General features: G+C 46.4%; 3 protein-coding genes and 2 long non-coding RNA genes across 8 annotated transcripts in view; 3 read left to right on the top strand and 2 right to left on the bottom strand.

Moving 5' to 3' along the window:
• The window catches only part of TRAPPC3 (trafficking protein particle complex subunit 3), a 9,966-nt gene extending 7,528 nt beyond the window's left edge, over positions 1 to 2,438 (top strand). For both annotated transcript variants that reach the window (XM_051987684.1, XM_051987685.1), the window contains exons 4-5: positions 202 to 384; positions 2,105 to 2,438. In XM_051987684.1, the coding sequence (XP_051843644.1) occupies positions 202 to 384; positions 2,105 to 2,224 (303 nt within the window). In that variant the 3' untranslated portion in view covers positions 2,225 to 2,438. The remainder of the gene's footprint in view (positions 1 to 201; positions 385 to 2,104) is intronic.
• A 15,457-nt stretch (positions 2,439 to 17,895) lies between these two features.
• LOC127558138 (uncharacterized) lies at positions 17,896 to 21,345 on the top strand. Its single transcript, XR_007952720.1, has 2 exons — positions 17,896 to 18,048; positions 20,508 to 21,345. It is a non-coding gene; the product is annotated as an uncharacterized LOC127558138 (long non-coding RNA).
• Positions 21,346 to 26,504: 5,159 nt separating this feature from the next.
• COL8A2 (collagen type VIII alpha 2 chain) lies at positions 26,505 to 60,996 on the top strand. Its single transcript, XM_051987683.1, has 4 exons — positions 26,505 to 27,160; positions 41,260 to 41,306; positions 55,229 to 55,473; positions 56,560 to 60,996. The coding sequence occupies exons 3-4, from the start codon at positions 55,293 to 55,295 to the stop codon at positions 58,482 to 58,484; spliced, it is 2,106 nt and encodes a 701-aa protein (XP_051843643.1). The 5' UTR covers positions 26,505 to 27,160; positions 41,260 to 41,306; positions 55,229 to 55,292; the 3' UTR covers positions 58,485 to 60,996.
• Positions 48,024 to 53,525, bottom strand: LOC127555415 (uncharacterized). The gene is made up of 3 exons (XR_007952210.1): positions 53,433 to 53,525; positions 52,067 to 52,303; positions 48,024 to 48,773 (listed from the first exon to the last, which is right to left on the bottom strand). It is a non-coding gene; the product is annotated as an uncharacterized LOC127555415 (long non-coding RNA).
• Positions 60,997 to 62,650: 1,654 nt separating the features above from the next.
• Positions 62,651 to 68,817, bottom strand: ADPRS (ADP-ribosylserine hydrolase). 3 transcript variants are annotated; one of them, XM_051987679.1, is made up of 6 exons: positions 66,974 to 67,361; positions 65,248 to 65,374; positions 64,818 to 65,025; positions 64,485 to 64,669; positions 63,918 to 64,018; positions 62,651 to 63,395 (listed from the first exon to the last, which is right to left on the bottom strand). In XM_051987679.1, exons 1-6 carry the CDS (start codon positions 67,344 to 67,346, stop codon positions 63,103 to 63,105), a joined length of 1,287 nt encoding a protein of 428 aa, XP_051843639.1. In that variant the 5' UTR covers positions 67,347 to 67,361; the 3' UTR covers positions 62,651 to 63,102. The 3 variants fall into 3 exon arrangements, with proteins under 3 accessions (XP_051843639.1, XP_051843640.1, XP_051843642.1); XM_051987680.1 differs by having other exon boundaries at positions 65,248 to 65,344; XM_051987682.1 differs by lacking the exon at positions 62,651 to 63,395 and having other exon boundaries at positions 63,929 to 64,068; positions 66,974 to 68,817.
• Positions 68,818 to 70,060: the final 1,243 nt, after the last annotated feature.

Below are 70,060 nucleotides of genomic sequence, written 5' to 3'. Positions count from 1 at the left end.
AGAGGCTATAGCCTTGAATGGGCAGAAATATTTTTCCATTAATTATTTCTGGAGGGTGAATCCTCAGCCCAAAGCTTCATTCCCCTGCCTCTTATTCCCCTACATTGCCAGTGTAATTACCTTAGCTAGAAAGGAAGGAAGAGAAAGGAGGATCATTCACTGTTCCATCTTTACCCCTGCTACTCTATATACCTTTAATAGGTAGCATTTAAAATGTACCTGGGCATCACCCCGAGCATCACCAACTGGAGCCCTGCTGGTGACGAATTCTCCCTGATCTTGGAAAACAATCCTCTGGTCGATTTCGTGGAGCTTCCTGATAACCACTCATCCCTCATTTATTCCAATCTCCTATGTGGGGTGTTGAGGGGAGCTCTGGAAATGGTGAGTGCAACTTTTTCCTTCTGGAAAAGGGGCTTTAGTAGAGAGGCTGCTGACCTGCCCAGGATTTTTCTGCTTTAATATCGGGCCTCCTTCCTTGACTGCATTTGAGGTCAGAAAGCTTCCTCCAAGCCTTGCCCCAGGGTACTAGTTAGCACTGATTGATTTGATGTCTCCTTATGAATATGAGGGGACAGATACCCTTTCTTTTCTGGGGGACAGTTTATGGTCTCTTTGTTTATGGAGAGAAATTAAGAAGGAAGGGAATAAGCATTTATGTAGGGTGTACTCTGTGCTTTTTACAAATAGTATTCTATTTCATCCTCACAACAAGCTTTCAATGTAGGTTTCATTACTATCCCACTTTATAGTGAAGAGAACTGAGACAGGTAAAGTGACTTGCCCAGGATTACATAGTAAGTGACTGAGGCTGGAGTTGAACACAAGCCTTACTGACTCGAGTCCTAGTTCTCTATTCTCTGCATCACCAACTGCCTTTGACAAGCTGTGAAAGGCTGTGTTCAGGTTCCAGTCTGATGCAAGTCACCATCTAGAGCTGTTAGTGGTGATTTTTCATTGAGGCCATTACATCTAAAGATCATCATCACTGACATGGCATAAATGGAGACATTTTCTAAAGAGTTACAAAGAATGCCACATAGACATACTTTTGGAGGGAGCCTGGGAACAGTCTTGAATCTTTACAGGAGTGAGAAGATAGAAGATATCAGGGTTAGTCTGTGAAAAAGGCCCTGGCTTCCTAGTAGATCGGAGGTCAAAGATTAGAAACAGACAGTTTTCAAAAGCAGAATTAGAGACCATCACCAACTGTATAAGTCACTTATAATCAGAAATAAAAATTAAAGCAGTTCTGAAGTTTCATCTTGTACTTATCAAATTGGCAAAGAAGTCATAAGATGGAAATAGTCAGTGTTGGTGTCACCCCAAGTAGTTAGACACACTGATTGGTAGATTAATGGAATTACAAATTGGTCACAATATTCCAGAAGCAATTAGGAATCATGCAAGCAAAATCATCCCCCTCGTCCCTTTGACCCTGAGATCCCCACTAATGAACATGAGCTGTAAGATCAAGAAAGTCAGGTAGGGCCCAGAGAAACCACAGTTTTGGTTGCAGATAACTGTGAACAAGGTGAGTACCCATGAATTGGAAAATGACGGAGCAAATTCTAGTATATGAATGTAGTGGAATATTATTGCACCATAAATTAGGATTAATAAGTGTTCTGAGAAACCTGGGAAGACTTGTATGGACTGATGCAAAGGGCACTGAGCAGAAATGAAAAAAAACAATGATGAAATAATTGTGAGAAAGGATTTCAATGAAGTGAGAAAGCTCTATGTCTGTAATTGTAAGTTTTCATCTCTGTGCCCTAAAAATCCACCTCTTCTTGTTAAGAGAGGTAAAGGGGCTATTGAGGCTGTGATTTCTTGGGTGGTTGGGGTAGTTGCAATAGCTGAGTGATTTTTTTTTTTTTATTACAAGGGGAAACTCTCTGGGAGGGGTAGGAGTGAAGAGGGTGTATATCCAGAATTTGCTGATTTAAAAAAAAGAAATACCAAGAAAATTTAGCATTTTCAAAGTGCTCTCATTATGACTACAGCTTTTGATAAGTTGAGGTGGACAGTCAGGCCTTCACTCTGTGAAGCTGTAAGCAGACAGCCAGCTCTACCCACATCCCCATTTTTCCTCTCTGCACAGGTCCAGATGGCAGTGGACGTGAAGTTTGTTCAGGACACACTGAAAGGAGACGGGGTAACAGAAATCAGGATGCGATTCATCAAGCGAATTGAGGATAATCTCCCTGCAGGAGAAGAGTAATCATTCCAGGGGCAGTGGAGCTGACCAGCTGGGGCACCTGCTAAATCTCAACCCTCCCAGGGTTGTAAAATCAAAGTGCCCCCACCTTAGAGAACTCAGTGACTCTTTAAGATGTTATATATTCTTCTAATCTTGTTTCCATTTTCCATGCTAATAAAAAACAGACTTGTGTGATATATTCCATTTATCTCACAAGTGTGTGCTACTGATCTCACTCTGCACAGTGGGTGCTTGTCTCATACTCCAGAGAGAAAGCCCTACTCTTTCCTCTTTCCCAACTGATAGAACGGAAACTTCTACACTTCTTGGATTAGAAGGAGCCCGCGTTAGCGCTATATTCCTGATTGAATTTTCCAAAGCAAAACCTTCTGTGACCCTATTGAGAGAAAAGCCTGGTGCATCTGTCCATTCCTATAACGTCTGTGCCCTCATGGGAGTCATCGGCAAGCTGGGTGGGCGGGCACCTGGAAGGGGAGGAGGCTCTCAATTCTTGGTGACGCTCAATATTGCGGGCCAGGAAAGACAGAGCCAGCAGTGCAGGAAGCAGTGACTTCTGGGAACACACCCAGGTATTTGTCTTCTGTTCCGCTCGGCTGTTTGCGGGCAGTATATATATGTATGTACTTATACACACTCTTCAAAAAAGACATTCCTAAGTGAAATCCCAGACACATCCATTTCCTAATGCTTTCTGCTCAGCTCCACCCACTTGGCCCGTGTATTCTGTTGCAGGGGTGAAGGGGCCTGTTTGACATACTTAGCAGGCAAGATCCAGTATTGCTCTTCAGAGCCTGACCTTGCCTTTGGTGCTCTAATAAGAGCTTTCAAAAGAACAGAGAGTTCTGGAACACTGGCAGCCCACCATGGAATCATCAGTAATGTATGTGCCTGTCCTGAGAGCACCCTTGGGGGTTTTGAACCCTAAATCCTTGGGGTATTGAAGTAATAATTCTTATCTCTATAGCACTTTGGGACTCACAAAGTGCTTTCCACCACAATCCTGTAGCATAGATTTTGCACGTATCTTTTATCCATGTTGTATTGATGAGGAAATGGGTTCAGAGAAGAAATTACTTTCCCAAGAACAAAGGATTAGTAATAGCTGTTCAAATTCTAGTCTCAACTCCAAATCCAGCTTTCCTAGATGCTGATAGGAGAGCCACTGAAAATAGTAAAGTTGAGATGCTATTTTCACTCACTTCTGGGAATGGTTAGCCACAAGACTGAGAAGCCCTGGGAGACTGCTGTTGCTGAATTTGGGGGGAAGTTAATGTTGCTTGTCTCTTCTGGGACCTTACAAAACACCGAGTCAGTTCTGTGGGAAAAGATGGGGGCAGAAATGTGTAAACTATCCACTGTTTGTCAGTTGTGGTGGCAATAAAAGCTTGTGATATGAAGCCTAGGGCCCTGAATTAAAATTCAATCCTACATTTGGGGTTAGAGGCAAATGGGATCCAACTTCTCTTGAAGGCTCATCTCTTCTGACTCAAAGGCAGCAGAACTGCAATATTGCTTCAGCTAAGAAGAATCCCATTGTCCTGCTTGTCTACCCCTGGAAAAGAGAAGTAGGCTGGATGCAGTAGCTAGCAGAAGTGGCCTGGATTGGACTGGGATGGGCAGAGGAACCTGGCTCAGCTTTCTCACACTGTAGCTGCTGTTAGCTACTCCCCTGGAACCCTTGAGATCCTCCTGGAATGGGAGATGAACAGGGTGACCATCCCTCCCAGAGGCTTCTCTTTTCGTGAAGTCAGGAGCTCTGGCTTCCTGTGCCACAGCAGAGCAGCAGCAGGTTTGTACCCACTTGTGCTGAATATTTCCAAATATTCTGGGTTTTGTCACTCTACAGTGTTATGTTCAGGGAAAGGAGAATTGGTCCACCTGTGTGCTCAATGCAGGAGGGCCTCTAGGGCCTCTGAAAGCCAGACATCTCAAAGTAACAAAGGTGTTGGACTTCTTGTTTGTATAATCTTCATACAGTTTTCTTCAAAGACATGGAAATGGACATTGACTGAGAACAGACTTTTGAAGACCTCTCCCATTTACATAGCAGAAATCTGAATCTCCTTTTAGTCTCAAAGGCTAGAGACCCACAACTGCAGCCAAAAATCAGTTCTTGAAGGATCCCCCAGACAGCTGATTTAGGGTTTGGGGATTGGGGAGTAGGACAGGAAAGGGGTGAGATGATTTAGGAATCATAGAGACATTGGACTTGGGATCTGGAAAGAACTTGAGAGATGAACTTCATTTCACAGATGAGGAAACTGAGACCAGGGAGGAAAGGAATTGACCCATGGTCCCACAGGTCTGACAGATCTGGATTTTGAATTGAGGCCCTCTGATTCCAAGTTTTGTGGTTTCTGGAAGTAAGCCTTGGGAGACATCAGCCCTGCCCTACCCCCTCCCCCTATATACACATAACAGGGACCTCTCCCTTCTGCTCCCCCAACACCACCCACTTTCCAAGTGGGCTGTTTATACAATGTCAAATCTTGGGATATTTCCTTTCCCCCTCAGCCAGGCAGCTTTATGGCTCATGGAGCCATGGAAACAAAGCTCCATTTATAAGGTTCCCCCCAATCACTGGTAATCAGGCCTTCTGCACCTAGGACTAGCATCCCCTAACCAATCCACTCACAGGCAAAGAGTAAAAACCCATGGAAGTTGGCTTCCTGGCGCCCCCAGAGCAATATAGGCAGGGGCCGCAGCAGGGGCCCCTGTATGGGGAGTGGAAGGGAAATGGATCAGCCTCCCCAGGGCCCCTGTTTTATAGCCTCTAACCCCCTCCCCACATGGCACAGGGCTTCAGAATTCTGCCAACATGTTCTGCCACAGCTGGGGCCCTGATTGGGGTTGGGGCAGTTTCTTTACTCTTTAGAAATGTTTTCTACTCTTCCAACACTTCCCCACTAATTTCTTTGGGACCTGACCTAATTTCCCTTGGATCATTTATGGGCAGTATGTCCCAGGGGATAGAGAGCTGTTCCCAGAGTCAGGTAGATGCACGTTCATGCCCCACTTTGAAACACGCTGGCAGAATGACCTCTGGGTCCTTGGTCTGTCTGAACCTCCAAGGACTCCAGGACATGACTCCTAGTTCTAGACAGAGGGAAGTATCTCACACCAATAAATTGTTTCTCCCCATCCTCCAAATAGAGGCTGGCTGGTAGCATTCCTCAAAGGGGTCCTGAGGGGCCAGGGAGCCTGTGGGATGCCAGAACTGCTGGTCGCTTGATTCGGGATGGGAGGAGATAGAAGAGCAGTCAGCTGACCATCTCCCCTTCTCAGCCCCGCCTGGCTAGCCTCCTACAGCCTTCATCTACCGGGTATCCTAGATCACGGGCTGCCACCGAGGGACTGGGAGCAGGGCGTGCTACTAGCCAGAATCCCTGCATACTTGGCTGCTCTGGCCTGGGCTTAGTAATGAGGAGGGTGAGAAAAATGTACCAGGCCAGGCCAAGTCGGGCCCAGGCGAGGGCTGACACCCTCCTTGGTTTGGCTGGAGCTAAGCTGGGAGCTCTGGGCAGCCCAGGAGCAGAGTCCTGGTGCCTTAGGTCTCCTGAAGGAGGGGGACAAACACAGTCCCGGTCTTGGAAGGAGCCAGGGGAGCTGGCCTTGAAATTCTACTTTATTTACTGGCTTGTGACCCTGGGCAGTCCCTTAACCAAGCTGGGTCCGCGAGTTTCCTTATCTGTAAAAAACAAATATTGGACTCGAGGATCTCTAAAGTCCCAATCACTCTAAACTTATGGTTCACCCCCACACACACACATGCGAGGGAGAGCTTCTGATGTCATGGTTGCCCCCAGCCTAGGGGCCCTCACCTGCTTGAAGGCTCCCCAGATGTTAGCAGACTGGAGAGCCAGCCGAGAGCCACATCCCCACAGGCTGTGCTCTCTGCCTTGCACAGGGACAATGGGATCTGGGAGCCCAGGGAGCAGCAAGGTCCAGGAGGGTCAACAGCCTTCTCACACATCGGGAGAGATGGCTAATCAGAAGCTGTCGAAGAGGGGTCCCTTCTGTGGTTCATGGTCATGGCCGTGCTCTCTGGTCCCTTCCGGCGTGAGGGTCTGGGGTTCCTGGGACCCTGCCGTGGTTATCCTTTCACCTGCCCGAGGGGGCTTCAGGAGACCCTTGGACTTTGACCCTGAGATTTCCTAACACAGGTCAGTGAGTTTCAGGGAGGATGAAAAACCAGAGGTGTAAAACAGTGAGAAATCAAAGGTAACCCCAATTATTGGCAGCACCAGGTTCAGAAAGCTGAGGGAAGTAGTAGAACAAAAAGACACGAGAATTTGGAATCAAGAAAATCTGAATCCAAATCCTGTCCCAGATACTTAATAACTTTGTGACCCTGGACAAGGCATTTAATGTCCATGTGCCTCAGTTTCCTCATCTGTAAAATGGGGATAATAATAGTACCTGCCTCACAAGGCTGTTGTGAGAATCAAACAGTTGATCAATGTAAAGTGCATTGCAAAACTAAAAACGTGATATAAATCCCAGCTATTATGATCATGATGACTATTATTACTGTCAGAACTTCCCAACAGCCTTTCCCAGGGCTATATGAGAACAAGCGGGACCCCCTTTGGCCAGAGCAAGGACTGCTATGGTTTCCAGAGGGGGTTGGCTATGAATGTCATAGAGCTCTTGGGGGGAGGTTGGGGGAAGAGACTTGGAGCTGGAGAGGCAGCAGGTTTTAGTGAAAAGATGCTGAACGGGGCAGGAGTGGGGCGTGGGGGGGAGGGCAGTCCCCACCCCTGCTACCTACTAGCTGTGTGATCTCAGGTCCCCATTTCTTTTTCTGTAAGATCTTGCTCTACTCCAGGTGATCCCGAGGCCTGCCTACCCCTAGCTACGCTGCTCTCTGACCTGTACCTGGGTCCCCCTCTTCCTTCTGGCACCCAGGTCTGGGACTTCCCCCTCCCATCCTCAGCAATGAGCAAGCTGCAGAGCTGGGGTCAAAGCCCTGAGTCCAGCCACCCTTTCTCCGCCTTCCCCCTTACCACCATCACCCCCCTTCCAGCCCCAGCAGAAATTGCATTAAGCAAAATTAAAATTGTCTTCTAACAAGTAGCTCATTGTAGACAGGGGGGGAGTGGTTGTGGTGGTTGTGGGGCAGAAGGAGGGGGAGGAGGCCTGGCCCAGAGAAAAAGTCCTCCCCAGCCTCCTAAACATTCCCATGTGCTGTTTATAGGAAACAAATGGGGCAGGCAGGCCCAGGGCCTGCTCAGCTCAGTCCAGCCCAGCTCAGCTTAGCTCTAGGCAGGCGGGGGGCAGCCAAGCAGGCAGCGGGCGGCCACTGGCAGGAAAGTACGGATGGAAGGGTTTCCAATGCTTGAGGTTATTGGCTACCCTGGGCTTTGATGTTCCGCCAGTCCGGACCCCAGGCCGGGACGCATACCATGGAGGCGGCTGCCCAGGAGGGGAGAGGCAGCTTGTGGGGAAAAGCTGCAGTTGCATTCCGAGAGGGCAATTTAACCTGGCAGGAGGAGAGAGGAAACTTTCGTGGCTTGGGCTCGGGGCTCAGCTCTGGGGGGGATTGCGGTATGATAGGGGGGAGTGGGCTGGGGCCAGCTCAGCCAGAGCAGAAGATGAGGAGGCCTTGGGACCAGAGGACAGGAGGATGCTGGGAGGGGAGACCAAGAGGGGGAGCAGGCCATGGGGTGGACAGAGCTGGAGGTACAAACATGGGCAGGCAGCTCTCTGCTGCTCCAGCTCCTCCTCCAGCCTGCCTGCCCCAGCCCTGGTGGAAGGCACTCTTTACCTTCCCTTACTTAACTGCTCGGTTTCCTCCCTCCTTTATCTCGGGGAAATGAACCTTCTTTGTCTGGCTCTAGGTTCTTCATGAAGCCAGCCTCCTCCAGGAAGCCTGCTCTGATAATACCCAATGCAGTTGACAAGGCCCCTTTCTCCAGCTTACACGGCCCAATTCACTTCTCAGGAGGAAAATTGCCTCATTCTCTCAGCAGGTTCTGCCCCTTCCATTCTCTAACCCCCAACAGAAATGGTCCATCCCTCCTCAGAAGGACCTCACCGAGAAGAGTCCCTTAGATATCACCTTATTCCACTGGCTGAGGAAGCTAAAATCCAGAGAAGTTTGGTAAATGGACATATTGGGAGAGGGATCAGTGAGCAGAAAGGGGCCATGGAGTCAACATCCAGGCCCACTGGTCTTCCCAATGGGCCTCCCAGTTGGGCTTCCCCACCCTGATTAGCTTTAAGGCTGAGGAGAGTAAGACATTGTAGTCCCTACCTCAATGGAGATGTTAAAAGGAAGCAGTGGGCAGCCGGGATGGAGAAATAACGCAGGAGAGAAATGGGCAAAGAGGCAAAGATGAAGTAATGAGGATGGGGACAAGGAGACAGAAAAGATGGAGGTACAAGGAAGGTTTTAAAATTGTTTTCAAATTCTATTTAACAGAATCTGTATATACAAAATAATACAGAAATAAAAAGAAAACAGAAACTATGGTGGATTGAGGAAAACTGGACTGGGTGTGGACAGATCGAATAACATTTTGAGGTTATAATCAAAGGGGGTCCTCATTGTGAGATAGCTCCCCCCATTTGAATGTCCTAGAAAGAGAGCCTGGAAAGGGTTCCATAGAAAAAGACACACCACCTGTTAGACCTTTTCAGAAGTCCCTAGAAGAGAATGAACTAAAAAGATCCTTAGAAGAACCCTTGAGGAGGATGCCCACAGAAATGCCCTACACAGAGATCCCCATGCTGAGATTCCATTGAAAGACACCTTCAAATTAGCTCATCCCAACATCTAGGCTCACAAGAGCCAGGCCACCCTCCATGAGATGATTTCATTTTCTCCTTTCTCTCTTCCTCCCCTTTGGAGCTGCCCCCAGATTGGCCTGGCTTGCCCTGGCCTAGCCTAGGAGTCTCCCATCTTCCAGCCGAGCCCCACTCTCACCCCTCCATCTGGGTCTCTGGGTGGTCTGGACACATGTGTTCGAGTTTAAATGGTGATTGAAGCAAAATTGTTTTTTAAAAAAAATCAGAAATATTTAGGGCAACCTTGATTCTTGTCGCATAACTGGCATTTTTGAGGATGGGGCCATAAATCGAGGGGTGGTTTGGGTAGAATAGGGCATAAAAGAAAGACAGAGAGGAGAGGTTTTCGGGTCCAGGAACAGGATCACCTTGTAACTCAAGACTTCTGAGGAACACTGGAGATGAGGGTGATTCCCCCTTTGTAGCAACCCCTTCCTCCCCTCTCTGAGCACCTGCTGGGTCACTGCTTCCCTCCCACAGAAAACTAGGAGTTGAAAGTAAATACCAGGAAGAACTTACCAGGAATCACAGAAGCTCAGGGAATATTCTTCCCCAGAGAACCACAAGATATTGGGGCAGCTAGGGGCACAGCGGATAGAGTACCAGCCCTAAAGTCAGGAGGACCCGAGTTCAGAGCTGGTCTCAGACACTTAGCACTTCCTAGCTGTGAGATCCTGGGCAAGTCACTTAACTCCAATTGCCTCAGAGTTAAAAAAAAAAAAAAAAAAAGAATCACAAGATATCAGGGCTAGAAAGAACCTTAGAGATCATCTGGTAGTAAGATAGATAAATTGAAGCTGGAGAGGTCAAGGTCACACAGGTAGGTGGATGACCTAGAAATTGAACCCAGACCTTCTAATTCTTATATTATGGAGTTTTCTACGATACTACACTAGAAATGGAGACACCGATGTGCTGTGTCATGAGGCTGCGGGATGGTCAAGATGACGTCAAGTTTCCAATTTCTTTGGAGGGTTCCAAACTCAATTCAAAATCACATGGACCTTTCCTGCCTCTGTGCCATCCTCCTACGGTGGCTTGGTCCTTTTATCCAGTGAGACGCAACTGGGGTTCCAGGGACTGGGAAGGAGGAGGGGGGACAGGATGTCTCCCAAGGGCCTTTCCCACCCGAGCCACAGCTCAAGCTTTATTTGCACACCCTTGTCACACATCTGTGCAAATTCCCCTACTCTATGTCACTGTGCCCCCCACTTCACGAGATAGTGGGAGCGGGACCGGGCCGGCAGAGTGAGACGGGAGCACTCCCAATTCTTCCTGGGACCCATTTGCTGATGGAAGACTTTTAGCTTGTTTGTGGGCAGTGCGGAAGCCAGAAAAGGGAAGTCGTGGAGATAAGAAGTGGGGACATCACTGAGGGTGAGTTCCAATCTCTGTGGAGATTTAGATAGACAGAGATAACAGAGACAGACAAAGGCTGAGAAAAATACAGAGGCGAGGAGCTTGGGAATTCCATGACAGCAGGGGCTAAGGAGAAACTTCACACGACTATGGCCTTTAAAGATGGAAGGGACCGTAAGAGAGTTCAGTTTCCTTCATAACTCTTCTCTCCCTTCCTTCTTCTTCCTCATCGGCCTGTCCCCCCAAGCACAGGGAGTCACATGTGAGAGCTCCTCAATAAAGGGGCTTGGAACAGAGACAGAGGCTCACAGGGGAGAGGGAGAGACAAGGAGAGAGACAAATGGATTGAGACAGAAGGAGAGACTGACAAACAGAGCTAGGGACAAGAGACACAGGCAGAGACAAAGACAGAGGGAAGGAGAAATGAAGGCAGGAGAAGAGATAGAAGGAAGTAGAGCTTGAGATGGAGAGAGGGAGAGGAAGATTGGAGTAGAAACAAGGCAGAGAGAGAAAAGATAGAGAGACCATGCAGGGACAGGCAGAGAGACAGAGGCAGAGACAGAGATAGAGAGACCACGGAGGGACAGAGAGACAGAGGCAGAGACAGAGATAGAGAGACCATGGAGGGACAGAGAGACAGAGGCAGAGACAGAGAAGAGATAGAGAGACCACGGAGGGACAGGCAGAGAGACAGAGGCAGAGACAGAGATAGAGAGACCATAGAGGGACAGAGAGACAGAGGCAGAGACAGAGAAGAGATAGAGAGACCATGCGGGGACAGAGAGACAGAGGCAGAGACAGAGAAGAGATAGACAGACCACGGAGGGACAGGCAGAGAGACAGAGGCAGAGACAGAGATAGAGAGACCATGGAGGGACAGAGAGACAGAGGCAGAGACAGAGATAGAGAGACCATGGAGGGACAGAGAGACAGAGGCAGAGACAGAGATAGAGAGACCATGGAGGGACAGAGAGACAGAGGCAGAGACAGAGATAGAGAGACCATGGAGGGACAGAGAGATAGAGGCAGAGACAGAGAAGAGATAGAGAGACCATGCGGGGACAGAGAGACAGAGGCAGAGACAGAGAAGAGATAGAGAGACCACGGAGGGACAGGCAGAGAGACAGAGGCAGAGACAGAGATAGAGAGACCACGGAGGACAGGCAGAGAGACAGAGGCAGAGACAGAGAAGAGATAGACAGACCACGGAGGGACAGGCAGAGAGACAGAGGCAGAGACAGAGAAGAGATAGACAGACCACGGAGGGACAGGCAGAGAGACAGAGGCAGAGACAGAGATAGAGAGACCATGGAGGGACAGAGAGACAGAGGCAGAGACAGAGATAGAGAGACCATGGAGGGACAGAGAGACAGAGGCAGAGACAGAGAAGAGATAGACCACGGAGGGACAGGCAGAGAGACAGAGGCAGAGACAGAGAAGAGATAGAGAGACCACGGAAGGACAGGCAGAGAGACAGAGGCAGAGACAGAGAAGAGATAGACAGACCACGGAGGGACAGGCAGAGAGACAGAGGCAGAGACAGAGATAGAGAGACCACGGAGGGACAGGCAGAGAGACAGAGGCAGAGACAGAGAAGAGATAGACAGACCACGGAGGGACAGGCAGAGAGACAGAGGCAGAGACAGAGAAGAGATAGACAGACCACGGAGGGACAGGCAGAGAGACAGAGGCAGAGACAGAGAAGAGATAGACAGACCACGGAGACAGGCAGAGAGACAGAGGCAGAGACAGAGAAGAGATAGACAGACCACGGAGGGACAGGCAGAGAGACAGAGGCAGAGACAGAGATAGAGAGACCACGGAGGGACAGGCAGAGAGACAGAGGCAGAGACAGAGAAGAGATAGACAGACCACGGAGGGACAGGCAGAGAGACAGAGGCAGAGACAGAGAAGAGATAGACAGACCACGGAGGGACAGGCAGAGAGACAGAGGCAGAGACAGAGAAGAGATAGAGAGACCATGCGGGGACAGGCAGAGAGACAGAGGCAGAGACAGAGAAGAGATAGACAGACCACGGAGGGACAGGCAGAGAGACAGAGGCAGAGACAGAGATAGAGAGACCATGGAGGGACAGAGAGACAGAGGCAGAGACAGAGATAGAGAGACCATGGAGGGACAGAGAGACAGAGGCAGAGACAGAGAAGAGATAGACAGACCACGGAGGACAGGCAGAGAGACAGAGGCAGAGACAGAGATAGAGAGACCATGGAGGGACAGAGAGACAGAGGCAGAGACAGAGATAGAGAGACCATGGAGGGACAGAGAGACAGAGGCAGAGACAGAGATAGAGAGACCATGGAGGGACAGAGAGATAGAGGCAGAGACAGAGAAGAGATAGAGAGACCATGGAGGGACAGAGAGACAGAGGCAGAGACAGAGAAGAGATAGAGAGACCACGGAGGGACAGGCAGAGAGACAGAGGCAGAGACAGAGATAGAGAGACCACGGAGGGACAGGCAGAGAGACAGAGGCAGAGACAGAGAAGAGATAGACAGACCACGGAGGGACAGGCAGAGAGACAGAGGCAGAGACAGAGAAGAGATAGACAGACCACGGAGGGACAGGCAGAGAGACAGAGGCAGAGACAGAGATAGAGAGACCATGGAGGGACAGAGAGACAGAGGCAGAGACAGAGATAGAGAGACCATGGAGGGACAGAGAGACAGAGGCAGAGACAGAGAAGAGATAGACCACGGAGGGACAGGCAGAGAGACAGAGGCAGAGACAGAGAAGAGATAGAGAGACCACGAGGGACAGGCAGAGAGACAGAGGCAGAGACAGAGAAGAGATAGACAGACCACGGAGGGACAGGCAGAGAGACAGAGGCAGAGACAGAGATAGAGAGACCACGGAGGGACAGGCAGAGAGACAGAGGCAGAGACAGAGAAGAGATAGACAGACCACGGAGGGACAGGCAGAGAGACAGAGGCAGAGACAGAGAAGAGATAGACAGACCACGGAGGGACAGGCAGAGAGACAGAGGCAGAGACAGAGAAGAGACAGACCACGGAGGGACAGGCAGAGAGACAGAGGCAGAGACAGAGAAGAGATAGACAGACCACGGAGGGACAGGCAGAGAGACAGAGGCAGAGACAGAGATAGAGAGACCACGGAGGGACAGGCAGAGAGACAGAGGCAGAGACAGAGAAGAGATAGACAGACCACGGAGGGACAGGCAGAGAGACAGAGGCAGAGACAGAGAAGAGATAGACAGACCACGAGGGACAGGCAGAGAGACAGAGGCAGAGACAGAGAAGAGATAGAGAGACCATGCGGGGACAGGCAGAGAGACAGAGGCAGAGACAGAGAAGAGATAGACAGACCACGGAGGGACAGGCAGAGAGACAGAGGCAGAGACAGAGATAGAGAGACCATGGAGGGACAGAGAGACAGAGGCAGAGACAGAGATAGAGAGACCATGGAGGGACAGAGAGACAGAGGCAGAGACAGAGAAGAGATAGACAGACCACGGAGACAGGCAGAGAGACAGAGGCAGAGACAGAGAAGAGATAGACAGACCACGGAGGGACAGGCAGAGAGACAGAGGCAGAGACAGAGAAGAGATAGAGAGACCACGGAGGGACAGGCAGAGAGACAGAGGCAGAGACAGAGACGAGATAGACAGACCACGGAGGGACAGGCAGAGAGACAGAGGCAGAGACAGAGATAGAGAGACCATGGAGGGACAGAGAGACAGAGGCAGAGACAGAGATAGAGAGACCATGGAGGGACAGAGAGACAGAGGCAGAGACAGAGAAGAGATAGACCACGGAGGGACAGGCAGAGAGACAGAGGCAGAGACAGAGAAGAGATAGAGAGACCACGGAGGGACAGGCAGAGAGACAGAGGCAGAGACAGAGAAGAGATAGAGAGACCACGGAGGGAAAGGCAGAGAGACAGAGGCAGAGACAAGAGATAGAGAGACCACGGAGGGACAGGCAGAGAGACAGAGGCAGAGACAGAGAAGAGATAGACAGACCACGGAGGGACAGGCAGAGAGACAGAGGCAGAGACAGAGATAGAGAGACCACGGAGGGACAGGCAGAGAGACAGAGGGAGACAGATAAGAGATAGAGAGATCACATAGGGACAGGCAGAGAGACAGAGGCAGAGACAGACAAGAGATAGAGAGAACACATAGGGACAGTCAGAGAGACAGACAAGAGGACAAAGAGCTCAAGTTGGAAGGTCGTCTAAGCCCAGGGTTTTCCCAGGGCTGGTCAGGAAGAGTTAAGATCTGGCATTTTTATGGCTCCTTGTGATTCCATAGACCAGCAGTGGTTTCAGTGATCCCCAGTCCAAGCAAGACCCCATTTCCTGCCCTAACCCCAGTAGGGTTTACTGAGTAAACAGCTGAGGAGCTGGAAATGCCCATTCTGGCTCCTGGGTCACAGTGTTCAGCAGCCGTCCCCAATGCCCGGTCAGCATGGCTGTGGGCCGGGGCACAAGCCCCTGCTTTGGTGCCCAGAAGGGCTTTGAGGCACACACACCCTTCAAGGGCCGGGAGCTCCGGGCATCTTACCAAAGTAAGCTCAGTAAGTGGAGGAACCCTCTTGTACAACCTCTGGGAGAGGGAGTGGAGGGGCACCTACATCCTAGTCTTTACAGCAAACAGGACATAGGGCCTAATGTCTGGAAGGATTAGTCCCCAAGGGCATCTTCTACACGGACCTCCGGGGGAAGTCCTCTGTCCACTCTCTCCCTGCCAGCCCCCGTAGCGGACGTTTAGGGGGCTGGGAGTATGAACTGACAAAGGAGTGCAGGCCCCTCTGTGGTAGGTCCCTAGATTGAAGGGGACTGGGGCTGGGTAGGGGCCAGGCTGCCAGGAATGTGGGGCCTAAATGGGAACATCAATACCCACATTGTTACCACCTCCACCCCCACTGCTGCCCTCCAGGATTTCCCATTTCACATTCCTGGCATGGGGCCCCCTAGCAAGAAGCTTACCCTGGTTCTGGGGGGGTTACCCCCAAGCTTGAGGGTCCAAACAAACCGAGGGATGGGAGTGGAGATTCCCTCTCACTCATTCTGGGCTACCTTCCTCAAGGCTAGCCAGACAGACCTCTAGGATTTCAATGCTCTCCCAGTCCAAGACAAGACAAGCCATAGACAAGAAGGGAATACTGAAAGAAGTGAGGTTTGTGCCAGGGACTAAGCACAATCAAACTAATACAATTCTCAATTAAAGATGCACTCCTGACCATTCTGTTCCTGGATTCTTACAACCATAATTAATTTCTAATGATTTACCTCAGTTTCTCCTTTTGCTTTTGAAGTTCCTAACATCTTTTTGTTTATTTTTGTTCTTTTTTTTTTTGAAGTCCCTATCTTAGTTCTTATTATATGTGACAAGTAACAGTTTGGTATAGAAATGAGAGGGCTGGTTTTATAGTCAGGAATTAAGTAAACAAGCAACACAAATTTATTAGGCATCTTCTATGTGCTAAAGACACATAGACCAAAAAAAAAAAAATCTCCCTAAACTAGTCCTGCTTGCAAAGAGCTCACATACTGTGGAGGAAGATATTTCAAAATTAAGTATATATAGAATAAATATACACAGTATAAATGTAGGGGTCAGGAAAGTAAAACCAAGGTTCTTAACCTTGTATGGGGGGAAAACAACTTTCTTTTGACTAATCTCTGAAATTTAGCATTCTCTTCCATTATGAAACTTCAGCAGTATTAAATATGCAATATTATTTATAAAGGATTGACACCTACTAGGGACTTGATAAATACTTGTTGCTGTACCATTCTCATCACTCATATGAGGTAACTACAACTTTGTCACAAATTGAAATCACAGATATTTTCATATCACATTATAGTTGTTGCAGATATTTCTGAGATATTTCTTATAGTCATCTCTACCTTAACATTACTGTAGCAAAAACAAAAACAAATGTCTGTAGTTAATTGAATCTGCCATTAATTTTTACATGACAATTTTCCTATTTTTTGCAGGTTTAATTTCTTTTAAGTTTCATTGATTCATTTTGTTTTTTGCCTCACATAAACTCAGACTACTACCATTTCATGAGACATCTCTTGTAACAAGGTAAAACTAATAGGATGTTGGTTTTGTCTGAAAACACATTAGCCCCCTTCCACTTCTGTAAAAACAAAAACAAAAACAAAAACAAAACCCAGCAATCTGTTCTTCCCTTTGCCCATCCTCTTAAAAATATTCTTGTAATAAATATGTATAGTCAAGCAAAATAAATTCCTTCAATGTCCTTATACAATAATATTAATATCTTTGTTTGCACCCAAAATCTATCATCTCTCTGAAATGAATAATGTTTCATCATTACTCCTATGAAATTGTGGATAGTCATTGCATTGATCAGAGTTCTTACAACTTTCAAAGTTATTTGCTTTTGTGGGGTTGTTATTGTAGAAACTGTTTACTCATTTCATTCCTCATCAGTTTATAAAAGGCATCAGAATTGTTCGTTTTTATGATGTTGCTGAAATGATAATGTTTTAAAATGATGCTATTCCTGGGCTGGTTTTGCTTACTTCATTCTGCATCAGTTCATTCAAACCTTTCCATTTGTTTCTGAAGACATCTCTTCTCTCATTTTTTAATGGCACAATAGTAATTCATCATATTCATATACAACAACCTAGTCATTCCCCGCTTCAGGGGATGTCATTGATGGCTATCCCCCAAGTTTCTGAGTTCTTTGTTAGTACAACATTTCTTTGTTCATCTTTCTTTGATCTCTTTTAGATGCAGGCTTAACATTGGTATAACTGGGCACATGCCATTCACTGCCTTCTTGTATGTAATTCCAAATTGCTTTCCAGAGAAGTTACTCCCATTCACAGGTCCAACAATAATGTATCAGTGGGCTTGTTTTCTCAGTCCTTCTAAAATTTATAATTTTCCTTTTTTTTTTTTTTGGTCATCTTTGCCATTCTAATGGATATGAGGCAGAATCTCAGAAGTGATTTAATTTATATCTCTCTAATTAGCAATGATTTGGAGTATTTTTTTTTGTATGTCTAGAGTTTCCCTGGATTTCTTCTCTTGAGAACTGTCTATTCACATCCTTAGACTATTAAACAAATGAGGAATGGTTTTTATACAACAGAATTAATTCTTTCTATATCTTGGAAAGTGGATCATTTTGAGAGAAACTTGCTATATAGATAAGCCTGTATTTCAAATCATTAGTTTCCTTTAGAATCCTTTGTATTTTTATTTTATTCACTTTAACACATTATTCAGATAAGGGGGTCCACAAGCATCACCAGGCTGTCTGTCAAAGAGGTCCATAGATTAAGAACGTCTGATATAACTGGTGGTACTTATGCTGCTTTTTTGATGAAGAGATAAGGAGGAGAGAGCATTCCAGGCATGAAGGACAGCTGATGCAAAAGCTTGGAGATGGCAAAGAAAAGAAAAAAAAAAAAAAAAAAAGCCAGTTTGGCTGGACCATAGAGTGTGGGAAGGAAATAAATCATGGCTAGAAAGGTAGGGTGGGGTCAGGTTGCCTGGAGCTTTAAAAGCTAAATAAAGGAATTTCTATTCTGTTCTAGAGGGAATAGGAAGCCACAGGAATTTCTTGAATAAGAGAATGAAAATGGTCCTATCTACATGTAAGGAAAATACCAAAAATTGGTATCTGTATGGAGGCTATGGGTAAGTAGCAAAGTGATTTGAGGCAATTAAGAGGCTCCCAATTAAGAGGCTATTACAGTGCTCCAGGCAAAAGAGAATGAGGGTTTGAATTCAAGGGGTGGCTGTGTGAGTAGTGAGAAAGGGACATAATTGACAGATGTTGAGGAGGTAGGAAAGCAAGATTTGGCTGCTGATTGGCTATGAGGGTGAGGGACAGTGAGGAGTCCAGTATAATGCCTAAGTTACAAGCCTGGCAGAATAAAAGATGGTGATGTTATTTGATAGAAACAGAGAAGTTTGGTAGAGGCAGTGGTTTAGGGTGGGACGGGGCCTCAGTAACAGTTGGGGTGTGGGGACAAAGGCAGACAATTCTCTTTCTCCCAGGTGAGGGGATTTTGACTCATACCCTCCTCAGTCCCACAGCTGGAAAAACAGTTCATCCTCTCTTTTCCCAAACAATCCTCATCCCCAAGTGCCATTCCCCCAACAGACTGTCCAGTGCCAGGTCTGGCTTCCTCCAGGATCGGAGTTGTTATTTCAGTGGAATCTCCTAGCCCAGGCTCTGGCAAGTCTGGAAAGTGGAGGCAGGGTTAGCTTCTGCTAGTGGGGAGAGGGTTGGGGTGAGAAGAGAGGAAATGAGGACAGGTTACAAACCTTTGTTAGAATGCTTTGCTCCTGGAAATCTGGAGAAAAGACAAGTGGAAGAATAAGCCTTCCCCATTCCCTTCCCTCCCTGAGGTCTGGTCATCTCATTCCCATTGGATTCTCAGGTTGGCGGCCTCTCTTGCTCACTGGAGTCAGGCTAGGGGACATCTGTGTTCTGTTCTGCTCCTCCCCATTCCACATCCATTTAAGAGCCAGGAAAAAAAGGCAGTGAAGAGGGATTTTGTTTCCTAAAACTAAGAATCTAAGAGACTTGAGTATCTGGAGGAAGTAGCTAGAGTAAGATTGGGCTGGTGCTGAACAGGTAAGGTCAAGAGTGCCCGATTGAGTCCCAATTAGCCCTGACTATCTGGGAAGCCAGAGTGAAGGAAGAGTGTGCTGGAGAGCATCCCCTGTCAGAGAGAATCTGGGGTGAGGATGGGAGTGGTGAGTGCTGAGAATGAGACTTAGTTAGGGTTGACCCCCAAGGAAAGGTATGATTCCCTAACCCTGGGAATTCCAGAGTTTGCTTACTAAGCTTTTCATTGATCTATCATCCCCTTCACCGGCTCCTCATTCCTCTCAGTGAGCTCCCATCCCTTTTGTGCAGCCCTCTGAGCTCTCAACCCCTTCATCGCGTCCTTGTCCCTCTCACTGAATTCCTCATCTCTGTCACTGAGCCTACATCCCTACTCACTGGGCTACCCCATCTCTGTCATTAAGCCCTCACACCCTCACCAAATATTTATTTTCTGCATTAAGCTCCCCTCCCATCCCTGAGCCCTAGATAGAAGAAACCCAATTTAGAGACAGGGTGTGTATATGTTAAGGAGAACAAGAGAAGGAGTGAAAATGGAAGGAAAACTGATGGGGGTGGGGTAGGGGAGAAAGATGAGGAGACAGAGCCCAGATTGAAGGAAGGAGTTTAAAGGAGAAACTGTGTGTAATTTGGCCAGCAGACAGCAAAGTGGGAGGGCCAGCCAGGCTAGGGTGGAGGGAAAAGGGGAGGTGCTGACAAGGGGTGGGGGGTGTCTGGGGACCCAACTGGATTAAGGAGGCCCTAGACCAGCAGATCAAATCACACTTGCCAAGGTGGGAGGTTTGGGGGTTTTGAGCTTTGATATGTACCAATCCCACCCTAAAAAAGGAAGGACTGCTAAGCAGGACAGGAGTAGGGATGAGCTGGGATGAGGAAATGAATCAGCCCATTCTTCAGATCAGGAGATGGAGGTTTGCACTCGGTCTCTATCTTTAAACCTTTATTTGAGAACTTGTAAAGTCCAGGAGGGCTCGGCCAGACAGAAAGGGGGGTGGGACTAAGAAAACATTTCTGCTGTGGATCCTGGCCCCATGCCTGGATGAGGTCTCTGGGGGCAGATCTGCGCCCCCGCACCCCTAGTAGCTGAGCACTTCAGGAGTGGTGCCGAAGGCCTTCCCAGCACTGCCCCCTGGCCCCACCGAGCTCACAAGTGGTTTTGGCCCGGAATGAAGCCAGGGGAAGGGGGTCTGTGCTAAGAATAGGCCCCCAGTTTTTGAGCCAGCCCATCACTAAGAGATCCAAGACAGTTACTTCCCCTCCCTCCCAACTCCCCCAATCCCTTCCAGTCTTGAGCCAACTCAGCCTAGCCCGGCCAGTCCGGCTGGAGCTTCACCTTGGCTCTCAGCTTTATTGCCCATAAATAACTGGCTAGGCCTCTTCCCATCAACATTTATTAGGACCATAAACCAGGTGCTCTCCAGCCTCTGTTGGGGGCTGGGGGGTTCCCTCATTCTTCTTCTTGCTCTCGGGGCTCGCTGTCTCATTCAAGTCCAAGTTCTCTTCCTCTATCTCCAAACAGAGGCTCCCGGAGCCAGAGAGGGTGTTTACAACCCATCAAGGAATGGCACCGACTCCCTGAAGCCTTCCTGGGTTGATCCGAAGAAAACTGATCATCTCTTCTTAACTCATGCCGTCTAGATCTGGAATTCTCCTCCCCGCCCGTGCCCAGCCACTCTCTCACATCTCAGTCCTTCGCTCTCCTCACTTCGTTCTCTGTTGTCCAAATGCACCAACCCCTAAGCTCTCCAGAATGGAGTCACTCCACAGATCAATCAAGACTGGGGAACAGAAAGAGAGGTGCCACCGGAAAGCCAGAACCAGGCACTGGATTCCCAGTGCTCTTTAATAAACATCCACCGGGAAAGAGCATCTGCACCCAGACAGAGAACTGTGGGGACTGAGTGGGGATCACAACATTGTATTTTCACTTATTTTGTTGTTGTTGTTTGCCTGCATTTTGTTTTCTTTCTCATTTTTTCTCCTTTTGATCTGATTTTTCTCATGCAGTGTGATAATTGTGGAAATCTGTATTGAAGAATTGCACATGTTTAACCTATGTTGGAGTACTTGCCATCTAGGGGAGGGGTGAGGGAAAGTGAGGGGAAAAAACTTGGAACACAGGGCTTTGCAAGAATCAATGTTGAAAACTATGCATGTGTTTTGAAAATAAAAAACTTTAGGGGAAGCTAGATGGTGCAGTGGATAGATTGCTGGCCCTGACAGGAGGACCTGAGTTCAAATGTGACCTCAGACATTTAACACTTCCTGGCTAGGTGACCCTGGGCAAGTCACTTAACCCCAATTGTCTCAGCAAAATAAATAAATAAAAATAAAAAGCTTTAGAAAAATAAAATAAATGTTCACTGGATGAATGAATGAAGGGGTTCATGTTTCAGGACTGAGTGGTTTCCTGCTTCTCCCTCTTCTCTTTCCTCCTGCCTTCCCCCCCTTTTCCCTCCCCTTGGTTACTCTGCTTCCCATTCCATGACCATTCTGCTCCTCCCTACCAATACCTGGATTCACTCCTCTCCCCTTCCCTTCCTCTCCAAAGTTTCCTCAATTTCCAAAGACCCATGGGAATCCTACTTTGCCAACTCCAGCCTTCCTGGCTCTCTTGGCAACCTAAAACATCATAACTGAAAGGAAGCTTAGTGATGGCTACATCCAATCCTATCTTCTTACAAGGTGGGAGACTGAGGCTAAGAAAGGGGAAGGGGCTTGCTTTAGGTCACACAGCTCAACTCTATGATGCCTTCCTTCCCTTTCCCCAGCATCCTATCAGAAGCTTTGTTCTTCCAAACTCCAACCTTTAATTATTTTGATCAAAATCTGCCTTAACTCATTCTTGAGTTTCTGTAAAAAGCTAGAGAAAATCATGAATCTGTGCTAACTGATCAATTAGATCAACTAGAAATAGAAATCAAATAGAAACTAGAAATCTCGACTAGGTCCTCACTTCTTCTAGTCAGTCCTTTCAAACCGACCTACTTGGCCAAAATTTTCTCTCTCCTCAAAACTCCCATGGCTCTTTCTTCCTTTTACTTCTCAGTGATGAATCTTGTCTCATATTTCACAGAAAAAAATTAAGCCCCCCCCCCCGCCAAGAGTTCCCTCTCTCCCCTCCTTCTCTTATATCTTTCAAATGCCTTCCCCCACTATCTCCTAGTCCCAAGTCTGACTTGAAGAGGGGGGGCCCTTTTCCTTGTCTTACAAGACAAACCCTTTTATATGCACAAGTGACCCCATCCCAGCCCATCTCCTCCAAGAGATTGCTCTTTTGTCCACAGTCTCATTTATCTCCAAACTCTCCCTGTCTGTTAACTGGATAGCTACAGCCTACAAAAAATTCCACATCTCCTCCATCTTCAAAAACCTTCTCCTGATCAACTACCTATGATTCTCTCTCTCTCCTCCCTTTTACAGCTACACTCCTTGAGAAGATTGTCATCTACAATAGATACTTTCATTTCCTTTTCTCTCATTCTTTCCTTAATTCTCTACAATTTGACATCATTCAATCAAAATAGCTCTCTCCAAAGTTACCGATGACCTCAGAATTAACAAATCTAATGGTCTTTTCTACAGCCTCATTCTTCTTGTCCTCTCTGCAGCCTTTGACACTGTATATAAACCCCACTTTCTTAATACTCTCTTCTCTCTAGGTTTTCATGCTGATATCTCCTCAATTTTTTTTGCTGGATCTTCATCTATTTCATATCAGATATCCTGGAGGGTCCCCCTAAGGTCTATTCTGGGTATTCTTAGCTTTTTCCTCAATATTTTGCTTGATGATCTTATCAGAATTATCAATTCTCATCTCTATTGAGATTATTCTCAGATCTATTTGTCCAGGCCTAACCTCTCTCCTGACTTCCAGCCTCATATCTCCCACTGCCAAATGGACATCTTGAATTGTATTTCCTGCAGACTTTTTAAATTCAATTTATCCAAAACGGAACCCAGCTTTCTATCTTAAACCTTTCTCTCTTCAGTTTTCCCTATTACTATTGAAAGCATCACTCGACTAGTTCCTCCCCTCTCTCTATCAAGTCTTCCAAGCTTGCAGCCTAAGTGTCATCCATGACTTCTCTCACTCTTTCTTACACTCTTCCTCTCCTCCACATTTAAGCTGTTACCAAGTCTTGTTGATATAATTCTGTAATCTCTTGAATATGGCCCCTTCTCTAGTATAACATAGCCAACATCCTGGTGCAAGCTTTCATCACCTCATACTTGGACCATTGTTGTTGAGCCCATGCCCTTGATTCTTTCCTATCAGAAAACAACATCAATTATTTCTCTTCCCTCTCCAATCCCCCCTCCCCCGCTCCAAACTCCCAACAATTTCAACCTCTCTTCTTCAGCCAGTTCTTTTCCTATTGCTTTAAACATTCCCAAGTCTTCTTACTCTGAAAACAAACCAACCCCCCCCAAAAAAAAACCTTCACTAGACTTTACTATGCTCTTAAGCTATCATCTTTGATTTCTTCTTTTCCCTAGCCAAATGTCTTTTTAAAAAAGTTTTGACATTGTGTTCTTCTACCTTGTTCATCAATCTTTTGCAACCCAGATTCTGACCTCATTATTCAGCTGAATGTAGACTGTCTACAACAGCAGGCTCCTGCTTCCTTTTCTCTCACTCTTTTCTTAACTCTGCAATTTGGCTTCCAACCTTATAGTTGAGCCAAAACTGCTCTTTCCAAGGTTCCTTATGATCTCTGCTACCAAAGTAGGCATCTCAGCTTCTCTGTCACATTTGATACTGCCCTCTCTTGCTCTCTCTTCTTATCACTATTCTCTCTAGGTTAGCCTCCGGCCAATTCAACTGCTCAGTCTCCATCTCATTGTCCAAATCATGTCTTCTAACAATAAGATTTCTGACCTGGGCCCTTTTTTCTTCTTTCTTTTTCAATGTAGTATTCTCCATTTGTCATCTCTCTAGCTTCATTTCTCTAAAGTCCCAAGAGGGCAGTGGATAGGGCACTAGGTCCTGGAGTCAGGAAGATTCATCTTCCTGAGTTCAAATCTGACCTTGAACACTTATTAGTTGTGTGACCTTGAGCAAGTCACTTAACCCTACTTGCCTCCATTTCCTCATCTGTAAAGAGAGCAGGAGAAAGAAACAACAAATCATTCCAGTATCTTTTGACAAATGGAATCTTAAAGAATTGGACATGAATTAACTGAACACCCAAGTCCAAAGGGGAAAAGAAAGGAGGAAAAAGAAGAAAAAAGTAAGATCTTAGAATCATATATTTAGAGCGAGATGGCCTTAAAATCCTTCATATATTTAGAGTTAAATGGTCATCTAGTCCAACTCTGTCATTTTACAGATGAAGAAACTAAGGCACAGAGATCTTGGATCTGGGTTTCAAGATCACACAAGTAGTTATTGAAAATGGAAAAGTGAAAGAGGAAGGAGAAGTGGGAGAAAACAGTATGAGGCCAGGATGTCAGGGTCATGGGGTCCTGTGTTAGAGGTAGGGAGGAAGAACTGTAGAGCTCTTTTAAAAAGGAAACCTGGAGTGTGTGTGGTGGGGAACAAGGGAGGAGGGAGGATGACTTCCCCAAATTCTGATTTTCTGAATTCAAGTAGAGAAAAACAGAAAGAACGACATACAAGACTATCTCCTTCTATTTGACATTAACAAAGTCAGGTGTAGTGGCTGAAGGAAAGACTCTTTTTAGATACCATTTTGGCAAACTGAAGGCCCTAGGCCTCTGCTTTAGGACTGGTAGGGTCATCAGAGGCTATGTAATCCAATCCTCTAATGCAAGTTAAGTGACTTGTCCAAGGTCACACCAGATATTTGAACCCAGGTTTTTGGACACTGCAGCTAGAGCTCTTTCCCTGCACTATCTTACCTCATAACCTCTTTGATTCACTTTCCTCTCTGTAAATTGGAGATCACCATAGCACTCCCCTGAAGAGTTATAAGTATCAGGTGAACTATATGGAAAGCATAAGGTGAGCCTAAAAGCCTTTTCTAAATGTGAGCTATTGTTATATGGATGACCACAGTAGAGGCAGCTAAGTGGTACAGTGGACAGAGCACTGGCCTGAAGTTAGGAAGAAGGTTTTAGTTCAAATATGATCTTGGACACTAGCTGTATCACCCTGGGCAAGTCATTTAATACTGTCAGCCTCAGTTTCTTCAATTGTAAAGTAGGCATGATATTATCTACTTCCCAGAGTTGTTGCCAGAATCAAATAATATTTGAAAAGCTTAGCACAGTGGCTGGCACATAGTAGGTGATTGTTGTTCAGTTATTTTTCAGTCATATCTGACTCTTCTTGACCCGCTTTGGATTTTCTTGGCAAAGATACTGGACCGATTTGCCATTTCCTTTTCCAGTTCACTTGACAGATGAAAAAATTGAGGCAAATAGGATTGCTAGGGCTTACACAGCTAGTAAATGACTGTGGCCAAATTTAAACTTAGAAAGATGAGTCTTTCTGATTCCAGGTCCAAGTAGGTGCTTCATAAATATTTCAGACTTCCTCCCCTCCACAGTTTTGAAGTTGTGAATGTATCTGAGTGGATGTGAGTGGGCATCTATGAGAGTGATTGTAGTTACTGTTTGAGAGTGCCCATGTTTGACACTGCATAGTGTGTCCTATGAGTTTAAATAAGTGGATGGATGAAAGGGAAGGAAAAAGAAGCAAGCATTTATAAAGCACCTACTATGTGTCAGGCATTGTGATAAGTGATTTATAGATATAACTCATCACCTACCAAGTCTAGATACCACTTTTATAAGAAGAAAATCCAGTTCTCTGGGATCTCAGTATCTTCATTAGAGAGAGGGATCAAAGGAAATGGATTTCAGAGATTTGGTTCTTGTAACCTTTTGTGAATTCTACAAATCCTTGCACTTCAAGGATACCTAAGTATATGGAAAAATATTAAATAATCTTGGAAGTGGAAGCAGATAGTAGAGAAGAGCCCCCTAGTTAAGAGTAAGGAGGTAATGTTGAAAGATTGAATGGGGAGAGAAGGAGGGAAAAGAGCACTCAGAATGGACAGCAGAGGTTCAGCTGCTTTTAAACTCCCAATGTATCCTGCTGAACTATTTCTTGTGGCTGAGAGCTTGATCTTAGACTAGGTGAAATTGTCTTTTGGTCCTTTCAGGTAAGTCTCCGGTGATTGGTTTGAAGGGTGGGGTAGACTGAGAGCAGCCTCCTGTGGCCAAAGTGAGGCAGAAAAAATCTGGAATATCTTTTGTCTTGAAAATCCTTGACTCTTGGAGAAGAGGTTTGGGGTTTAATACTAACTGGGTTCATGAAAGTGATCCTGTCTTGAAGTGGGCTTCAAGATGAGATAAGAAAGACTGGAGCTATGTGGTCCAGGTATCTTTAGGTGACAAGGAACTTTTGGCCTCAGGCAAAGGAAGAACAGAACAATTCTTCCCTGGTGGGATCTTCCCGCTCTCCCCTCCTCCCACCTCCCCCCCACCCGAATTAACCCCAGTCCCAAGTCCTGGGCACTGAATACAAGAGATAAAGTCAATCAACGTAAAGGCTCAGTAGTCAGAGACCAGATAGACGGAACGATAGCGAGATCGACTCAGAGATCTAGAAAATTAAAAAAAAAAGTCGACAGCTGCCGCCGCAGCCCCCTCTCCTGGCCCTCACCCGAAGCTCCAGCCCCTCTTCCCCTCCCTCTCCCCATCTTGCGCTCTTGCTCCCTCCCTCCTCCTCTCCCCCTCCCTTCCTCTATCCCTCCCTCCTTCTGTCCCGTCTAGCCTTCACCTCCCGCAGCAGGAGCCGTCTGCTCCTCTCGGGCTTGGGAGCTGCCCGCACTGCCCTGCTCTGCCCGACCTTGCCCTGCCCTGCCCTGCCCTGCCCAGCTCGGCCCTGCCCTGCCCTGCCAGGCCCTGGCTCGGGTCCGCTCGGCTCCTCTTTGCTCCCCGGGACCCGTGGTGCTCGCCCGCCTGCCCGGCCTGCCCGGCTCAGTTCCCGTGGGTTCGGCTCGGCTCGGCTCTGTCGGACATTCAGTAGTCCGAGCCAGAGTCTGCCTAAGAGGCTGAGGCACAGAGATTGGAAGGGAGGGAGGCAAGGCTGCTGCGGGCCTCGGGCCGGGCTCCGCTGGGGCCCCGAGAGGCCCCATGGGAGCGTGAGGAGCCCCGGGCCCGGCCCGACGGACAAACGGACACAGAGAAACAGCCCAGGTAAGTACCCACCCGGGCTGCCCTAGGGCTGGAAGGGCGTGGCTTGGAGGGTCAGAAGGCATGGTCCAAGCCGGGCACGAGGAGGTTGCCACGCCTGACAGGGGCGCTGAGCATCTGTTCCGTTCCAACTGAGCACCAGGCAGCTCGGACGCCAGGGTCCCTGGCCCAAGGATGGATTTTCCGATGGGTCATGCACGGGTCCTTCGCTTTAGGGTCGTCCCTTTCCAAGTGAGTGCCAAGCAACCTGGATGTCTGGGTCCCTGGTCATTGCAATGAGGAGGAGGGGGAGGGAGGAGAAAGAGAGTTGGGGGGGTGGTCTTTGCTTCCGGACCACAAGTGTTTTTGCCTGAATAAGGAACCCAATCAGTATAGGCTGGGTCCGGGGAAGGTTGGGGTGGACAATGTGTAAATGTTTGGGGTGGGGAGTCGCGAGGCTCCGGAGACTCCCCACGTCATCCCGAGCGCCCCGCAGCGCTGGTCCTCCCGCCCTCCCCGCCTTCAGCACATTTTCCCGGCTGACACCGAGCCTAGCCGACGGCGCGGAGCTTCGGAGAGTGAGTGGCTGGAAACTGTTGCAAAGAGGGAGGCAAAGAGAGGGGCGCCTGGAGCGGGGCCAGAGCGTAAGGGGGAGCTAGGTCTGGGGACAGAGAGCTGGGGAACGGGGCGAGGGGCACGAGGAGTGGGGGCCAAGGAGAAGGGGATTTGGGCCTGGGGCCAAGGGCATGAGAAGCGGGGCCAGGGAAAGGGGGGATCCAGGCTTGGGGACAGAAAGACCTGTGAGGTCAGGAAATGGAGCTAGGGAAGGGCTTGCTGGGACAGGCACTGGAAGGGGTCACAAAAGGGGGATGGGGAGTGAGGAACTATGAGTAGGGAACCTGAGAGTTAGGTGTCTTAAGAATTGGGGGCCAGAAACAGGAGGTCTGGATAAGAGTTTGAGATCAGGATGCTGGATGTGTGGAGCAGAAGTAAACAGGTGAATGGGGATGCTCCCTCCCAAATATAGCCTTCATCACTTAGTGTCAAATCAGTGGTGAACATGAGAAAAGGGGCTTCGTCTTCTCCCATCCCAGCTGGAAGAGCAAGAGTAGATGTCAGGGATCAGAGGAAGGGGGTAAGCATCTGCCTCTGGGAATCACAAAGGCGACCAGGACTCTTCTGATCTGCCTGTTTCCAGAGGCCCTGAGAGTGGTAGTTTACATGAAATTACCTCAGCGTGGGACCCAGAGAATGAAGAGAACTGGTAGGGCAGCTAGGACACAGGGTACTCTCTCTTCAAACTTTTGCCCCAGGCATAGGCAGGGACATCTTCTCATTTTCTTGTATGGGTCTTAGCCTCAGTCTTTCTTGGTTGGTGCTGCTTTCCACTATTTCTCTCCCTGTTTCTTTCTATCTTGCTATTCATCTCTAGCTCTCTTCATCTGTCTCTCTGTTGTTCTGTGCCCCCCCCTTTCAGTCTGGGGCTCTCCAGCTGTTTTCCTGGTTTCAACCCACCACAGCTGGGTGACTGTGGGCTCTATGGAATGTTGGGCTGCCTCCCCTTCCTCTCCAGTCTTGGGGTGAGACCCAGGCTGAAGACAGGAGGAAGGTGGAGACTCAGAATAGACAGGATGGAAGGCCAAAAGTTCTGTGGAGCTCAAAAGCTAGGCTAGGGGACCACCTGGTTTAGCATTAGCTAGACTTGCAGGGAGCCCCAGAATCTATAGGCTTGTTTCAGGTCTGTCATGATGAATGAGTCTGGGGAGACGGGGGAAAGCGTAGATCCCTCTGAGGTCATTTTGTCCAACTCCTCGATGCCAAACTGAACTGAATCCAAACCAATCAAATATTCAGAGGAAAAAGAGGAAGGGTCTCCCAGAGATCCTGTTTCCTGTACCAGGTTGGACCATATGGAAGAGGCTGTGTGTGTGTGTGTGTGTGTGTGTGAATATGAGTGTGTAAGGAGAATTCTTTTCTCTAAATTCTTCCAGGGGGCTTGGCAAAGGGAAGGATGGGCAGGAGCTCTCAGAAAGGAGCTGGGGTCTATATCTTGAAGAAAGCAGAAACTTAACTGGGGTAACTTCAGAGAGTCTGGTATGAAGAGCAATGCTAAGGCAGGGGATTTGGTTTGGAGATGGAACCCCATAGGGAAAGAAAAACAGGCTCAAACATCCACCCAAAATCTCCCACAGACATATTGACAATGACCATCCAGGAACTCACACACACTTCTGGGTACAGCAGAGACACTCACACGTGCAGACACACACAGATCCTAACACCCAGACACACACACACACACACTGAGCTCCTCGTCTCCTATTTCAGTCCATCCACAGCAGTGAAAATGAGTGTTTCCTCTCTTTGGCCCAGAGGAGAGGGAAGGGGGAAAAAATGAAATGAATGTGTCTGTGAGGAAGGGGGAGGGGAAAGATCCCTAAATTGGTTTGTCAGCTTGAGGTCTAATTACTGCCAATCCTCCAGTCCTCCCTGCCTTCCTCCTGTCTTGGGAGCTAGATCCAGTGAGGCAAAGGCTTGAGGCCTCCTCCCAGCTTTTCTCTGGCAGTCCTTATTGACAGTCAACTCCCAAAATGAGTTCAGAGTTGCTTCTTCAGCTAGCTGGGACACATGCCCAGAGGAGAGGGTCCTAAGCCTCCCCTGAGCAAAAGTTCCATCACTCTTGGGAGATTCAATCTGCTCCCAGCTCTGATCATCAGAATGGGTTGGGAGAGAAGGGCAGGGAGGAGGGCATTGTATATAGATTATCCCTGATGTTGGAGGTCCTTTCTATGCTTCCTATGGTAGGGTTTACTGTCTTACAGATTAGGTATGTAAGGATAAGGAGTAATTCTGGAGATGAAAGAGTCAGCACAGTGATAATAAGAGATGCAAGTTTTAGGGAGCTAGCAGTAGCCATGTGCTATGTTTGTGTGAATCAAGTATGTGAGGGCAATGCAAGTGAACATGCATATTGGTTTGTTTTTGAGTGAATAGGCATGAGAGAATGTGTCTGGGTGGGTACACACATGTGTGATGGAAATTGTTCTACGTGTATGTGTGTGTATGTACACCTAATGATTCCCTGTCAGTATGAATGTGCATGTGCTCATGTGAGAGCACACTTAGGCATTTACTTTTTCTACGGGATTTACACATTTTAAAAAAGAGAAGCCCTGAATGTTTTAGCCATGTGTGAATTTCCTGGGGTTTGTCTTGATCATCAGTCCTCATGCCACATCTCACTTCTAGAAGGTCAAAGTAACCAACAGTCAGAAGAGGGATGGAGAGAAGACATGAATAAAATAAGAGAGACCAAGGGTCAAAAGGTAGAGGGAAAGAGAGAAAGAAAAACATAACTAATGTCTCAGTATAAATTGACATGAATTTTTACAAATTTTCAGTATTTGCTGGACATTGCTATAGTAAGACATTGACTTGAAAGATGACCACTATTTATATATTGACCATTGATCACCTTCTTCTTCTTCTTCTTCTTCTTCTTCTTCTTCTTCTTCTTCTTCTTCTTCTTCTTCTTCTTCTTCTTCTTCTTCTTTCACTCTTCATTTCCTTCCTCCTCCTCCTCCCCCCTTCTCTTCTCTTTCTTCTGTCTCTCAAAAAGAATAAAATAGAGAGTTAGGGATGGTATAATGGAAATAGAAGGAAAGGGAGGTAGATAGACGGGCAGAAGAGATAGAGAACTTGAACGAGGAGAAGGATTATAGAGACATAAAGAGAGAGTTTCAGGAAATGAGAATGGAACTGAGACACAGGGATACAGGAGACAGGAAGAGAGCCAGATAGAAAATGGGATCTAGGGATAGGAAGCAGAGGAATAGAACAAGAGGGATAGAGACAAAGGGAAAGATGTGGGAACTATAGTCATTTATATATAGTTAAGTACTTAACAAATACTTTTTATATCGAAGACAGAAAGAAACAGAGGGATAGAAATTCAGAGAAACTGGAAGAGACAAGAAGAGAGATAAATGGGGTCAAGGATAGAGGCTCAGATCAGAAGAAGGGATAGAGAGGCAATGGGAAAGGGGGATAGGAGACAGAGATATAGAAGGACAGAAAGAAATTGTATGTGTGTATGTGTGTGTGTGTGTGTGTGTGTGTGTGTGTGTGTGTGTGAGAGAGAGAGAGAGAGAGAGAGAGAGAGACAGAGAGAGAGACAGAGACAGAGACACACACACACACACACACACACACACATAGAGAAAAAAAGAGAGAGAGAGGGAGAAAAACAGAGAGAGAGATACATACACAGAGAGACAGACAGAGACAGAGAAAGAGAGAAAGAGAGACAGACAGACAGACAGAGACAGAGAGAGAGAAAGGGGTAGGGGTGGGGAGGGAAAGGAAGGGAGGAGAGAGAGAGTGTATGCGCCAGCCCTTTGGAATAGGTAATACTTCCTGGTTTTCTTCTGGGCTCCTCTGTCCTCAAAAGTTTGAAAATTCTCTACTACCACCCACTGTCTTCTTTACTCAGCACCCTCTAGATTTTGTCCCTTATTGGGGTAGGAGTGAGATGGGGTGGCAATGAGGGATAGTGCTTTCCCCCATAAGAACCTGGATGATGCAATAGACCATGATGGCCTATTCTTTTCTAGAGCAAAGCATCCTAATGGATGAACTGAATATAACTCCTAATGGAGTTATAAAAAGTAAAAACAAAGTCTCATATATGTCCAGTTTCTGTCTTTAAAGTGCTTATAATATAGGCAAGGGAATACAATATAGACAAAAATGACTTAATGAAAGTCAGAATCACAAAGGTTCGGAGAGCGGGAGAGGCTTGCTATAGGAATCAGAGGACTCACAAAGTGAATTATGCTGTGTCTGGAAATCGTAAGCTTCCCATTCCTAGAGCTGTTTAGGTGGAAGCTGGCAGATCCTTTCTTATGGATATTATAGATTGAATTGCATGTTGAATTGTATGGATGCTGAAGTCCCTTTCAACTCTAAAGAAGAGATAACTTCTAGCTGGGTAATCTGGGAAGGCTCTATGCAGAAGGCATGTTGTTCCATAAAAGAAGGAAATATTAGCAGGTAAATAGGACTTAGCATTTTGCAAGTTTTAGAATCTAGCATGTGCAAAAGCATCAAAAAAGTAGAACATTGGATTTGATCTGCAAACAGCTGTTACTGCAGTTTGGTCCTAGTGTAAGGTATTCAAGACCAGGCAAGAAGGGGGTATTATGAAATAAAATGCAAGAAGTAGATTGGTGCCATATTGTGAAGGGTTTTGAATGCTAGGATCATGAGTGTGTCTGTTTTATCCTGTTGACAATGGGAAGTCATTAAATGTTTCTGAGTGGGAGAATAACATATAGTAATTAGGAAGTTTACTTTGGCATCTGTGTTCACTTATTCACTCATTTATTCATTCACTGTTTAGAGAATGGATTAGAAAGGAGAGAGGCTGGAGGCAGAGAGACCAAGTAGGAGGCCATTTCATATAAGAGCCTGAACTCCTATACTGGCTTTATAAGTAGGAAGAAGGAATAGCTATGAGACACCTAGGACTATATATCTAGAACTTCTCATTTATCTGACCAGACTCCAATGTATATAATTAATAATGACGGAATCCAAAATTGGTAGAGGAATAATGTACCCTGGTTGTAATGATGTAAGAGATAATAATGTGTTCTGGTAGTAACCATGTATTATATCAGTTACCTGAGGCAGAGACTGATTTATTTCTGGGTTGATATGTATGGATTTTGATATGTATGGACTTTGATATGTATGGACTTTGTGACTCAGAGCAAGTAACTTGACCTCTTATGGCCCACTGGCAATTCTCCAGGTTGCATTGTAGATATTTTGTGGAGGGAGTTTCCTTATCAGAGTTCTTTACGAATTTGGACTCCGATTCTTTCCTTTTCTCCAAAAGATAATTTAACTCCTTCATGGAATAGAATGAAAATAGACAGCATGGTATAGTGGATGGGGGGCCAAGATTGTTAGGCAGACCTGAATTCAAATCTAGCATCTATGTGACCCTGAGAATATCATTTCACCTTTTAATAACCTTAGGCAGTTCTTGAAGACTACAAATTAGAACAGTTGTCCAACTAAATTTGTTGTGCTTTTGTTGTTCAGCCATTTTAGTCATGTTCTATTCTTTGTGGCCTTATTTGGGGTTTTCTTGGCAAAGATAATAGAGTTGTTTGACATTTCCTTCTGCGGTTCCTTTTACAGATGAGAAAACTGAGGCAAACAAGGTTTGCCTTAACAAGATTAAATGACTTACTAAGGGTCATTGGGCTAGTGTGTGTCTGAGGCTGGATTTGAACTCAGGACTTCCTGACTCCCGCCTCAGATTTTTATCCACTGACACCTAGCTGCCCAACTACATATAGTGAAGAAAATTTTCTCACAGGAAATTCCTCTATACTGATAAAATTGCATTTTGGAAGAAAAAGAGAAGTGTAGGATAATATTGTAGCCCAATAGACTGCTATTAGTATAAAAAAACAACAATGTTTCTATATAGCAACAAGGTATAGTTAGGTAATAACTATATACAATGTAATAATGTAGTCAAAGTAATTAGGTATAAAGTAACAACATGACTATATAGAATATAGATTATAAAGTATAGATAGTGACTATATAGAGTAATAATATAGAGTATACGGTAACATAGTGTAACAACTCAGTAGATACAGTAACTACCTTATTCCTGAGGGGGCTAACTGTGATTTGAGAATAGCCTAACTCTTACTTCTGTGGGGATGATAATGCAGTGATAATGGAAGGAAGGTGGGTGGTCTATGGAGTCAGGTCAGGAGCCTGAGTACTACAGGGGCATCCACAGAATATGGAAAGGTTCCAGAGAAAGCCTTGGGCACATTGGTCATCTCCTATGTAGTGAATTTGTATAGATGGTCCAAAATTCCCTAGGACCGAGGAGGATGGAATGAATTGTGTTGGACGGAGGAAGTACTCATAGCCTTGAGATAATGACTCATGGTACCCATCCCCACCTACATGTCAACTCTGTGACCCTGGACTTAATCCTTTGTGTCTTAAGTTTCCTCATCTGTAAAATGAGAGATTTCAACTCAATTAGCCACTAAGCCCTTCCAGATTTAAATGTATGATTCTATGACAGTTAAGTATCCAATTAGCATCTAGTTCTTTATTTCCAATGCCTCTTCCCTGCTTCCTTCCTTCCCACCTCTTCTCCTCTTCTCCCAAATCCTTTAAGATTATCTCATCTCTCGTTCTGCAGATGATTTTTGGGTATGCATGTATGTATGTATACACGCCTATATGTATATATTTGTGTATGTTTATGCACATGTATGTATGTGTGTGTATATATATGTGTATGAAGATATATAATATATTTTTGGGTGTTACATATATGTATCTATATGCCCTCACACACATATCATCCCCACCACCACTCCCCTGGTTTCTGATCTCAAGTCCCCAGCTTCTTGTCCTAACCAGTAGCTGGTTCACCTGATGAGGTCATTTGTTGGGGGCCTATCACTAGAAGGGAAAGGAAATTTAAGCAGGGAAAGGAGACAAGGGAGCTATGATGATGAGGAAGAAGAGATGGTGGAAAGGAGAAAGAAGAGGACCAGACCATAGGATTGCCAATTCAGAGCTGAGTTAGGAGCATCCCTAGAGGTCACCCAATTCAATAATGCTGAAAAGTGGAAATTATTTCTGAGAAAACACTCAAAGAGGGGAAGGAATGACCCAAAGACTTGAATGAGGTAAACAGAATTAAGTTCTTGCCATCTTCCCACTTTTCAGTTGTTCTTCATGTCTCCCATTCATACCCCCTACTACTTCCTGGTCTCATCCCCTTCTCCATGAGAGGAACATAGTCCAATGAATCACTGATTTGGAGTCAAAGGATCTGGATTCGAATCCCACTTCTGCCATTTACTCTCTGTGAGAAATTGACTTAATCTCTCTGGACTTCAGTTTCCTCATTGGTAAAATCAGAGTTTGAACAAAATGGTCCTTTCAGCTCTAAATCTAAGATTCCTGTGTTTCTTCTAGTGATTAAATCTCAGAGATACATATCCAAATGGAAGATAGGGAGACATGAGGGAACATCACAACTGTCTCCAAGTATCTAACTGGTTCTCACGTGGAAGGAGTAGCTATGTCTAGCCCACCCAGAGCTACCAATGAGGATTGTGCCAGAGTGGCATGTTTTAGCTCAAGGTAAAGGAAATTTTCTAAGAATTCCTGCTAATATGCAATGAGTTGCTTTGGAAGAGCGATGAGTTTCCCAGCGCTGCAGGTCTACAGTAAGAGTCTGCAGCACCATTTGTCCTGTACGTTATTGAAGAGATTCAGCCTCAGGTAAGAGCTGAATTAGGTTCAATTAAGTTCCTTTCCAGAATAACAAAAATTTCAGAGCTAGAAGAAACCTCACAGGCTATCTAGTTCAACTTACATCTGGCCAAGAATCCCTTTTACATCTTTTAAGATTATGGGATTCTAGGAGGAAGGAGGGACTGAGGTCTCAAATACCTTAGCTCTGAGGGAGCTCTGAGACTTAGGTGAGCTTCAAGGACAGGGCTTTAGGAAAAGGGCCAAAGCCAGGAGGCTAGGGGTTCTTTTTCTTGGGAGTGGAAAGAGGATGTGACAGCAAAAATAGAAGGAGGTCTTAGTGGGTCTGGGAATGTTGTAATAATAACTATTATAATTGTGATGATGGTTTTAGATTTGAAAAGTGATTTACATATAATATTTCATTTTATTCTCACAACAATTCTGTGAATCAGGTTTTATTATTATATGAATTTAACAGATGAGAAAACTGAGGTTAATCGAGTTAAATAACTTGTCCATGGTCATCTAGATAGTAAATACTAGAGACAAGATTTGAACTCAGATCTTTTTGACCCATATCCAACACTCTATTCAAATAAAGCAGATAGGGCAGGGAGGGATGGTGAAGGAAGTGTGTTTAGTCTAGGGCCAAGGAGATGGGAGAGATGACTTTTTCAGGTTAGTTCACATGGACTCCTATTGGTGATTATAGATTATAGGTTCTAGGCTCAGAATTTCTGGTTCCAGGCACTTGAGATTGGCATGTGTGTGTGTGTGTGTGTGTGTGTGTGTGTATGTGTTTGAAGCATTTTTGTCCTCCCATATGAAGTTAAAGGATAGTCCTGGGTCTCTGGGAGAGAAGCATATACGGGGAAGAAAATCAATATTTCACTCCTTTAAGGCAACAAGTTGACATGAAATAGTCATTTCTGGAACTCCCAGAACAGAATAGACAGCCCCTGTTCTGGTCTGAATGAGGTCATTCATTGACCTCTTTCTGATTAGGGCCTTTGTCCCTCTGGGGAGGAGTGTATGGAAACCTGCTCAGTTTCTGTTGCAAGGGGATTCTACCCTAATAAGGACATGGAGGTCCCTTCCATGTAAAAAAAAAACTTTCAGGGAAGATTTTCCAGCTTCCCTCTCCTTCCCTCCCCTGTTTCCTCCTGCCTTCCCTGCCATTGTAGCGGCTTCTCCTTTCTGCAAGCCATCCAGCCTCTAGCCCTCCCCCTAAGGTGTCTGAACAGGTGAAGCTGGCCCTCGCTATGAGGAGGGTTTCCTCACCAAGTCATTGATTTGCATTGGCTTGAGTGGAAGGGAGGCCCCAGGCTAAACAGCCTCGCGTGGGCACTTGGAGCAAGGCCAGTTCAGGAGACTTGGGCTCATGTAAAACATTCTTTTCATATTTCCTGGAGCACAGCAAATCCAGGCGACTTACTGCGGGAATGCAGTGGGAATGTCCCCAAGTGGCCTCCTGAGCTTGAGTTGGGGGTAGAGAGGGGGAAGGGAGTTGAGAAGGGGAGATAGAATAGTGGTAAGGCTGGAGCCCTGAGATCAGAATGGGAAGTGAGATCTCAGTATCAATTCCTTTCCTTCCTTTATCATCCTCCTAAATTCATGTATTAAAGATGGAGAGACTGTTCTATCAGGGAAGTTAGGGGAGGGAGCTATTTCTTTACTTATGAGAAGAAATGATCCTGGAAAAGGGAGTTTGAGGAGGGGAAAATGAGTTTGGGAGACGTTGTCAACTAGAAAGAAGGGAAACTTCTAAATGTAACCTCATTGAAGTCAGGGACCACATTGAATCTCAAGTTTGGGTCTCTTTCAGCTAATGAGTACAATAGCCTATATGCAGTAGGTACTTGTTGGTTCACTGAAGATCTGGATTCAAGTTCAGGCTCTATTACTATTTTCTGTGTGATCTTAGGCTAGTGACTTCTTTGAACTTCAGTTTCCTCCTCTATAATGGCCTCTGAGAACACTTCCAATTTAAGGTCCCAAATATTCTGGCTTACCAAGAGTTACAGATTAGTGTCTAAGGCAGGATCTTTCCTGACCTTAAGCCAATGCCCTCACCACTCCACTTTGTAGGCTATCTGATAGTTATTCATCCTCATTTCCTCAAACACTTTGATAGATTGTTCAGAGGGAGGGCTGAGGAGGAAAAACCCGGGAGTGCTGTAAGGATCAGGGAGAATCCTACCACAAGAAGACTTTTGTTCATTTGGGACTTATTCTATGACTAGGGGGCAATGGGTGTGGTTCCCTCCTGATCCAGGGGTGGACTAGGGATGAAGGAAAAAAGAAACTTCTCCTGCTCCTCGCCCTCGTCCCTCCCCCAACCCAGGTTAAAGGAGTCAGGCTGAGAACAATACCCTCCATTGTGGCCAGCCTGGAGTGCTAAGGAGATGCCTGTTGCCTGTATAGCATGAGGGAGGGTGCTAGTGAGGTATCTCAATCAGTGCTCTGGGCCTCCTAGAGTGGAAATGGGAGTCCCACTGGGACTCTTGTAGCCCAGATCAGGAAATGCTAGTGCAGGAAATGCTTGTGGTCTTGGGACTGAAGCAACAACTGAGCTCTGGAATAGGGCCTCAGGGATGGGAAGGAGACCAGAGCTCTTGATACTTCTCATTTCTGCTGCAGTCCACTCCCATTCTATCCGGACCAGGGTGAGCTAGGTCCTTCAAGAGGTCACTCACCTCCATCTCCTATGTTAACTGAATGACTGATCAACTGGCAGGAAGCCAGTATATATGCTTATGGGACTAGAGGGGAAAGGCCCCCATCCCATCACAGTCCCTGAAACTTCTTTCCACTGCCCAAAAGGGAGCCACATACTGCGAACATTCAGTCAGAAAGAATGTCAGACCAACACACACACAGATACTGCCCGACATATTCACACTGACAGTTATGACAATTTTGCCAAATCTGTGATTTCATCTGGGAGCTCGCTCCCAGACTCTCTCAATTCAGGTCAGCCTTTTCTTTGCCACATGTAGTCTTAGAGAGGCCCTGGGATCCTAAGAAGTTAAGTGTTTTATTCGGGCTTCCACACCAGGGTACATCCAAAATGGACTTGAATTCACCTGACTTCTGCCCAAAGATATTCACAAACCCTGAGACACAGGCAAAATACATGTAAGCAGATCCAGGCAACACAACCCAGCCAGGTACAGAGACAACAACAACAATAAATAGCTTGTATGTAGGATTCAAATTCAAGGCTTCCTAACTCCAAATCAAACATTCCCCATAGTACCACTTAGCTGCCTGGAGTAATAATAGCATTTACATGGTAATTTAAGACTCATGAAGTATTTTTACAAATTATCCCATTTGATCTGTTGTTTTTAGTTGTGTCTGACTCTTCTTGACCCATTTGAGGTTTTTCCGGCAAAGATAATGGAATGGTTTGCCATTTCCTTCATCAGTTCATTTTACAAATGAGAAAACAGAGGCAAACAGAATTAAGTGACCTTCCCAAGGACACACAGCTAGTAAGTATCTGGGGCTAGATTTGAACACAGGAAGAAGAGTCCTCCTGACTCCAGACCCATTGTATCACCTAGCTGCCCACTGAATTAAGTGCTACTTTCCTTTCCCACCAGCACTATCACATTTCACACATGGGGAAGCCCATCTGTGAGAGTTGTTAAGGACTGCTCAACTGCTGGTACTCCTCTAAATTGTTGCCCCAGGACTCCCCAACCCCAGGCTCTGGATGAGGGTTTCCTGGGGTCCCTGTCTCTGTGGCTTTCACTGGAGAGGTATTTAATCTGAAAATTTGGAATGATCCGGGTTAGAGAAGCATTGGGACAAAGAGGAAAGGGTAGACCTGATTCTTTCCTCAGCATGTTGGGTGGTCATCTTCCTAGTTCCCATAATAGAAAATGATACCAGATCAATGAGGCCCCAGGAAGACCTCAGGTCTCTGAGAACCACTGTCCTTAATATTTTCAGGTTGCCCATATTTTCTTCATGCCCCAAAGGGACAAAAAACCTGCACTAATGCCCACCTGGAGTTAGGGCCCTAAGATGAGTCTCTTGCTTAGGATCTAAGCTGAGAGAGGGAGCATTCTTTGTAGAACCAGAATTTTCAATGAATTTTCTGAGACAGAATTTTATGGACTATACTCTCTCTCCCCTCCTTTCTCTTTCCTCCCACTTCTCAATCCTTAAACTTAGCCCTATTATTGCTCTAGCAAATATATTTGGCAGCAGTCTATAGTGTTGGGGCTAAAGGAAACTGGGAAGGTTGGTAAGGGATAAGAGATGGTTGGAGTGAAGTCAATTCAATTTCAGTCAACAAGCACTAACAAGCACTGGATAGAGTAATGGATTTAGAATCAGAAAGACCTCGATTCAGATCCTCTTAGACAAGCCACTTTAATCTTTCTGGGCCTCAGTTTATTCATTTATAGAAGGCTGATATCTATTTTATAGGGATGCAGTGAAGTTCAAATGAGAGAAGCACTTTGAAAACTTTGGCTATTTAAATTTCAGATGCTGTTTTCATTTTTTATTTTTAATCAAATGTACAATCTCATCAGTGCTGGGAATACCCAGTGGGAAAAATCTCTTTTCTGAAGCAGTTGTGTATCTGCCTTGGGTCACTGAAGATTCTGATTCTGGGATCTTATCCACTCTTCCATTTTGCCTCTCGATGTTAATTATTGTCCTTCTCCTTCTTCATCTCTTTCTCCTCCTCCTCCTCCTCCTCCTCCTCCTCCTCCTCCTCCTCCTCCTCCTCCTCCTCCTCTCCTCCTCCTCACTAAATTATTACAATGTGAATGGCACTGTGTCTGTTCTTAGTACTAAGAGAGAGACAAAGTTTAGGTAAACTATCATCCCTGCCCTCATGGAGTTGACAGTCCAGTAGGGGAAATACAGGTATCTTTGACATAGAGTATTGCCTGATAGGGGATTTAGTTTCAAAGCAAATTTTTGGGTGCAGTCCAAGCAGGCAAAGACTTCCTAGAAGAAGTGGCATCTGAATCGGCTTTTTAGAGAATGGGCTAAATGTCAATAGTCCAGTAGAATAAACCTGTAAGGGCAGAGAACTTTTTCTTTTGAGTCTTTTTAGTGACTTGGTAGCTGCTTAATAAATGTATGTGGATTTGAATTGAAAGGAGTGGGAAGGGCATTCCAGGCTTAGGGAACAGACAGCGTGGGGTGATGGTGGTGATGGGGTGTGTGTGTGGGGGGGGGGGTATTGGCTGCTCCATAGTTTTCAGGGAGGGGAGAGGAAGGGAAGGGTGGAAGGTGGAGTAGAAGAAAGTTTCTGGGGACGGGTGGGGAGCAACCTCACCGTTCCGGAACAAACCCACAGAGCTGTGGGCCCAGGCTGTTGAGGGCTTCTGGCAGCCAGTGACTAGGGGAGTGGAACCGTCAGAGTTTCCATGTGAACAGATGGAGGGTTGGGGAGAGAGTGGCAAAGTCCTGGCTGAGACTCCCTGCAGGGGAAGACTACCCACCCACCCCCTCCAAAATCTTGGATTCGATCTGGATTTTTGGAAGGGTTCGAGTGGGAGGAAAAGACTTTCCTTCTGGAGAGAAAAGTCATAGATTTCTGAAGTAACTTTAAAACTGCTGGTAAGGAAGCAGAGATATCTCCCCAGTTTAAGTTTCTAGAGATTCCCAGAATCTCCAGGCTATTCCTACTTCTGAACCCCAGTAGTTGGGATGATGGAGGAAAGAAGCTTCTGGGGACAGGGGGAAGTTTTTGCTCTGCCTTGGGGTGTTGGAACTGGAAGGCAGAAGCCCCCCATCCCTCTGTCCTCATTCCCCTTTCTGCCTTCTGTTCTCAGGGCCCAGGAGCGGTGACATCTCTGCGAAAAGTGCCCCAATTTCAAAGGTAGGTACGAGCTAGCCTTGGCTCGCTTCTCCATGGTCACGCCCCTCTATCCGGTACCCGAGGCCTGTACTCCCCGCAGTCGGACCACACTCCCTCCCGCAGCAAGGAAAACTGCGCCGCGTGCTTGGTTTCCCGGTGACCGCTCTGCGCTCGGCTGGCGGACTGGCTGGCGAGCCGCAGGACGCAGGCGCTGGCTCGGCGCTCCGCGGCGCCCCCGCCCTCTCACTGTTGACGGCGGTTTGAATGGAAACCCAGCTCGGAAGCAGCTTTTTCTCATTTGTAAACTATTTCCCAACCGCCCCCTTGGCAGTGGGTCCCCTCGGCTCGGCTCGGCTCGGCTCGGCTCGGCTCTTCCTGGGGCTGGCTTCCTTCTAGGTTCCCCGAGCCCGGGGCCTGGGAGCCCAAGCCGGCTGCGGAGAGGCGCTAGAATCCGTCTTCCAAGGCTCGGGATCCCGCAAAGCCTTTCTCGGTTTCGGGGTTGCTTTTGTTTGGGGTTTGGTTTTTTTGGGGGAAGAAGGGAAGAGAGAAGGAGATGTAAGTGCAAAAGGCCGCTCCCCCAAGCTACTGATCCACCTCGGAGACTGATCCCCAATCTTGAAAACTAGAACCCTAAGCAGCCTGCGCAGAAGCTCCTGCCTCCGGGGGACAGAAAGGCTTGGGCGCTCCCTCCCAAAGGAGCATTTGGCAGGTGGTTTCTCCCCACCTCTGGCCCTAGACTGCCCCCTTCCGGCTAACTCAGTTCAAGTTCTCCCCTTCTGCATCTTCTGCCGACCCCAGACCTGCATCCTGAACCTACGAGGCTACTTCTCTCTCTCCCAGCTCCTGCTTGGCTGTTTCTTCTTAGTTCCCCCCCCTTTTTTTTCTCCTGAAATGGTGCTCGTCCAAAGTCATGAATAAATATAAATGCTCTTGGAGAGCCTAGTCCAAAGACTGAGAGCTGAGGGGAAAGAAAAATCTACAGATTTTCCTCCTTTCTCTTGTTCCTTGCAAGGTTGGATGCTTCTCAAAGGCCCTGACAGCATCTATGTACCGCCTGCTGTTAGGAGTCTGTCCAGATACATAGTTGCCCAAGAATTCCTCTTCGTTGTTCCTTGCTTATCCAGATACATTGCTTCTAAAATTCTACTGTAGATTGGAAGTCTGGGAACTATTAGGTCTCGGAGGGAGGGGGGAGCCTAAAAACTTTGGGGTGGGGGGAAATGTGTCATGGAGTGGAGAGATGGAGCTGGAGATAAGGAAGAGCTAGAAAGAAAGAATCTATTTGAAGTCTCTCCAGAGTTGGTAGTAGGAGCATCCTTCTCTAAGGGGCAGATTGCAGAAAAGCAATTTACATATCCTTTTTAAAAATTTACATATCCTTTGAACAAGGGCCCTAAAGGAGCCCCATTCTTAACTATATGTGGGATGGAGTAAGCTTCCAGATTTGGTTCAGCCAGAGGCCTCACACCATTTCTCAAGGCTCAGCTGAAAAGAGGCATGAAATCCCACTTATCTTAACTCTCCACCCATGGCTAAGGTAGTCTAGGATATGCCATCAACCTAGAGAACAGGTAGAGACCCTCATTTCGGCTTTTGTAGGGCAAATAAGACTTATGAAACAATTAGGGACTCCTGAGGGGTCTCGATATTTATGATCAATGTTCCAGGAATTCAAGAATAGAATGATTAGTATGGATCTCAATATTATGGGAGGACCTTTAGGAGGAGGAAGAGGTGGCATTTGAACAATGTCTTGAAAATAGAAATGATGAAATACTTTGGTTGGGAGGGACCATAGGTATTTACCTCCCATATCCTTTTTGCCTCTGGGCTAGACTTTCCTGGAATGAATAACAGTAATAATAACAATAATCCCTTATATTTGTACTGGGTTTTATAGCTTACAAAGTATTTTCCTGACCTCAGCCTGGAGCTAGGTTAGGTAGGCAAGGGCTTAGGAAAGAAATAGCACTTTTTAAATAAGACTTTGATGAATTCACATATTTTTAATACTAGCTAATCCTAAACTCTGTGGTTTGTAACATTGGGATGATAATAGCTAGAATGCTGGGTTTGAGGTCAGGAAGATCTAAATTCAAATCCCAGGCCAGATAGTGGCTAGCTACGGTGCTCTATCAAAAAAATGTTTAACTTCTTCACTGCCTCCTTTGTGAAATGGGAATAATGATAGCACCTAGTTCACAAGGCTCAAATGAAATGATGGATGAAAAATACTTTTTGAATCCTAAAGCTCTATATCAATAGAAAGGATCATTTCTTTATTAAAGAACATGATTTAGGAAAAAGACTAGGAAGATGTTTGAATCACATAAGGGTTTTAAGTAAGTGTCTTGGCTAGGGCAATGCAACTAATAATATGTGCTAAAAGTGGCATTTGGCTCTTGGTTTTACAGTAGGTTGGTCTAAATTCATTTTTTTTTTTTTGAGGCCATAAAGTTTAAGTGATTTACCCAAGATCACACAGATAGTGCCTAAGACTGAATTTGACCTCAAGTTCTCCTGACTTCATGATTAGTGCTCTAACCACTGGACCACCTAAATGCTCCCAATACTCTGTCTAACTTCAAAACTAAAAGGGACCTTAAAACTGAGATAGCACTCTTATTTTTAAAATTAATTTGTATTTTAAATTTTTTGTGTCATATTCATTTGGAAATATATCCTCCTACCATTCCTTCTAATTGAACCTTCAACAAAGAAGGAAAAAGAGGAGGGAAAACAGTTCATAAAAGCAAACCAACAAAAGAGCAATAAAGTCTGATATTGTTCCACATCCATAATCCCCCATCTAGCAAAGGAAGGAACATTTTCATTTCTCTTTCTTTGAGGACATACTTGGTCCTTATAATTTCACAGCATTGTTTTGATTGTTTTGTTGTAATCTATTCATATATTTATTGCTTTAGCTACTTCCCTTGGCATCAGTTTATATGTTTTCCATGTATCATATTCATTGTTTCTTATAGCTCAGTAAAATTCCATTAGGTTTATGTACTAAAACATTTTTTAGCCATTTCTCTATAGATCGGCATCTACTCTGTAGTTCTTTGGTACTACAAAGAAAAAATATGCTGCTAAAAATATTCTGATTACATGGGATCTTTCTGTGTTTGACCTTCAGGGAGACATGACTTACAATAGCATCTCTAGATCAAAGGAATGGCCATCTTAGTTACTTTTTAGTATAATTCCAAATTGCTTCCCAAAATCATTAGATTAATTCAAGTGACTTTTGATATCTTTGCCAACTTGCTGGGTATGAGGTGAACTCTTAGAGTTAGTTGGACTTTCTTTCTCTCATCTTATTAGTTATTTGAACTTTTACGTGGTGTTTAAAATTTATAAAATTTGGGAGCAACTTTTGTTTTTATTTTTGATCATTTATCGGGGTTTTGGTTACATATTTGTGTTACTTCTTTCATATATCTTCTCAGAGATATTTGATGTAAATATTTTTTTCCAGGCTACCACTTCTAAAAATCTCATCTTAATGTGGAGGCAGCCAAAGCTGAGAGAGAGGGAAATGAAGTTGGACCAAGAGACAAAGACTCCAAGTTTTACCATATTTCTATGTCAAGCCTCCTCATTATTTCATAAGAAGCCAAGTTGTAGGAGTAAGGATGAAGTGGAGAAGTGTAGAACCTCCAGGGACAGCCACACACAGAGAGTCACAACTTCAAACTATCTAGAATGCAAAATGCCTTGTTCTCACTCTCATACTTTCACATACACTCTCTCCATTGATTGTTTGACCATCAAAAAGATGCTCTCTACATTGCTTTGTTAAAAAATTATTTTAAATTTACATATGGAAAAACTGTGGTTCAAGAAGGGGGGAAGTGACTTTCTCAGGACTAGGAAAGTGGGGCATCTGGGACTAACCCTAAGATCTCCTGTCCCCTAGTTCAGGGCTTAGACAAAGAACTAATAGCTGAAAGGGATGGAGCAAGAGAGTCTAAGGTTGATCAGAAGGGAGAATCTCCTAATCTTTGGAAAAGAATTTAATGGCAGTGAGACAGCTATGTATGATATTGGGGCAGGTGAAATAGGGAGGCCATAGAATCTTTAATTGTGGGCTGTCCTACTTAGAGGTAGAAGGATGGCACAGGTCACATCAGAAAAGTCCCATTAGAAGGATCTTCTTTGAAAGTCAGGGGACTGCACTGGGGAGAAGAGTTCAGAGGTGATCAAGTTGTCTGTAGGCCTCCTGATAGTTCCTTATTAGATTCCTTACTTGATGAACCTTTGATTAAAGACCTTGAGAGGGAGGGGAAGGAAAGATCAAAAGATCGAGTCGAACTTTGGTTGAGTTCAATCTGGTTACAGAGAAAAAAGTAACAGAAAGCCATACCTGGGACCCCAATCCAGTTCGCAAGCTGAGGAGCAGTAGATAATCCTTGAGCTATTCTGCTAGTAGTCAGGAGACTCAGTACTGCCCACACTCTGCTTAGAGGCTCACTTAGGGTAATGGGTGATGGGAACAGGCAGCAGTAGATTATAGAATGTTATATCAAGAAGGGACTTTAGAGATTAGCCAATCCAACTATTCCTTCACCTCTCTAAATAGAAGGGGACACAAGTCTAGAAAGGTGGAAAATATTTTTTCCAAGTTTACACAGCAAATTAGTAGCCAAGTCTGGATTCAGACTTCCAGGCTAGGGCTTCAAGCTTGGGTTCTTAAACTTGGGTTCTGTAAATTTTAAGGAAAAAAAATCTTTTGATAATTGCATTCCAATGCAATGGTTAACAAGGCTATTAAGAGTTTGAACTGCACTAAGACTTTTGGGACACCCCATATTATTGGTTTCCTTCATAATCCAATATAGATTGTTATACATTTAAATCATTCTGAGGGTCCACAACACAAAAACTACTAGAGACAAGTGCCTCAGAGGGTGGAAGGAAGGGGACTTAATGTCAATCATGGGGTGTCTATTGGAGATGTCCCTTCTGGGAATTTAAAGCTCATTTTTTTGGAGAAATCTCCAAAACTCCTTCTCAGGGGATCTTGGAGAGGAACGCAAGCTTCCAGGCTTTGGGTACAAAGAGTATGACCCCCTCCATACCATCTCTGACAGAGAATCAGTAGGCATCTCCTTGAATATCTTAAATGATACTACTCTGCATCTTTGGTGGGACAGTTCTGATTGGAAGTTGTTTTGGTTTTAATTTTGATGCCTTTTGTTTTTTTCCCACAATAATGATAGTGGCTAAAACATATACATACACAATGTCAAGTTCTGAAATAAAAGTCCTGAGGAATAAAACATCTTTAATTGATTTAACCAGAGAGAAAACCTACCAATCTGCGGAATGTCTGGTGGATTTCCAACCAGACAGACTCATGAAAATGTTTTTATATTTTAGGAAGAGGGGAGGAGACAGTATGAGATAGCAGGGCCTGGTCATGAGATCTCGGTGGTCCTTCATAATCCCAGCAAGAGAAAACTACTTCATTTTGGCTATTTTGCCCTCCATTTCATGAATCTCAATGGAAGAGAACAAGGACATAAATCACTAAGTTCCAGCTTGATTTAGGCTCTTCACAAAATCCCTGGGTGGATGGGTAAGAACACAGTTGGGTTTGCCTTCATCCTCATCAAGAGTAAATATCTTAGAAGTAGGAATGTAAGGACATTACCGAAACCCAGACATTACTAGGATCATTTAAGGGAGTGGCAGTCCATATCACATTTCGTATTAAGAATTTCTGTTATATTACCAATTTTCTGTCATTCAATATATAGTTTGCAAAGCACTTTCTGTATATTATCTGATATCTACAACATCTTTGTGAAATAGATACAATTCCAGTTTTAAAGGAGAGCAAAACCAAGCCGGAGAGGAGTTTAATCACTTGTCCTGCTAGTAAGTTCCTGAGACAGTATTTGCATTCAAATCTTTCTGACTTCAAATCCAACACCCTAGCCATTACACTGAGCTGCCTCACATTCATTTCTTACCTGTATCCTGCTTCGACATCCAGTGAACTATCCCTTTTAAAACAAAAAACAAACCAAAAAAAACCTAATCAACCATGTCTTGACAGCATAGGAAATATTTCATATATGCAATCCCCTACCTCTCCAGTGAAAAGAGAAAACAGCATTTTCTTATCTCTTCTGGGCCCAATCTTGATTGTTTTAATTACACATCATTCAACTTAAGGTCTTTAGTTTTTTGTAGTCATATTATTTCTGATTCCGTTTAAATTTACCCTGTATCAATTCGTATTTTCCCATGTTTCTTATATCATTATGGCTCAACCGTAATATATTTTATTCAGGTACACAATTTCTCTAACCACTGATCTACATGCATTCTCTTTGTTTCTAGTTTTTTGACAGGATGAAAAACGATGCTGTGAAAATATTTTGTTTATATGAGACTATTCTTTCAGTCTTTGACCTCTTGGAGATATATAACTAGCAGTAAGAGCTTATTCCTCCACATCCTTGGTTGGACAGTTCTGATTGATGGGAAGTATTCACTTTTTGGGGGAAGGGAGGTATTCCTAATTGTTTTACAGAAGTACCAGGTCAATTCAAGCCCCTTCAGCAGTGTATAATGTGCCTGCTTTCTCACAGCCCCTCCAACATTCACTATTATCTTTGTCAATTTGTTGGTTATAATAGCTCAATGTTTTATGTTTTGAGCAGTTTAGTTTAGAGGGTCCACAGTTTAATAGTGTAGAGCAGGAAGTCTAATGTATGCAGTTTAAAAAAAAAACTTTATTAATATCTTTTGACCACTTATGCATTGGAGAATAACTCTTGGTCTTTATACATTGGATTAATTCCTTATATAACTTGTATATCAGACATTAAATAATATAAAGCATTTTGTCAGTCATCATCTTTCCTTTTCTACCTATGCTGATTTTGTTCATGTGACAGTTTTCAAAAATTCAAATAGACATAGTTTAACTTGTGACTTTGGTTAAAATTCTTTCCCTAGCCAAAGTTGCAAAAAGGCCCTCAATCCACTTAGATTTTTTTATGATTTAACCCTTTATATTTCAGTTGACTATCATTTTGGAATCTATATGGTTTAAGATGTTTGCATGAACCTAATTTTTGCCAAGCTATTTTCTACTTTTCTCGGTAGTTTCTGTCAGATAAGCAGTCTTTCCCCAGGAAATATATTGTTAGTACATTCTTCCTTATATGAAAATTAGTTTCTTTAACATTGTACCCCACTCCTCCTGAGTGTTCCTAGTTTTGCCCTTTGGAATCAAACAGAACAAGACTAATATATCTCTTCCACATGACAGACTTTCATATAATTGAAGTCAGCAATTGTGTTTCCCCGAAAGCTCTTTTCCAAGTCAAATATTCTCATTCCATTTTTCTTCATAGGCCATGGTTGTTTTAAATTCCCTCACCATCCTGGACATGCTCCAGCTTGTCAATGTTCTTCGTAAATTTTGACCCCAGAGATACCCACAATCCTGCAGATGTGCTCCGCCTAAAGCATAGAAAGCAGGGCTATCGTTTTCCTTGTTCTGGATATTTTCTTTCTGCAGAAGGAGCTAAGGATTTAGCTGCCTACATATACATGATTCCATACTTCTAATTCCATCAGTTCCCTTCCCAGCCTCACATACCTACCTTGTTAACTAGCCCCGCCCCAAACCCCTCACCCCCTGCAACTGAAAAGGTAGGAATCAGAGGATAAGGCCTAGAAACTCAGTTTCTTTCTGATTTAGAAGTCCAAAGGAGGTGCTAGATAAAATTGCCCAAGAGACAGATAGACCCAGAAGTAGACATAGACCAACTGTGGCAGAGACAAAGCAATGGGGGTGGGGAGCATGAAGGTGGGGGGCAGTAACAGCACAGAGCAGCAAGAATCCCCACAGAAATATCTTCATAACAGGAAATGTCTCATAAAATACCTGTGGTTTGGCCAAGCCCTGGGGCTGACCGAGCTATGCACCTCGAAGGCAGCCGGGCTCCCCACACTCTTTTGGGTCTGGGAGATCTGGGGCCATGATGGGGAGGAGGGAAAAAGGGGAGGCATGGAGTGCAGCTGGATGTACTTCAGTGGAGGCCCCTCAGTTGTGGAACGGGGAAGGTTTCTGGGAGCAGAGACTATGGGCCACAATGAAGTGGGAATGCTGAACAGTGAGCAAAGAAGGAAACTTCCTTTGGAAGAATCTAGGACCCCAAGTATTTTATACTGTCCACTGCCCCTATCCCCATCTTGGGTCAATTAGGAAACTAGAAATGTGTTCAGTGAAATCTCAGGATGGATTTTCTGACATGAGAAGCATGATATTCAATGGAGCAGGTGACCAAAGGGAGGCTGGGGTAGGGGAGAGTGAAAAGCATGACCCATTTGTCCTTTCTAGTTGTACTGGGTTCTTCTCTTCCTGTCTCCTTGTGATACCCTGGCCCAGGTGAAATTTAACCAATTCTTTCTCTAAGCTAGAATTGGGGCAGAGATAGAGAACCTGGGAAGATTCTGGGCATTTCCTTTGTAAGGAGGGGATTGATCTTGACTATGTTATCTTGAATGGGGGGGTAGAGAGGAGGATCCTGGAGATTCTGGAAGGGCCCCAAGCTCTGATTAGTGTTTGGAGATAGAGCACACATCTTGGAAGAAGTGAATTCTAGGAGCTAAGCATCTTTGGAGAGGGCAAGAGTCTCATTTTTTTTCCCTAGCTGATTCTGTGATTACCCTTGCTTCTGGACACTTCCTTGATATACTGTGCCCTAAAGAAAGAATGAGAATGAGGCAGAGTGAAGGAGATACTAGAAGTTGGAGCTCCGCCTTGACTCATTAGATGATATTAGTTCATGATATAGCAGCTAAAGTCCAGGATCTAACAGCAGAAGGCCTGAGTTTAAATCCCATTTCTGACAGTCATTGTCTGTCTGGGTTGGGGCAAGTTTCTTCCCCTGAGTCTGAGTTTAAAGATTTGACTTGATGATTTCCAAGGTCCCTCTAGGTTCTGAGCCTGAATTTAATATTCCAACCTTCCTGGACAGGTACTTCAGGAGCGTGTCTGAAGGGGAAAGATCTCCATTCGATCCTTTCCCCTGAGCAGTTAAAAAGGCATATGATGAATTAATGGACCTGAAAGTGTCATAAAAATCAGTATTTCCTCTATCCTTCAGTATAGCCAGTCAGTCAATCAATAAACATGTATTAAGAGCCTACTGTGTGCTAGGCATCCTGCTAAGTGCTAGGGATAGAAAGGGAGGCAAAAGATAGGAAAAAATGCCCAGAGGGAGAAGGACAGGGGTGAACTACATCATCTAGGTCTGTTATCTGGCCCTTCCATGGGCAGGAAAGCAGGGAGGGCTCTGGCTCAAGACAATTCTGGCTGTTTTCTGGCTCCAGCCAGGCTTTTACTGCAGAATCGCTGACTTGGATGAAACTCTATTTCACAGGGATTTGGTGAAAGGGTAAAAAAAAAAAATCTCCTTTAAGGGTTTACAGCTGTCACAATACAGTGTGGACTCCTCCCAAAACCCCCTGAATCAGCACTTCCTGTATTTGTCTTACCTGGTTCAACCCACAGTCATGGCTCAGGCCCCAAGCCTTCCTCTCCCTCCCCTCACAGTCCCCTCAGCCTCCCCCGACCCCATGCTCCAATCTTCCCTTCCCAAATCTCCCGGTTTTGCTCCTATACTGCTCCTGTCTTTCTCCTTTTCTGAGCCTCAGTTTTCTTCTCTTAAAAATGAAGGGCAGTGGATAAGAGTTTCTAAGATCTATTATTCCCTTATTCTCTAATTTTTCCTCTGCATCAGCCCACTTAAAAGGACAATATAATGTTTCCGACTAGGGTTTATGGATGGCATTGGTATAAGGAGCTCCCAAGTGGTAAACTCAGATTTACCAATGATGAACATCTATTCTCAGTAACAGAATCAGACCATCACCAACTCAGAGTGCCTGGAGCACTCTGAGGTTAAGGGGTTTGCCCAGGATCATAAAACCTTATGTAAGAGGCAAGACTTGAACCAAAGAATTTCTAACTCCAGATCCTCCATGATATCAGATGATATTATTAGAGCCTTCTAATATTTGCAAACTGCTTTACATGGATCATCTCATTTAAGCCTCAGAACATGTTGGTGCAAGTCTTACTATTGTTTTCATTACCATCATCCACAAAGCAAGCATATATTAAACACCTCCTATGTGATAAGGACTGTCCTAAGTGCTAGGGTCACAAAGGCAATACTGTCTCCACTTCAAGAAGAGGAAATCAAGACTGAAAAATGTAAAGTGACATGACTATAATCACATACCTAAAGTTAGGGGCAGGATTTGGACTCAGGTCTCTTTTTGTATTCCCCTCTAATAATAATGGTAATAATGGTGGTAATAATGACTGCCCACTATGCTGTAAGATTGATAGGCCTTCTCCAGTTGGCCAAATAGATTCACTGAATATTTGAGCTGGAAGATGGCTCCTATCTAGCCTGATCTGGCTCTTCTACAAGGTGCTGAACATGTGGTCATCCAGCTTCAACTGGAAGAGTTCCCAGAAGAAAGGATCACACTCCTTCTTGAAGCTCTTCTGGGGAGAGCTCCAACAATAAGGAATCTTTATTTTAGAAAGCCTGAATCTGAGCACCCCACCTCCATTATTATCCCCTTGGACCAAGGATAACAAATTTCACATGCCATGTCTTCAAATTTTTGATAGTAGCCATGAAGTTGCCTCTGTCTTCCTTTTTCCAAGCTAAACATCCCCAGTTCCTTTAAAAAAAAAAAATTTGTTGTTGATAGCTTTTGTTTGACCTCACCTGCTTTCCCAATGGATCCTTCCTCCTCCAGGGATAGGGAATGGATCTTTTCTTGGTATTGGGAGTACCCAAATGAGAAAACTCCTGCTAATGGAGGCTGATCATTTCCACAGCTTCCAATCTCAAAGAATTGTAGGGAGTCTTGAGAGACTTGCTCTGAATCATACAGCTTGTATATGTCAGAGAAAGGACTTGAACTTTCTAACTTCCAGGCAGTCTCTTCTTCCTTTTCCTAAGCTGTTTTATAATAAAGAATAATAAGAAAAGAGAAAAAAAACAGCTCAGCAAAACTAACATATTAAAAAAAAACCCCTATGTAGTGTTCCACAAACAATTTTCTATCTTTGCAAAGAAGCAGAAGGAGATGCCCTCTTATTTCTCTTCTTTGGGAACAAGCTTAGTTTTTATAATTTAACAGCATTCAGTTTCAATGACTTGTGGTTAGTCATCTAGTTTACATTCTTGTAGATACTGTATATATTGTTTCTCTAGTTCTACTTATTTCATTCTGCATCAATCCTTCTAGCTTTTCTCCTGCTTCTCTGTAATTCATCATCTTTATTTCTTACAACCAGTATTACATGTTTTTTCATAATTAGTGATGGTACTTGTAAAAAGGAATCTCTAAATTTTTAGTATATTTGCAGCCTTTCTTTTTGGCATTTATTACTTTAGGGTATGTTTCTAGTAGTGGGATCTCTAGGTCAATATGGGCATTTTAAATTCTTAGCATAATTCCAAGTTGCTTTTTTAAATGATTGGACCAATTTACAATTCCAACAACAATGCATTAGTGTATCAATTCTCCTTTGACACATTGGAATTCCTGAGACTCTTTCAGGTGGTCCATGAAAGCTATTTTCATTGTAATACTTAGGTGTTATTTGCTTATTAAAATAGTTCTTTCCTTTGCCAACCACATATCTGTGTGAGGCAAAATATTTTTCATACATTTCAACCAAAACAATATATCATGACAGATTGAATGTAGGAGCAGATAGGAAAATCCAGCTGTTTTCTGTTAAGCCAGACATTAAAGAGATTTGCAAAAATATATTTAACAATGCCAGTCTCCTTACTAAAGTTTTTGGTTTGGAAAATAAAGTTGTTTTTAATTAAAAATATAATTTATGCTCATATTAATGGGTTTACTAATTTATTTTAAATTGAATTAATAAATACTTTAAAATTTGATTTAATTTTAAATATAGTAAATATCAATAATTATAACCAAATAAAATTTCTTTGAGAATCCTCAATTATTTTTGCATGTTAAGGAATTCTGAAACCAAAAAGTTTTATAACCAATGCATTAGTGTATCTATTTTACCATTATCCCTCCAACAGTCACTATGTCCATCTTTACCAGCTTTCTGTGTTTCTTTTATTGATCTTCATTAAGCATGTACTTCAGCTTTTTCATCCTGGTTATTATCTTTGGACACGCTCCAAGTTTTCCAGGTTTTCCCCAAAATATGGTTCTCTGAAGTAAAAGCAATTCCCCAGATATGGTTAACCAGGGCAAAGTATAGAAAGATCATCCATCACTTTTATTACCCTTAACTGTCTCTCTCAAACCTGGGGAGCTGGGGACTTGTAGAATAAAGTAGACATTGCTGAGGGCTCCATTTTCCTCTGTGAGAGGGACGTGACTCTATTTGTCACTCTCTCTAATTACAATCTAGCCAGGGGACTATTAGATTTTTCGATTCCTTTATCACATTGTTTCCTCATATTGTGTTTATAATACACAAAACCTCCAGTTTTTCCAACAAACTGTTGCCTAACCTTTCCCATCTTATTTTTGGAAATTGAGGGCAGGACTTTACAATTAGGCCTACCAAATGTCATATATATATGAATATGTGTGTCTAATTGGTCCTTTGTTCTAGCCTGAGATTTTTGGAGGACTCTAGATTCTTCTCATCTATCTCTTCAAGGTTCTTGACAAGCATATCACTTCTACCTTCATTCAAATCATTGATAAAAATATTAAAACTGTTTTATGACAAGAAGGGGGGAGCACTTGGTTAGACTTCCCTTTAAGCTGATGTCCACTTATTGCATGTTCACCTAACCATCTAGCCCAGGTCTCTGTCTTACAAATAAGAGAATCTTTGTCACATCGTTTGCTGAAAGCTAGGCAAACTGTTGTGGACTGAATTTCCCTAATATGGTTTTATACTCCCCATGGCAAAGTAGACTGAGAACTGGATTTAAAGAAGACCTTATTTCAAATCTAATCTCATTCTTATTAGCGGTATGATCACTTAACCACTTAACTCTGCTTCAGTTTCCTTATCTGTAAAATGAAAATTATGAGTATCTACTTCCCAGAGTTATGAGTATAGAATTAAATAATATTTGCAAAACAGTGTTATAGAAATGCTAGCTGATACTTTCTAGCTGACACTTTTATTCCAGTGGCAAAAGGGATGGAGACTTTGACGTCATGGGGGTTTCTCATCTTACCCCTTTCTCTAGTTCGGATGCGGGCTGAGGCCAGTCCTATAGGTCCCCCATATACCTGCAATCCTTGGCACAACTTGCCAGTGGTGCAATCCTGGCACTTAAGCTCTTTCTGTATTAGTTTCCTCTTCTGTAAAACGAGCATAATAATACCTACCTCCAAGAATTGTTGTAAGGATTAAATGAAATGACATTAAACGCTTTGCAATCTTAAGGCATTCTAATAAATTCTAGCTATTATGGCTATTACGAAAGCTTTTATGAATTCCCCATATCATCCCTTTAAATATGTGTTCTAGGATTCTGCCTCTAGGAAACTTTTCACTGGCCTACAGTGTTTGCAGAATACGCTCTCTTTCTTTTTTTGAAGAATGAAACATTCACCTTTCTCTATTCCTCCTCCCCAATCCCACTCCCTCTCCCAATATGGTGATCACACTCCCAATACTGTGACCTCCAACAGTGACCTATCAGCTTCCAAGAATGATCCTGCTGATTTCCCGCTAGTTAGTCGGCTGGTCCCCTAAGAGTGAGCCTGATTATCGGTCCCCATAGTGACCTGAAGATCTCCCGATAATGATCCTGCTGGTGCCCTCCTTCCCCTTCCCACAGTGATCCCCTAGAGCCTCATCTCTCCTCTAAAGCCCTCGGGTGCCCGAGATCATGCTGAGCTTCTGCCGTCCCTCCCAGCAGAGCGAATCGCCTTTAGACCCAGAGCTTGAGCCGGAGCCAGAGCCCAAACGGAGCGAGAGCCGCCATGCCGCCGGGGCCCTCGCCCCCTTCTCCGCGGCTGCTGTTGTTGCTGCTGGTGACCGGGTTGCGGGCCGCAGCCGGAGGAGGGGCCGGTGGGGGAGGCTACGCGCAAGTGAAGTACGTGCAGCCCATGGTGAAAGGACCAGCCGGGCCCCCCTTCCGGGAAGGCAAGGGCCAATACCTGGGTAAGCGCTACCTCAGCCCAACCCCGCCCAGTCCCTGGGCCCCCCTCCCTGGGCCCCGCCCCGCCTCTCCCGGTCTTTCCCGTGACCCCTCCTTCTCCACCCTGTCCCCGCCCTCCTTCCCTCCGCCCCTCCTTTCCCTCCTCTTTTCCATCCTCCTCCGCCCTGCTTCTTCGCTCATTCGTCTCACCCACAGCTCCATCTACAAACACCCTGCTCCTCCCACTTCTCCTAGCCCTGGGTCTCTTCTCTGTTTGTTATTCCTCCTTTTTCTCTGCCCTGCCAGAGAACTGGGAGAAGAAAAACATTCAGGGCTTGTGGGGACTTCAGCTTGCGCCCAGAGCCAGTCAGAGGAGACAGCTCCTGCTGCTCGCTACTTCTCTTGGCCTGTGTCGGTATCTCCATTGTGTCTGCCAAATGCTTCGTCTCTGTCACTGTTTTTCTGGAACTGGAACTGTTTTATTCCAGTGGCAAAAGGGGCGGAGACTCTGACGTCACGGGGGCGTTCTCATCTTACCCCTTTCTCTAGTACCGATGCGGGCTGAGGCCAGTCCTCATGTCCCCTATATCTCTGCAGTCCTTGGGGTCCACTCCTCTAGGAGAATGGGCAGGGCCGGAGGTTGAGTTCTGATGGGCGGCCTTGAGTGACGGGATCAGTTTCCTCCCACTGAAGGAGCTCCGGACCCCAGGCTTTCGTCTGGGGGCTCCTGCTAGGAGTCTGAGCACAAGGGCATCGCAGACACTGTGTCTCAAGTTATGGATGTGTAGCTGCTCCCTCCAACTCCCCCTCGTGCTCCTTGATTTCGGGGAATCACAGAACAAGAGTAGGTCCTACTGCCTCTTCAGTGTTCTCAATGGAGTAGAGTCTTCCACGGGGAAATGTGTCCTCTCCATCTTCACTGCAGCTTCCTGAGAGTTCTCTCACTGCTCACTGAATCTTTTCTCCCCAACTTCTGTCCTTAAAGGCTGGAGGTTCTTTATCTAAGGCTGGGTAGGAAGGGAAGAAACACTGGGGGAAGGGGCAGGAGAGTGATCTCATTCCCAAAGGCTTTGACCATGGACACCCTATCTGTCTATTTCTTTCCTCAGAACTGCCACCACCAATGCTGCCAATGGATCTGAAAGGGGAACCTGGACCACCTGGAAAGCCTGGCCCTCGGGGCCCTCCAGGACCTCCTGGTTACCCGGGAAAGCCAGGCACAGGCAAGCCAGGTCTGCATGGTCAGCCAGGCCCCGCTGGCCCCCCAGGCTTCTCTAGGATGGGTAAGCCAGGTGTCCCAGGTGTCCCAGGCAAGGTGGGCAGCAAGGGCGAGCCAGGTCCCAAAGGTGAACCAGGCCTTCGGGGGGACCAGGGCCTTCGAGGACTGCCAGGACCTCCCGGACTTCCAGGCCCATCAGGCATTGCTGTTACTGGCAAACCAGGCCCACAGGGCGCTCTAGGTCCACAAGGCTTTAGGGGGGAACCAGGGCCCAGAGGAGAGCCAGGACCTCGGGGGGAAAGAGGCCTCAAGGGAGATAATGGGGTGGGCACACCAGGCCAACCAGGTGTTCCAGGAAATGGAGGTCCCCCTGGCCCTCCAGGACCTCCAGGTCCTATGGGCTTGGGCAAACCTGGCCTGGATGGCCTTCCAGGAGCCCCCGGAGACAAGGGAGCCACTGGGGCCCCTGGGGGACCAGGACAAACTGGGGAACCAGGAGCCCTGGGCCCAAGGGGTCCCCCAGGACTAGATGGCATTGGGGTACCTGGGGCAGTAGGTGTACCTGGGCCCCAGGGGCCTATTGGTGCAAAGGGGGAACCTGGGATCAGAGGCCTTCCTGGCCTGCCTGGCCCTACAGGCTATGGAAAACCAGGGCTTCCAGGCCTCAAAGGGGAAAGAGGCCCAGCAGGGATCCCAGGAGGACTAGGTGACACAGGTGAGCCAGGAGAGGATGGTGAGCCAGGTGAACCAGGACCTCAGGGCCTTATGGGCCCTCCTGGCCTTCCTGGGTCCATGGGACTACCAGGGAGGCATGGGCTACCTGGACCCAAAGGGGAGGCAGGACCAAGTGGACCTCCAGGGGTGCCTGGGATCCGTGGCGATCAGGGCCCAAGTGGTGTTGTGGGAAAACCTGGAGTTGTTGGAGAAAGGGGATTACCTGGAGCACAGGGACCTCCAGGGCCAAGTGGGCCCAAGGGAGAACCAGGCATCGTTGGGCTGCCCGGGGGACCAGGTGCGGCAGGAGGGCTGGGACAGAAAGGGGAGGTAGGCCTTCCAGGACAACCTGGCCTGAGAGGACCCTCAGGGATTCCTGGGCTTCAGGGCCCATCAGGTCCCATCGGACCCCAGGGGCTTCCAGGCCTGAAAGGGGAACCAGGTCTTCAAGGTCCTCCCGGGGAAGGCAGAGTGGGTGAGCCAGGCTTAGCTGGACCTACAGGCCCCCCTGGCATCCCAGGAAACCCGGGTCTCAATGGCCCCCCAGGGCCTCCAGGGCCCCCGGGCCCCCCCGGGCCCCCAGGGGGGTTAGATGAGATGGGCATCGCAGGGCTGCACTTGCCCAATGGGGGGGTGGAGGGGGCAGTGCTGGGCAACGGCAGAGGGGCCAAACCGCAGTCTGGTCTCGGGGAGCTGTCCGTGGGTGTTGCCCCAGCTTTTACTGCTGTGCTCACTTCACCCTTCCCTGCTTCGGGGATGCCCGTCAAGTTTGACCGGACACTGTACAACGGGCACAGTGGGTACAACCCCGCCACGGGCATCTTCACCTGCCCCATCGGCGGCGTCTACTACTTCGCTTACCACGTGCACGTCAAGGGCACCAGCGTGTGGGTGGCGCTGTACAAGAACAACGTGCCGGCCACCTACACCTACGACGAGTACAAGAAGGGCTACCTGGACCAGGCGTCGGGCGGGGCCGTGCTCGAGCTGCGCACCAACGACCAGGTCTGGGTGCAGATGCCCTCGGACCAGGCCAACGGCCTCTACTCCACCGAGTACATCCACTCGTCCTTCTCGGGCTTCCTGCTCTGCCCCACATAACGGCCGGGGCCGCGGCCGCACCTCCCCTCCCCACACCCATCTTTAGTCGTAGTGTTATTTTTTAATTAAAAGAAAAGGATTTGATGGTTAGAGAGAAGACACTGGGAGACGGCAGTGGCTAGAGGAGATGGGCTTTCTTCTTCCGGCTGCCTCTGAAAGAGACTGATCCCCAAGGAGGCTGTGCGAAGGTGGGACTGCCTGCCCTCCCCCATTCCTCCCGGGACCGGGGCTGACCATGGTGCCGGATTGAAGGAATGGCCGCTGACCAGCTTCAGAGATGATGAGCATTAATTCACACTCAGGGCCCGTGGCTCCTGGCTTCCAGGCCTTAATTGGAATTACTCCACTCCTGTCCCAAGGATTGGGGGACTCATGGGCCTCCTGTGCACGTCTTGGGGCAGAGACTCACTGACCATTCTGCCTCTCTCCATCCCTGGGCTTCTCTTCTGAGTGGAAGAAGGGAGGGCTTCTCACACTCAGACTGCACTGAGGAGTCAAAGAAGTTTCCCGCCCCAACCGCCCCCAGCTTCCAGTGTGGGGGGCTTCTGGCTCCAAGACAGGTTATTCTGGAAGAGAGGAAGACAAGCCCCTAGATACTTTTTGCCAAAGATGCCATGATGGCCCAGGTAGTGTCCCTTTAGGAACAAAGTGCAATAGGCCAATTTTCTGTACTGCTCACCAACTGCCCCTAAGTAGTCCAATAGATGGGTGAATAGGGATGAAACTTGAGGCTGGATCGGGCCGTCTTACAGGGCTTAATACCGCACTCGTCTTTGCCTTCTTCAATCTCCCACAACCCAAGCTCCTATTGGAGGAAGGGAAGGGGAAATGGGGAGACAGCGATAAGGAAACATTCACTGCCAAAGGGACTCTTAAAGCAATAGGAAGACAAGATACCCCAATATGGAGAGAATGGAAAGGCACTTCCAAAGCCACTGCGTGGATGGGGTGCAGTGTATCCAATATTGGGATACTGCAGTAAACCTACCTCCACCAGACCCAAATAAAGAGTGTTTTATGGGTAAGGCTCAGGCATTGCAGCCCCTGCTCCTAAAGTCCTCAGGCAAAGTCAGGGGAGCTACCAGTCTGTGGTAGATTGACTGGAATCTAGGTATTTATTGGAGTCTTCATTCCCACCTCGCTTTCCTGAACAAGAGCCATGAAGCAAGGGGTCAGGGGCCCTCTCCCCTTTCATTTTGATGCTCTGCGTGATCTTAGGGCCTAGAAAACTAAATAGCAGAAAGACTGGATGGTAACAGATGTTAGTCTTGGCAGCCACCTCTGGAAAGAGGATAGAAGGCAGTCAGGTGGTTTTCTTCTCGACTTCTCAAGGGTATGTTCACAAAAGGGGCAGGAGAGGAGCTTTCGCTGGTTCTCCCTGCCAGAGGGCTCATTGGATGATTGGCTATAGCATATTCTCTTGCCACTAGTTCCAGTCTTAGCTTTGGAGTGGAGAAGGGAAGGGGACATGATGGGGGACAGCTAAGCCGGTGGTTACTCCATCCCACTGTGAAAAAGGATTTCCCTTCAAATTGACATCTAAATGCCCAGCAGCCCTATAAAAAGGGATCTAGTGTTGATCCCTGCAATCGAGGGTCCTATGCCTGACCAACCCAACCATTTTATTTAGACTACGTGTGAACTTTGGAATCATCTCTGAAACTGCCGGTGCTAGCTGCTCCAGAACACAGCGTCTGTTGTAACAAAACTACTGCCAACTTCTGCTTATTCTCCAGGCTTTAGCTCACTCGGGGCCTTTGCTAATCTTTGTGCATCCCAACATCCCTCTCCTGTCTTCTTCTCCCCACAATCTAGGCCATCTGAATCCCCACCTCCTGGTGGCAGGGACATAAAAGGAAATCCAACTCACTCTTTGGTGCAGGGGTTGGGGAAAAGCTTGGGCGCAGAAGCTTGGGAAAAAGTCTGAGGGCTCTGAAGGATTTTTCATCCTTCTTGGGTTTATCTATTGGCAGGAAGCACCAAACCCCACTTGCTGTGTGTCATTTATCCCTTTCCTTTCCTGTGCCAAAGCCACTGCTCTCTTGGGCTGAAATGGCCAGGTAGGCACTGATCCACCCCAAATATGGAATCAGGGGCAGAAGGAAGCTACCCAGCTAGGACTGCCCCCCACCACGTATTCCTGGCCACTCAGCAGCATGGACTTCCAGCCAGCATGACCTTGGATTGGTCACTTTTAGGTGCCTCCTTAAAGACTGACTCTGATCAAGTCTGTCAATTTTTAAACTATGAAAATTGCATTACCCCTATGCATTTGTATATTCTAATTCTTACTGTGTTTTTTAAATGTTTAAAATATTTGCCTCTAGTATTCTCATTTCTAACCTTATATATAGTGGGTTGTAGTTTTGTACATACCTATTCCATGCACCGTGTCAGAGCAAATTTGGTTAAAAATCCAACACACTTGTGATAAACAAATGGGTTTCTCTTTGGACCTAAAACTACAATACTTGATTGTATTGACACATCAATAAAATCTATTAAAACCGTATTGGGTTGTCCTTTTGGATGAAACAAGTTCATAAATGTTTTGGCTAGGCACAGGGTTTTAACCCCGTTCTCTTGCCTTTTGCTGTTTCTTTTCCCCTGGAAACTTAAGCAAACTTGCCTGGAGCCCCCATGGGTGCCTAACCCTCCCACTAGGCTCAAGGATTGTCATTGGCTATTCAGGATAGTTCCTAGGCGTTAGGGACTGACACACACAAGGAGACACACAAACAACCAATCTATTCTTAGGGCAATTCTGGGCAAGCCCAGAAAGGCAGCTGTGGGCCTGCTGGTGGCTAATCTGGGGCAGACACCAAACTTCTCCAGAGCATTCCACAGAGCTCTCTAGCAGTGGAGCATGACAGCTGGCTCAGTGTCCCTAACACAAGTTATTTCAACATCTGATGCAAATTATGAATGAAATCACTAATCCTCATTCCCGAGGGAAGGCAGAGCTGTCTCCAGGCTCCAGTCCTCAAGTGTGGAGAATGGGGCTCAAGGTGAGCCAGCTGTCTGGGGCTGACCTCCCTCCTGATGAGGACACAGTGGACTCCCCATTAAAGGGATATGAACTTCAAGCAGAGGTTTGGACCAGATGCCTTCTGAGGTTTCCTATGAAACCATGTGTTTGGCAGCCTTGCCTGGGGGCAACCAGGGGTCCTTACTTCTTCTAGGAGAGTCTATTCTTTGAGCCAGGCAGATTTGGGGACAACCAACTTGGGACATTCTTTCTGGCCCTTTGGAAAATCCAATTTGGTCTCTAAGGCCCAATTGAGCCTAGAAACAGCTGTCATTGACAATATTTCCCTCCTACATTTTGCTCTCAGTGAGGGAGCTCCCTGGGCTAGACCTCCCCACTAGAGGGAAGGGCTCAGACCTCACATTCCCACAGCTCCAAGGGGGCAGGAGAGATTGCAGTAGAGCAGCAACATCTCAGAGAGGGTGCCTGATACACTTTTCCCTATCCAGCAATCAGTCTCTTTTGTAAACTCCCAAGTGCATCCATCTCTGCTCTGGGGCAAACCAACGACTTCCTCTTGGAACCTAACAAGAGCAAGTAAACAGGACCCTTACAAGGCGAAACATTCCATTAGAGAGACTGCAGAACAAAGCTTTTGACAAAACAGATGTAACTGGGTTTTTTGCTGCTCCAGATGGAGCAATCTGTGACCATGGGTCATACAGATAATGATCTTGCCTGGCCCTCTTTCTTCAGGTGCTATTTCCCTTTCAAGTGCAGCTGCCCCAAAGCAGGCTTCCGTCTTTGGATGATGAGCCTAAGAGGCTGGTCTGACTCCTGCTGGGCAGAAGAAACTTTTTGGACCCATACTCTTTCCCCACTACCTCACCCTTCTTGATATCCAAGGCTAAATAGCTTTCAAATCCTTGGGGAAAACATTCCTGTGGTAGAGACTTGGCCCTGCTGGGTGATACCCTACAAGAAAAGCCTGAAGAATGGACACTTCTCTGACTGTTCCACAGATCAGAGACAGAGGAACCTCTCTCCCTGTCCCCATAGGTCCCCTTTGGGAAGGCTGCCTCCCCCCAACACCCATCCTCACTGGCACACACTACCAGGATGAAACAAAGAAATCCCACAGGCAGAAGAGAGAAAGTATCCAGAGCTGAAGAGCAAGTAGCTTAGCCGAGGCCAGCAGGATCTTTCGGCAACTTTATTGGGAGGCTGCATGATTTCCAGTGGAAGCTGTAGTGGGTAGCCACCCTAAGACAGCTAATGCCCAGTGGGACCTCCACCAAGAGGTCCACTCCAGGGTCCAAGAGTCCCCCAGACAACTTCAAGACTCTCAAGGCCCCTGGGCTAATAAGTCAGGCTTGGTCTCTCCAGTCTCATGGTTTCAATTATCTTTCACCCCTGCCAAGAATCAGAAATGTCTCTCTTCAGTTCAAGCCTGTTCCTGCTTTAGTCACGTAGGTCTCCTGACTCAGGCCCCAGAATCGAGCTCGGGGATTAGGAGGTCACAGATGTGGTCACGTGAGGGCCTCGGCAGCAGAGGGCCCGCCCCTTCCTGTGCCCCTGCTGCCACCGTGGCCCCAGACTGAGGAGGAGGGGGCGAGTGGGGGCGGGAGGCCTGGGCTCCTGCAGCGCCCCTCACAGGTCCTTGCTGAAGAGCTGGTGCAGGCTGCGGGCTAGCACGTCCGTCTCCTCGTAGCCCTCACAGCTTTGCTGCCAGCTCTCTGGAACCTGCTCCATGCCGTAGTAGGCCCCAGCAATGGCCCCGGCCATGGTGGCGATGGTGTCAGTGTCCCCCCCCAGGGAGATGGAGTAGATGAGCGTCCGCTGGAGGCTGTTGAAGGTGGCTGGGATTGCGGGGTCAGGAGCCATGCAGCGAAGGAAGCAGTAGATGGCGGTGGGGACCGACTCGAAGGCTGCGATGCCGTTCCCTGGGCAGGAAACAAGGCGCACGCAGCCAAGGTCAGACCCGCAGGACCCTGACTTGCCTCATTCCTGGGTAGGACTGGCAAGTCCATAAGCCTAGAAAGTCGGCCCCGGGAAAAGCCAGAGATGAGGCTGACCGAGGAGTTGGGCTGGTCGGTTTGGCTAAAGTGCCCTTGTGTTTGGGGGCAGGTACGTTAAGCTGGCGCGCCGTTTCTGGACATGGCAGGATGGCACTTTTTTGCTTTCAAAACTATGTGAAGGTAAAGGAACCTGAATCCCCTCCCCTGCCCTCCCTCCTCCCCAGCTTCTCCATCTCCACCTCTCCCAGAGCCAAGCTTCTCTGCTGGGAGGTTTCGGGGGCAGAGACGCACGTTCTCCTCCCTGCCCCAGGCCCAGAGGTGGCAAGGACAAGTCAGGGGTGTGGAACCATCACTTCCTTCTGGCCCCTGAGGTACGGAGGGAGGCCTCATCCATGGGGGGGAGAGGGAAAGAGATAGAGAGGAAGGTGCAGCCTCCAGCCAACCCACCGAGTTCAGACAAAACTTCCTCCTTGGCCATTAAGCCCTGCTCCAAGAACTCCCCGATCTTCTTCAGTTTGCTCGAGTATGGCCGCTCCCCCATGCCCAGCCTGGGAATCAAAGAGAGGCTAGGGAGGTCACAGCTAACGGGCACGGAGGCCTGATTTGGGAGAATGGAGTAGGTCTTAGGTCTCAGAATGCCGAGGAGCATGCATGGGGGAGAAGGGAGGAATAGAGAAATAGTAGGGAGAAACCCCTTTCCATAGAGAACACATGCAGCCTGGAGAGATGGGTGGGAGGAGGAATGGGAAGGCGTATGCATGGGTGTAAAGAGCAGACAGTGTAAAACCTGGTGCAAGTCACCCACTCCCCGAGATCCAGGAGCCCAACTGAGTATCTTCCCTGGAAACGGAAAGGTGGGGGGGGGGGAAAAGGGGGATTTCTTTCAACTTTTACCTAGTGTTTTCCCCAAGAACAGGAAAATGGAAAAGAATCAGATGCTGACTGAGAATGCTGGCCTGTGTCACGCTCAGCCCACACTCACCCGACAGCATGCAGGTGTCCTTCCCTACTTACTCCCGTGCTTCTGACAGAGACCGGTCATCACTCTCCACCTCCTCCATGTGGTCCAAGAGCTGCTGGAGAAACCACTCCCGGGACGACTCCCCTTGTAGGGCCAGATGCACGGCCAGAGCCTGCAGGACGGCACCGTTGAAGCCCAGCGAGGAGGCGTGGGTCAGCTGGGCTGAAAGTCGGGCAAACTACAGAAAAGGACGTGGGAAAGGATGGAGAGGGAAATATTGTCATGGAAGCCATGCCAGAGACAGGAGACTGCCGTCATCAGAGCCATGCCAGAGAGAAGAGAGGAGACAAGCAAGAGCCACTCCAGGGCTCAGCCGGCTCACACACCTTCTGAACGTCTTGGGTGTTACTGTAGGCCAAGGAGATGCCAGCTACCCGCATGGCACCCCCATTGCCATAGGAACCCTTCCCGTTGAACTGAGCCCGAGCTGGCTCAAAGACGTCCATGCATTTGGGGTTCAGCAGCTTTTTGAACACAGTGATCACTGCAGCACCATAGCCTCGATCAGGATCTTTCTTGTACTCCTGAGCAAACCTGGAGAGGGAAAGGCAAGGACCCTGGCTAGGCCTGAGAGACCCTCAAGTCAAGACAAGGAGATCATCAGGGGAGAGGGAGAAGGGACGAGCAGAAAAAGCTGCCCAGGAATGAGCAGCAGGGGCGTCACCATCTTACGTCTTTCTGGGCAGGAGGGTCTGAAATCTTAGACAACCAATAACCACATCAGGAAATCGCCTTCTTTCGCCCATCCCCCCTCACCTCTTGGCCATGTCCACCTCATCGAAGGCCTCCTTGGCCAGCAGGGACTGCACCAGGGCTCTGGTCATAGCAGTGTCATCTGTGTAGTACAGGGCCTCTGCAGGGAGAGGGCTGAGGTCGGGTGGAGCTGGGGGAAGGCAGGCCAGGGGCAGTCTCATCCCTCTCAAACTCAACAAGGCCAAATGTAAGATTTATTTTTTTCCTCAAACAATTCTCAATTTCCGGCATTCCCCCAAAGTGAAGCTGAGAGTCTTGATTCTTTTCTCTGCTTGGCTCTCCAGGTCAAGTATTCATCAAGTCTTGGTGAATCCTGATTTCAAACTCTTTCCAACTTTCCATCGATCCTGCCAATACTTTGGTTAAGGCATTTGCTTGAAGCCTAATCCATTTCACTTTTCTTAATCCCTAGGCTTTTGTTTCTAGCCAATCTACATTATCTCTGCAAAAGTATCTTACTGAAACCTTTCTCTGAATATATCGGTCCTTAGCCTCCAAACTTTACATAACTCCCCAGTGTCTACAGGATATAATTTATCCTAGCACCGAGCCTCCACAATGTCACCCATGCCTATCTCTCCAATCTTATCTCTCACCATTTCCTAAGATCAGTCTCCTTACTTAAGTCAATAAGATTTGACTTTACCAAAATAGATGTGCTTTTTCCTCCTTGATTTTGCTTGTCTAATTACTGGTCATCCCTTTGGATCCAATCTAATCCTAAAACCTCCATCACCCCCAGTGATGTCCTTCCACTGAAGCCCAGCAATCTTAATTGCCTGTATCCCTCATCATGCCACATGGCACACATCCTGGCATTATTATTTATTTTGCCCTGTGTGTCTTGTCTGGGATCTTCTTATAGCATCTTGAATTTCCAGTGCTTGCTAATGTGGATGAAGACGGGACAGATAAAAAGCAGGAAAGGGAGAGAGGATCAACCTAGGAAGCAGATCATAAAAAGTGCGATCCAGAAGGAATCTTAAAAACCAGCCGATGTAATCCTTTCGTTTTTATAATAGGAAAAATGGAGGCACACAAAAAAAGGGAAGTCAAGGAGGTTTTCATGGGACAATTTGACATTTGCATTAATGGTTAAAGGCATAGATGATATGCTAATTAAATGTTCACACAACACAAAGTTAGGAGAGAGTTAACATACTCGATGATAAACTCAGGAACCAAAAAGATGTTAATAGGTTACATCTTCCCCGGCAGAATCAAAAGAGATGAAATTTATTGGTGTGTTCGGAAAATTTCTCAATTGTCAGAAAGGAAAGGCAAGTCTGGGCAACAATTTATCTAAGAAAGATCTAAGTTCTTCAGTGTGAGGCCACAGTGTCACCTGACAACCAAGAAAACTAATGCAATCTTAAACTCTATTAAGAGAAGTATTAATTAATTAATTAAGCAAGTAAAAAAAAAAAATGAGGTTAGTTTCCAAACACAGGAAGCGGGTACGCACAGGAGGCCAATTTCAGAGTTATTCGGAGAGGCCCGGAGATGACCCGTTAAAAGTCACAGATGTGTAAAGAGAAGAACCAGAACCCTAGCGCTCTGCCCCGGACAGCGCCCACCGGCGCTGCTGGGCTCGGTTTTGAATTAGTTTTTTCTCTGAAGGGACCGCCCCGTCCCACGTGTTCCTGAATCGAGCCTCTAAACTGGTCCTCTACGTTTGTTTATGCCCCGCCCCCTGCCCCACCCCCACCTGTGCGCGTGCTCCTCCTACCTGTGCGCGCGCTCCCCTTTGCTCCAGGCTCCGGCTCCAGGCTGCTCACGTGACTCAGTACTGACGCCATGGTAACGTTGTCGTGCGCCTCGTAGACGGCCCCCACACAGTCCCCGAGGAGCGCCCCGGCCAGACAGCCCCGGAACCGCGACAGGGAACGCGCCGTTCCGGCCGCCGCGCCGCCCGCCACCGCCGCCATAGCAGTCGTCGTCAACCGCCACAGTCTACCGCCACTTCCGGGAGCGCCGGGCACGCCCACCGCCTCCACCACCCCGCCCCGCCCCCGCCCTGCAAAAAAAGCGTCGGGCCGAGCTACCCCGGAAGCCGCGGCCCCGGAGCAGGCCCCGCCCCTGCCCCGCAAATCCCACCCCATATGGGCTACAGGTCTCCTCCTTTGCGCCGGCTTTACCCGGAGCCGACCGCTCCGACCGGGCTCTCCCTTAGCATAGGCCTCGCCCTCCGCAGCAAGGCTCCGCCCCTCCTGGGCGAGTGTTCCTGTTCGTCTTCCTTTCCTTTGTATTTGACCCCTCGAGTTCATCTGACCCTTTCTTTACAGCTGGCGGGCTGGAGGTGTGCGCTTTCATTTGTGTAAGCAGCAGCTGTCGGCCGCAAGCCCTTGGAGCACTGCTGGGGCCTCGGAGGGCTGAGGTCACCGGGCCTGGCTGTCAGCCCCGCGGCGGCGGCTTCGGGGGAGGCGGGGGCTGCTGTGTGTCCTTAAAGGAAGGCTCGGGGCTGTTAGACCCGTGAGGTAATAGCGCTGAAGCGCCTGGCGGGCTCCAGAGAGAACAAGTGCTAGTTACGTGATGGAACTGTGTACCAAGAGGAAGGTGATGAGCAGGGAAGCTTGCAGGGATGTAGGTGAAGTCTTAGGAGCCAGGAAAACAATGCCACGGCCACAAACTTCCTCCCCCTCCTCCCCCTCCATCATCCATAAAGAACCAGGCCTAGACATTCTGGAGAGCAGTCTGGAACTATGCCCCCAAAGTTATCCAACTGGGCATACCCTTTGATCCAGCAGTGTTTCTACTGGGCTTATACCCCAAAGAGATACTAAAGAAGGGAAAGGGACCTGTATGTGCCAAAATGTTTGTGGCAGCCTGTTTGTAGTGGCTAGAAACTGGAAAATGAATGGATGCCCATCAATTGGAGAATGGCTGGGTAAATTGTGGTATATGAATGTTATGGAATATTATTGTTCTGTAAGGAATGACCAGCAGGATGAATACAGAGAGGACTGGCGAGACTTACATGAACTGATGCTAAGTGAAATGAGCAGAACCAGGAGAGCATTATATACCTCAACAACGATACTATATGATGATCAATTCTGATGGACCTGGCCATCTTCAACAATGAGATGAACCAAATCAGTTCCAATAGAGCAGTAATGAACTGAACCAGCTACACTCAGCAAAAGAATTCTGAGAGATGACTATGAACCACTACATAGAATTCCCAATCCCTCTATTTTTGCCCGCCTGCATTTTTTATTTCCTTCACAAGTTAATTGTACACTAGTTCAAAGTCCGATTCTTTTTGTATAGCAAAATAACTGTATGGCTATATATACATATATTGTATTTAACTTATACTTTAACATATTTAACATGTATTGGTCATCCTGCCATCTGGGGGAGGGGGTGGGGGGAAGGAGGGGAAAAACTGGAACAAAAAGTTTTGCAATTGTCAATGCTGAAAAATTACCCATGCACATGGACCCACACTTAACACCATATACCAAGATAAGATCAAAATGGGTCTATGACCTAGGCATAAAGAACGAGATTATAAATAAATTAGAGGAACATAGAATAGTTTATCTCTCAGACTTGTGGAGGAGAAAGAAATTTGTGACCAAAGATGAACTAGAGACCATTACTGATCACAAAATAGAAAATTTTGATTACATCAAATTAAAAAGCCTTTGTACAAACAAAACTAATGCAAACAAGATTAGAAGGGAAGCAACAAACTGGGAAAACATCTTCACAGTTAAAAGGTTCTGATAAAGGCCTCATTTCCAAAATATATAGAGAACTGACTCAAATTTATAAGAAATCAAGCCATTCTCCAATTGATAAATGGTCAAAGGATATGAATAGACAATTTTCAGAGGATGAAATTGAAACTATTACCACTCATATGAAAGTGTTCCAAATCACTATTGATCAGAGAAATGCAAATTAAGACAACTCTGAGATACCACTACACACCTCTCAGATTGGCTAAGATGACAGAAAAAATAATGATGAATGTTGGAGGGGATGTGGGAAAACAGGGACACTGATACATTGTTGGTGGAGTTGTGAATGAATCCAACCATTTTGGAGAGCAATCTGAAATTATGCCCAAAAAGTTATCAAATTGTGCATACCCTTTGATCCAGCAGTGTTTCTATTGGGCTTATCTCCCAAAGAAATACTAAAGAAAAATTACCCATGCATATATCTTGTAAATAAAAAGCTATAATTTAAAAAAAAAGAACAGACCTAGAGAAAGGAAAAGGGTCTAAGAAGCAGAAGAGAATTCAAATCCCCGCCCCATATGGTTTAAACAACCCAGAGGTTGGAATCAAACTGAACTGAGTTCTAATCTCAGCTCTTCCTCTTATTTAGGGGAAGTTGGGAAAGAGGGCCTTGACAGGTAGAAGTCACAAAATTAATCAGAGAATTGGACTAGAGATGGGCTTCTTAAATTGGTTAGGACAGATTTCAAGAAGTTCTTGAACATGGATGGGGGAGTAAATTTATTTTCACTAAACTCTTAACTCCATGGCAAAAATTGTAGAATTTCAGCAGTGGAAGAGTCCTTAGAAATTAATCACCTAGGTTCTTTGGGCCTCAGTTTCCTCAGCTAGAAAACAAGTTGAATATGATGACTTCTAGGACCTTTCAACTCTGTATCTTAGAATTTGATTCAATTCCCGGATTTTACAGCTAAGGAAATTGAAACCCAGAAAGGGAGAAGGGTTTGCCTAAGGCAAGCATGTGCTAAGCAGCTTTTCCCATGTTCCTCTATGCTAGACCTTAGTCTTTCTGTGAGAACTATGCAATAGCAACAAAAGGCCTATATGCAAACTTCTAGCTT

This window comes from Antechinus flavipes, chromosome 3, assembly GCF_016432865.1.
Source record: "Antechinus flavipes isolate AdamAnt ecotype Samford, QLD, Australia chromosome 3, AdamAnt_v2, whole genome shotgun sequence".
In the NCBI taxonomy this organism is placed as follows: Eukaryota; Metazoa; Chordata; class Mammalia; order Dasyuromorphia; family Dasyuridae; genus Antechinus; species Antechinus flavipes.
This window is presented reverse-complemented; position numbering and strand designations above follow the sequence as displayed.

Excerpts from the sequence above, each read along its gene's own strand:
- COL8A2 (XM_051987683.1), top strand. The coding sequence starts at position 55,293 with ATGCCGCCGGGGCCCTCGCCCCCTTCTCCGCGGCTGCTGTTGTTGCTG. Across the intron at positions 55,474-56,559 it reads AGGCAAGGGCCAATACCTGG|AACTGCCACCACCAATGCTG; the intron begins GTAAGCGCTACC and ends TTCTTTCCTCAG.
- ADPRS (XM_051987679.1), bottom strand. The coding sequence starts at position 67,346 with ATGGGGTGGGATTTGCGGGGCAGGGGCGGGGCCTGCTCCGGGGCCGCG. Across the intron at positions 64,670-64,817 it reads ACACCCAAGACGTTCAGAAG|TTTGCCCGACTTTCAGCCCA; the intron begins GTGTGTGAGCCG and ends CCTTTTCTGTAG. Across the intron at positions 64,019-64,484 it reads TCTCTGTCAGAAGCACGGGA|GCTGGGCATGGGGGAGCGGC; the intron begins GTAAGTAGGGAA and ends TTTGATTCCCAG.